General features: G+C 40.1%; 1 protein-coding gene across 1 annotated transcript; it reads left to right on the top strand.

Annotated features, from left to right (window-relative positions):
- Positions 1–59,496: 59,496 nt before the first annotated feature.
- On the top strand, positions 59,497–60,811 carry LOC133789797 (embryo-specific protein ATS3A-like). The gene is made up of 2 exons (XM_062227530.1): positions 59,497–59,635; positions 60,270–60,811. The coding sequence occupies exons 1-2, from the start codon at positions 59,525–59,527 to the stop codon at positions 60,747–60,749; spliced, it is 591 nt and encodes a 196-aa protein (XP_062083514.1). The 5' UTR covers positions 59,497–59,524; the 3' UTR covers positions 60,750–60,811.
- Positions 60,812–72,089: the final 11,278 nt, after the last annotated feature.

Here is a 72,089-nt window from a genome sequence, read left to right as displayed (position 1 = left end):
AGAGTATGTGGCTAAGTGCTTGACATGTCAACATGTCAAGGCTGAGCATTAGAGGCCGGCATGGTTATTACAGCCTCTGGATATCCCAGAGTGGAAGTGGGAGGACATCACGATGGATTTCATGGTGGGCTTACCCAAGACTGTTGGTCAGCATGATTCTATTTCGGTGATAGTGGATCGGTACACCAAGTCAGCTCACTTCTTGCCAGTGAGGACTACATATACAGTTGACCAGTATGCATATATCTATGTGAGAGAGATCGTGCGGCTCCAAGTTCTGGGGGACTTTGTAGATCGGGACCCTACTTTTACTTCCAAGTTCTGGGGGACTTTGTAGCTCACTTCTTGCCAACGTGGTAGCTGATGCTTTAAGCCGGAAGGGTCTGGGACAGATTTTGTATCTAGGTCAATCGTGTCAGATCGGGACCCTACTTTTACTTCCAAGTTCTGGGGGACTTTGTAGAAAGCCATGGGTACATAATTGAAGTTCAATACTACTTATCATCCTCAGACAGATGGACAATCTAAGAGGACGATCCAGATATTGGAAGACATGCTGCGGGCATGTGTGCTGGACTTTCGTGGATCTTGGAGTAAGTATCTACCTTTGATAGAGTTTTCCTATCACAACAGTTATCAGTCTACCATTGGATTTGCATCTTATGAGATGCTGTATGGTAGGATGTGCATATCTCCCATTCATTGGGATGAGACAGGTGAAAGGAGATTCTTAGGTCCTGAGGCAGTTCAGAGGACCAGTGAGGCCATTGAGAAGATTAAAGCTTGGATGCTTGCTTCTCAAAGTAGATAGAAAAGTTATGCAGATCCCAAGAGCAGGAACGTGGAGTTCCAAGTAGGAGACTATGTCTTCCTCAGAGTCTCACCATGGAAAGGGGTGAGAAGGTTTGGGAAGAAGGGTAAGCTAAGCCATAGGTTTGTAGGTCAAGTAGCTTACAGATTGGCCTTGCCTCCGGCATTGTCAGCCGTGCACAATGTATTTCATGTATCAGCTCTTCGAAGGTATGTATCTGATGTGAATCATATTTTGAGTTATGAAGATCTGGAGCGTGAGGCAGATCTCTCCTTTGAGGAGCAGCTAGTTCAAATACTTGACAAAAAGGACAAGGTCCTCAAGAATAAGACGATACCTTTGGTTAAGGTATTGTGGAGGAACAACCAGGTTGAGGAAGCGACCTGGGAGATGGAGTCAGATATGCAGAGTCAGTATCCCGAGCTGTTCAAGTAAATTTTGAGGACGAAATTTGTAACGACCCGAATTTGCAAATAGGGCTTAGGGCCTTGATTAGTGTGCCTGGAGGGCAATAAATGAATTAATATGTTGATATGTGAATTTATGTGAATATATGATAATGATGCATGTCTAGTTGAGTTAAATGAGCATGTGGGCTCCATCTGGATATTAGGGGTATAAATGTGATAAATGCTATATATATGTGATATTTGTGCAGCACGATTAGAGACAGTCCTGGGGAGCGGTTAGCCTGAAAGTCACACCAGGGTTGATATTCCGACTCGGGGCGAGTCGAGGGGTAATTTGGGTATTAGATGTGTTATGGGGTTATCGGGTTGTGAAAATAAATATTTGGAGATATATTTGAGGATAGAATGTCTAGGAGTGAATATTGGGGAATTTTACCATTTTTCTCTTGGGGACGTTTTGGTACCCCGAGCCTTGAGGTAACCACATAGACTAAGTTAAATAAAACAAAGGGAAGAATCATTTAGAGGCTTGTAGAAATCGACACTTAATTTCCTTCCAGCTGAAGATAGTTCTCATCTTTCTCTCTCTCTCTTTCCTTCTCTAAGAAAAACTCAAGGAAAATTCTGTTGGAAGCTAGTTAAAACAAGGAATTGGGCTGGGAAATCTTAGGAGCTAAAAGCTTGAGGATTAAGGATCAAACTCAGAGACTAAACTCAGCAAAGGTAAGCTCTAACCATGGGAATTAAGCTTGAATTTCTGCTGTGTTTTTAGGATATTCATGTGATTGGAACTTGATCTGTTCGTGGGTACTTTAGTTGAGTTTTGGAGCAGGTTTTGATGGGTATTGATGTTGAAACTGGGCTAGAATATTGGTGTTGATTGTCTGGAACTGTTAGCTTAATTATAGGATGAGTTGGTCTGAAGAAAATGCAGGAGAAAGGTGAAGAATTCTGGGTTTGGAGGAGAGGACCGCGACCCTAGGAGAGGCATGCCGCGGCCCGTGTGCGCACGTGGCCATGGGAAGCTGAGATGCTTGAGGTGCACCACGGTGCTTGGTGATGCGCACCGCGGCCTGTGTGGGTTACAGAGAGGTGCTAGCCTCTGTTTCAAGGCTAGCCGCGACGCTTGTGGGAAGGGCCGCGACTCTGAGTACCAGTTTGTGTTTTTAAGGGTGCTTAGGTTTGGGAACTCAATGGTTAAGGCTCGGGATGGATTTTATCACCCGGATTGATAGAATTCAAGGTCCCGGAGGTTAGAGATATGGCTCAAGGTTATTTAATGGATTAGAACTTGATGGATGGATATTGTTAATGTGTTGTGACTAGGGTTTTGGCGAGGCTCAAGTTAGAGGACTGTGCTCGGGATAGCGGTGCTTGGAGAGCTCGGGACTCAGGTAAGAAAACCCTTGTTCCCATAGAGCTTGTATGCAGGGCTGAGCCCAATATGTTTGAGTTGCAGGGCGTAGCCCTTTGATTGAATTTGCTAGTATTCTATACTTGTTTATTATGCTATGAATGCAATTATGTGAATGATCGGCAGGAGCCAGGAACGGTATGGGCCGGGAACGGCAAAGGGCCGGAAATAGTGTTAAGCATGTTGAGTGTAAGGCCGAGTATGGCAAGGGGGGTTGGGAGCAGCGTTGAGCACGTGGAGTGCGAGTTGCCAGGGCGAGTCCCTAAAGGATACTTGGGATATCCTCACGGTGTAGACCGCGAACCCAGAGCCTTGTAAAGCGTCTGGGATGGCTAGGCCGTATGTGTTTAGCCTATTGATGGCCAGTTTATGTACTTGGTGTATGATTTTCATATGTTATTTGTTTGTGGGTTTTCTTGCTGGGCTTCGGCTCATAGATGCTCTGTGGTGCAGGTAAGGGCAAGGAGAAAGCCAACCAACCATGAGTGTAGCAGGCATAAAGCGGCGTGTACATGTTTGGCCAGCTTGGCTGCCACAGCCAGTGGATTTTGGGAGATGTTTGTAAATAAACTTAGTTTTTGTCGTTTAGTTGACTTGGTTCAATTTATATGTTGTAATTGTTTCTAAACTATATTTTGGTTACCCAGGTGTTAAACTTATATGATTTTCAATGAAATGGAATTATTTCTAAAGTTTTTCCTCTGTTTATGGCTTAATTACACAATTTGACCTAAAACCTCGATTAGCGAGTTGAACGCACGTTTTTAAACTCACTTAGTAACGGCTCTAAGGAAGTAGGGCGTTACAACTTGGTATCAGAGAGAGCCAAGGTTATTGGTTCTGGAGATTGACCGAACATGTACGCTCACTATCAGTGACAAGCTCGACTCAGGGTTGGTTGGTATGATTGACTGATATGTTTGGATATGTGCTTGAATGCCCTGTTTGCCTGCCTATTTTTTTAGAGCATGATGAATGAGTTAACATATGCGTGATGCCAGGGCATGGCCCGTTGTGTATTATATGCTATATGAGTTACTGTTTGTGGATGACTGATGTGTTTGGGAGGTGGTTTTGGATGTTGTTATCATGCCTGATGAGCGGCGTCGTTGGTTGCAGGCATATTTTTTGAGATGCCTCGACAATCAGCTAGACTCTGCGGTAGTAGGGCCGAGGATGAAAACCAGGGTTAGGACCCTTCACCTGCCCCACAGAATTGGCAAGAGATGTTTGCCGAGATGGAAGCAAGACTGCAGTGAACAGAGGAAGACTTGCGACAGTTGAGGTAGTAGGCCCCACCTCAGGTCACTAGGCTGCCAGTTCAGCAGGTTGCAGTGCCAGTGCCCGTTCAACCTGTTATGGAGAACAGGTGGGAACCTTTGTATGAGAGGTTCAGGAAACAGCATCCTCCCACCTTCGAGGGTGGATCAGACCCACTGCGGGCAGAGCAGTGGATGAATATGACTTCCCCAATTTTGGATTTTATGAGGGTTCAGGGGAATGAGAGGGTAGCTTGTGCTAGCTACATGTTTAGAGAGGATGCTCGTATCTAGTGGGACGTGGTGGTTCAAAGAAGGGAGGTATCAATTATGACTTGGGAGGAATTCAAAAACCTATTTAACGAGAAGTATTATAGTGTGGCAGTCGAGCTGCGAAGGTTGAGGAGTTTGTCAACCTGACTCAGGATCGATTGACAGTGACAGAGTATGCTATAAAGTTTGACAGATTGGCGAAGTTTGCGCCAGATCTAGTGCTGACTGATGCGGCGAGAAAGGACAGGTTTGTGCAGGGGTTGAACGTTATGATTGCCTGCGATGTGAATATCACCTTGGATCCAGAGACTACCACTTATGGCCAGGTAGTGGACAAGGCCCTTACTGCTGAGAGGGCCGAAGATCAGATTTGGAAGGAAAGCACTGTTAGGCGCGATGCCAGGAGGACAGTGCCTCCTTTTGTTGGATTAAGTTGTGGTGGTGGTTCTAGTGAGCAGAAGAGGAAGGCCCCAGATTTCTTTGTTCCTCCTAGTTCAGGTAGGAGGGCACGAGGTGCTTCCACTGGCCGTCAGGGTGGCAGTGACAACTGGAGGAGTTTTCCAGTGTGTCCGCGGTGCAGGCGACGACATCAGGGTGAGTGCAGGATCTGGGCCTGCTATGTTTGTGGGAGTGCCAGTCATCTGAAGAGGGATTTCCCTCAAGTTAAGAAGGAGGAGTAGAAGCAGAGTGACAGTCTTGCTCCTGCCAGGGTATTCACTTTGACACAAACCGAGGCGGAGGCTAGCCCCTCAGTTGTGACAGGTCAGATCTCTAGTGCTGGTTCACTGTATACTGCATTTTTTTATTCAGGGGCTACCCATTCATTTATATCTGCTAGGGTAATAGATCAGCTTTGTAGACCTAGTGGTGTGTATGCTAGGGGATTTCAGACTTTGTTGCCACCAGGAGAATTGGTAGTCTCTAGGAAGTGGATTAGAGCATTTCCAGTAGAGGTAGATGGTAGGGAACTATCTGTTGATTTGATTGAGTTAGAGATGGATGATTTTGATATGATTTTAGGAATGGATTGGTTATCAAAGTATGGGGCAATGATTGATTGCAAGTGCAGAATGGTGACTTTTGAACCAGAAGGGGAGGTACCCTTTGTGTTTGTAGGGACAGTTAGTGGACCGCGAGTACCAATAATTTCAGCATTGAGGGCTAGAGACCTGATGCAGGAAGGTTGCATAGGATTCCTAGCAAGTGTTGTGGATACCTCTAGGGTGGTGTCGCTTGGACTGGGTGAGACTAGATTGGTGTGTGAGTTTCTGGATTTGTTTTCAGCAGATTTTTCAGGATTGCCACCGCAACGGGAGATTGACTTTGTTATAGAATTGGTACCAGGAGCAGAGCCAGTATCTAGGACACCTTATAGAATGGCTCCAGCGAAGTGAAAGGAGTTGAAGATTCAGTTGCAAGAGTTACTTGATTTGGGGTTCATCAGACCGAGTTTCTCACGATGGGGTGCTCCAGTATTGTTCATTAAGAAGAAGGATGGATCCCTTAGGATGTGTATTGATTACAGGGAGCTAAACAAGTTAACCATTAAGAACAAGTATCCACTTCCAAGGATCGACGATTTATTTGACCAGTTACAGGGAAGGACAGTGTATTCCAAGATAGATCTCCGATCAGGTTACCATCAGTTTAGGATTAAAGAGGAGGACATACCAAAGACCGCTTTCCGAACGAGGTATGGACACTATGAATTCCTGGTTATGTCCTTTGGATTAACCAATGCCCCAGCAGCCTTCATGGACATGATGAATAGGGTTTTCAAGGATTATCTAGACAAGTTTGTGATTGTATTCATCGATGGCATCCTAGTGTACTCTCAGTCAGAGACAGAGCACGAGCATCATCTACGGTTGGTTCTACAGCAGTTGAGAGAGCATAAGTTATATGCTAAGTTCAGCAAGTGTGAGTTCTGGTTACCACAAGTTACATTTATGGGCCATATTGTTAGTAAGGAGGGGATTCTGGTAGACCCAAGTAAGATTGAGGCGGTCAGAGATTGGCCTAGACCGAGCAATGTTCCTGAAGTGAGAAGCTTTCTGAGTTTAGCAGGGTATTATCGGCGGTTCGTTGAGGGATTCTCTCGAATAGCTACGCCATTGACAGAACTGACAAAGAAGAAGACAAGGTATGTCTAGACGGACAGATGTGAAAACAGTTTTAAGGAGTTGAAGCGGCGATTGATCACTGCGCCAGTGTTAAGCTTGCTGACAGAGAATGAAAAGTTTGTGGTTTACTGTGATGCATCCAGACAGGGTTTGGGGTGCGTGCTGATGCAAGCTGGTAAGGTGATAGCCTATGAAACGAGACAGTTAAAGGAATATGAGCAGAGATATCCTACGCATGATTTGGAGTTGGCAGCGATGGTGTTTGCACTTAAGATTTGGAGGCATTATCTTTATGGTGAGAAGTGCGAGATATACACCGACCATAAGAGCCTAAAGTATTTCTTTACTCAGAAAGACCTAAATATGCACCAGAGGCGGTGGCTGGAGTTGGTTAAGGATTATTATTGTGATATCCTATACCATTATGGGAAGGCTAATGTAGTGGCTGATGCACTGAGTCGGAAAGGCCCAGGACAGTTGTTTAGTTCGAGGCGGATATCTGATAAGTTAGCTGAGGAGATGACCAGAGCAGGTATAGAGTTGGTGGTTGGTCAGTTGGCCAACATCACTCTTCAGTCTACACTGCTTGAGAGGGTCAAGGAAGTGCAGGGGAAAGATTCCCAGTTGAGAGGTTATAGGGAGAGTGTCTTAGTCTGAGCGACTAGGGACTTTTCCATTTCAGAGATAGGGTTACTAAAGTACAAGGGCTGGATTTGCGTTCCGATGAATTATGATATCCGGCGAGAGATCTTAGATGAATCGCATACCACTCCCTATTCTTTGCACTCGGGTATGATGAAGATGTACCAGTACTTGAGAACTCTGTATTGGTGGTCGGGCATGAAGAGGGATGTGGTGGATTATGTTGCCAAGTGCTTAACTTGCCAGCAAGTTAAGGCTGTGCATCAGAGGCCAGTAGGGTTGCTGCAACCTTTGGGGATCCCAGAATGGAAGTGGGAAGATATCACTATGGACTTTGTGGTTGGTTTGCCGAGGGTTGTGGGACAGCATGACTCGGTGTTGGTGATTGTGGATAGGTATACCAAGTCCGCCCACTTTTTGCCTGTTAAGACAACTTATACTATGGACCAGTACGCTAAGTTGTATGTGAAGGAGATTGTTCGACTTCATGGGGCTCCGAGGTCGATAGTATTCGACAGAGACCCTACCTTCACTTCCAAGTTTTGGGAGAGTCTGCAGAAGGCTATGGGCACGTAGTTACGGTTTAGTACCGCTTATCATCCTCTGACGGATGGACAGTCTGAGAGGACGATTAAGATATTGGAGGACATGTTGCGAGCCTGTGTGCTAGATTTTGGGGGATCGTGGAGTAAGTATCTCCCTTTGATCGATTTCTCGTACAACAACAGTTATCAGGCGACCATCGGAGTGGCTTCGTACGAGATGCTTTATGGAAGAAAGTGTAGATCACCTATTCATTGGGATGAGACAGGTGAGAGGAGATATCTGGGTCCAGAGATGGTTTAGAGGACCAATGAGGCGATTGAGAAGATTAGAGTGGGTATGCTCGCCTCCCAGAGTCGACAGAAAAGTTATTCAGACATGAAACGCAGGAGCATAGAATTTCGGGTTGGTGACCATGTGTTCCTTAGGGTTTCACCCATGAGGGGTGTGAAACGGTTTGGTGCTCAGGGCAAGTTGAGCCCTAGGTTTGTTGGCCCCTTCGAGATTCTGGAACGGGTTGGAGAGGTAGCTTACAGACTAGTGATGCCTCCAGCTTTATCAGGGGTTCATGATGTTTTCCATGCATCCATGCTCCGGAAGTATATGTCAGATTCGATGCATGTTCTAAGTTTTGAGAATCTAGAGCTTGATCAGGATTTTTCTTATGAGGAGAAGTCGGATCAGGTTCTTGACCGGAAGGATAAAGTCTTGCGGAGCAAGAACATCGCCTTGGTGAAAGTACTGTGGAGGAACAACAAGATTGAGGAGGCGACGTGGGAACTTGAGTTAGAGATGAGGGAGCGGTATCCCGAGTTGTTCAGGTAATTTTGAGGATGAAATTTCTGTAAGGAGGGGATAGTTGTAACGACCCGAATTTGCTAATAGGGCTTAGTTCCTTTATTAGTATGCCTGGAGGGAAATAAATGAATTAATATGTTGATATGTGAATTTATGTGAATATATGATAATGATGCATGTCTAGTTGAGTTAAATGAGCATGTGGGCCCTGTCTGGATATTAGGGGTATAAATGTGATAAATGCTATATATATGTGATATCTGTGCAGCACGATCCGAGACAGTCCTGGGGAGTGGTTAGCCTGAAAGTCACACCAGGGTTGATATTCCGACTCGGGGCGAGTCGAGGGGTAATTTGGGTATTAGATGAGTTATAGGGTTATCAGATTGTGAAAATAAATATTTGGAGATATATTTGAGGATAGAATGTCTAGGAGTGAATATTGGGGAATTTTACCATTTTTCTCTTGGGGACGTTTTGGTACTCCGAGCCTTGAGGTAACCACATAGACTAAGTTAAATAAAACAAAGGGAAGAATCATTTAGAGGCTTGTAGAAATCGACACTTGTTTTCCTTCCAGCTGAAGATAGTTCTCATCTTTCTCTCTCTCTCTCTTTCGTTCTCTAAGACAAACTCAAGGAAAATTCTGTTGGAAGCTAGTTAAAACAAGGAATTGGGCTGGGAAATCTTAGGAGCTAAAAGCTTGAGGATTAAGGATCAAACTCAGAGACTAAACTCAGCAAAGGTAAGCTCTAACCATGGGAATTAAGCTTGAATTTCGGCTGTGTTTTTAAGATATGCATGTGATTGGAACTTGATCTGTTCTTGGGTATTTTAGTTGAGTTTTGGAGCAGGTTTCGATGGGTTTTGATGTTGAATCTGGGCTAGAATATTGGTGTTGATTGTCTGGAACTGTTAGCTTGATTATAGGATGAGTTGGTCTGAAGAAAATGCAGGAGAAAGGTGAAGAATTCTGGGTTTGGAGGAGAGGTCCGTGGCCCTAGGAAGGGCATGCCGCGGCCCGTGTGCGCACGCGGCCATGGGAAGCCGAGATGCTTGAGGCGTGCCGCTGCGCTTGGTGATGCACGCCGCGGCCCGTGTGGGTTACAGAGAGGTTCTAGCCTCTGTTTCGAGGCTAGCCGCGACGCTTGTGGGAAGGGCCGCGACTCTTGGTGCCAGTTTGTGTTTTTTAGGGTGCTTAGGTTTGGGAACACAATGGTTAAGGCTCGGGATGGATTTTATCACCCGGATTGACAGAATTCAAGTTCCCGGAGGTTAGAGATATGGCTCAAGGTTATTTAATGGATTAGAACTTGATGGATGGATATTGTTAATGTGTTGTGACTAGGGTTTTGGCGAGGCTCAAGTTAGAGGACTGTGCTCGGGATAGCAGTGCTCGGAGAGCTCGGAACTCAGGTAAGAAAACCCTTGTTCCCATAGAGCTTGTATGCAGGTTTGATCCCAATGTGTTTGAGTTGTAGGGCGTATCCCTTTGATTGAATTTGCTAGTATTCTATACTTGTTTATTATGCTATGAATACAATTATGTGAATGATCGGCAAGAGCTGGGAACGGTATGGGACAGGAACGGCAAAGGGCCAGAAACGGCGTTAAGCACGTTGAGTGCAAGGCCGAGTACGGCAAGGGGCCGGGAGTAGCATTGATCACGTGGAGTGCGAGTTGCCAGGGCGAGTTCCTAAAGAATACTTGGGATATCCTCATGGTGTAGACCGCGAACCCAGAGCCTGGTCAAGCGTCTGGGACGGCTAGGCCGTATGTTTTTAGCGTACGTGTTTAGCCTATTGATGGCTAGTTTATGTACTTGGTGTATGATTTACATATGTTATCTGTTTATCAATTTTCTTGCTGGGCTTCGGCTCACAGATGCTCTATGGTGCAGGTAAGGGCAAGGAGAAAGCCAACCAACCATGAGTGTAGCAGGCATGAAGCAGCGTGTACATGTTTGGCCAGCTTGGCTGCCACAGCCAGTGGATTTTGGGAGATATTTGTAAATAAACTTAGATTTTGTCGTTTAGTCAACTTGGTTCAATTTATATGTTGTAATTGTTTCTAAACTATATTTTGGGATCCCAGGTGTTAAACTTTCTAAAGTTTTTCCTCTGTTTATGGCTTAATTACACTATTTGACCTAAAACCTCGATTAGCGAGTTGAACGCACGTTTTTAAACTCACTTAGTAACAGCTCTGAGGAAGTAGGGCGTTACAAAATTTCTTTAAGGAGGGGATAGTTGTAATGCCCCAAAATCCCTAATGCGGTTTAATGGCTGGATTAGTAGGCTGGGAGGGCCATAATTGTTTAATTATGCCATTAACTGATAATATGCATGTTTATGTGAATTATATTATAATATGATGTTAAATGCATGCATGTGGGTCCACATTTCATTACAGGGGTGTTTTGGTAATTTGGCTCGTTGAAGGCATAATTGTATATTTGTATGCATGTCGGTGACATATTGTTGATACCACATTATAATGTGGATTTGTTCAAGCTATTCGGCGTGAGACGATCTTTGAAATATTAATCAGCGGTCTAGTCATAACAGGTTTAAGCTCGGGGCTCGGGGTGAGTCTCGAGGTGATTTTAATGATTAGAGCGTTGCCAGGAATTAAAGGGTAACGAGATGTGAATTATTGGTGTTTGAGAATATCGAGAATAGCATGAATTGAAGAGCGTTAATTATGATTAATGAGATAGGTGGGAAATACCAAATTTTCCCTTGGGAACCTTTAGAAACCCTTAATTGACCTAGGGGTATTTTGGTCTTTTCACCCCTAGGATAGATATAAGCCATTGAAGGCTGTAGAAAGAAGAGGAAAACAGAGCATAGATTGAAGCTTCTCCCGTACCTATTTTCTTCTCTTTTTCTTTGTGATTTTTGAGCCTAACTTGAGGATTCAAGCTTGGGAAGTAAGTCTTGAGAGTTTGGGAGTGTGTTCCACCATTGAAGAGCATCATAATCGGAGCTTGAGGTAAGTTTCTAGCCATTAAAATCCCTGGTTTGCTCTGTTTTAGTTGTGATCTTCAGTTGATATTTCTAGGTTGGATGGTTGGTTTTGTTGGGAGTTTTGGCTAGGGTTCTTGTGGTTGTGATGCTTGGGGTATGTGAGGATGGTTTTTGGGTTCATTTAAGAGATTTCAGGGGAGTATCTGGCTGGGGGTAGCGCAACAGCGCCCATCAGAGGACGCTATAGCGCTACAATGGATTTTGTTGGATGGTTTGGGGTTCTGAGTATAGCACTGGGGCGCTATTGAGCAGCGCTGTAGCGCTACTCTGTTCCTCTAGAATCCTGTTTTGAGTGTTTTTAAGGGTTTTTGGCTCGGGGTTTCAATCCTTAAGGCCCGGGATCGAATTTACTCACCGTGTGGGCATGTTTCTCGGTCCCGAGAGTGGGGTTTAGGTTAAGACCCTTTTATTGTTGATTTTCATTAATGGAGGTTATAATTGGTTGTGATTAGGTAACCGCTAAGGAACCAAAAGGTCGATCGTTCTCAGGAGTCGTTCTTGTTCTATTTCTCGCTCGAACCATAGGTAAGAAAACTGCACCCTGTGTATATGACATGCATGATTGGTGTTGAGGCATGTTGGTTGATAAATGTGGACATTGATTGCATATTAAATGCTAGCAAATGTTGTTTACTTGTATATGGCACTGATTAGTTAGGGACGACACTGGTCGCATATTACTGACCTGAGAGTCAGAAATGGCATAAGCGTCCTGAACGCAAGGCTGATTAAAGATTAGATCTAATCGATATCAGCGTTGAATGACTCTATGGTATTAATGCTGGACCGGCCCTATGGTCGATGAAACTTATAAGCGCTTGACTAGTCTAAGCTAGTTACTCAGAGCCAGGGCCAAAGGCCTAGGTGACTGTTTGTCACATGGTTAGGGAGCGGAATCCCATGGTCATGACTCTATGGTCATCAGGTAGGTTATGTTGGTGACTAGTCATCATGCATCTAACCTGTTTAAGCTAGTGAAAGGTTCACTTATTTGTTAAGCCCCGGTGACCTTATCGTCACATGGCTAAAGGGATCTGAACCCACTTTAGTGACTTTTACAATTGTCACTCCTCTATTTTTGCCTGAAAGTCCTGAATGATTATTATGATCATTGTTGATATTATATTCATGCGTTATTGTGTTTTCTTTCTGGGCTTTGGCTCATGGGTGCTATGTGGTTCAATTAAAGAGAAAGAAAAGCTCAACCAGCCTTGAGTGGAGAGCTTAGGTGGTGTTGTGTACATATACGGCTGCTTGACCACCAAGGCCAAGGAGTTCTCAAAGGAACTAGGGGGTTTACCCTATTTTTGCTGCTTAGGTCGGCGGGTTTGTAAATTTTAAACAGTAATGACCATTTTGAGTTGTTAATAACTTGTAAATGTTTTTGATGGGCCCATGAACAGTTTTATGTATTAAATAAATATATCCTTTCCTTTTGATTGGTTTTCCACCTTAGCCTATTAATAACACTTAGAAGCACGTTTTTAACCAAAGGACTCGGGTAGTGAGTCGAATTTCTGATTAACTTTTCACTATAACTGTTATGGGGTAACCAAAGCGTTACAATTGTACTTCCCCACATTGGATATGAAAGTGGCATCACTCAGGAAAGTGCGGGTCGTTTCCTAGTGGCAGAAATGGAAGAACCCTGTGTTTTCTTTATTGGGGTTGGATTTTAGGTCGAACAGATAATTGACCTCGTGTGGCGTGGGGACAGGCCACTTCTTATTACTATAGAGGATATAGAGCGCAGAGAGCATTCTATACCCATTTGGGGTTATTTGGAAAGGAGGGACCCCAAAATAGTTGGCCACTCCTTGGAAGAAAGGATGGAGAGCCAGGATCGCTCCCGCCTCGATGTGATACCTCGACCAGGCGCTAAAGGTGCCTCCAGGCAGATTCACCCGTTGGTCTTTGGTGGGTTGGACTAGGGTCACCCCACGAAGCCCGTACTTCTTGATGTAATTGGCAATCATCCTAACTGTTACTCGGTTAGGAGGGGCAACATACCATTCGACATCTGGTCGAATGATGTTTCAGAGTTGGGCTTGAGTTTGGATTTCTGGGTCGGGGGTATTTTCTTCTCGACCACTAGTCAAAGGAATTTCAGCCTAAGGAGTAGGCTGATTTGAAGGAGTGGAAGTTTTCTTTTTCTTGGCTTTGGACTTTACTCGACCTATGTTTTGAGGTGGGGTCGATGAAGTGTTTGGGATGACACGAGAAAAAGGGTTCTCTGGGATCAACATCGACGGTTGCTCCTCGTCCTCAAGCAATTGGGCCAACAAATCATCGTTGATAGGCCTCTCACCTCCCCACGAATCTTGCATGTAAATCTGCGAACAGAAAATGGGGAGATGAGAATCTAAGACCTAAAACCTTGTGTTTAAAAGTTGGAATAATGCTGCTCGTGTATAATAGTTAAGCTTGTATATGACCAACAACATTCTGATAAAAAACACTGTATTTCAAGCGAACAGTTTGGAAAATAGATTAAAAAGCTGAAGTGAAAAGTTTTTCAAGAAAAACTTTTTGACTCTGAGAGGGCGAGAAAAGCCCAGTTTTTCAACTAGCTTAAAAATCGAATTTTCACTTCGATTTTACGCCCTAAATCTATAACCTCGACTATCGAACTGATTCTTAACCCTAGCAAAGTATCTCTTCCCTACTATATCAAAAATCGATCAATATGCCCATTTACCCGAAACAGTTTCGGTGAAGAACATTCAAGAACTCAGATACAAAACAAGTAAAAAATGGTTTTGCATGGCATCTTAAAAAACTGAAGAGATTGACAAACTTACTTGAGTTAAGGATGAAGCGAGTCTCTGAAACACTAAGTGATTGGGTAGAAACTTCGTGAAGCGCTGGAACTGTGTGGTTTTTTTTTTTTAAGCTGAGTGTGGAGTTCTTCAGAGTTCTTGAGGAAGCAAAGATAAGAAAAAAGTAAAAAAATGATCTTGGGGGGTGGGGGGGTGGGGGGGTTATTTATATTGATCATGGCTCGGTAAAAGAGGTAATCATGGAATTACTTTTTTCAAAGCATAGGGAAGTGCAACAGCCGTCGGACAATTTTTTGGGAAACCGAAAAGACTTGATTGGTTACCTTTTTTGAGAAGGCATGGTTGGCTCAGACAGATTTGGTGGGGTACGCGAAGGGTCAGTTTCTTAAGTTTACTTTATGCTAGTCGCAGTAAAATAAACTTGGGGGGCAAATGTTTACCCGAAAATGGCTGCTGATGATGTGGCAAGAATTTCTCATACGTGGTTGACACATGGCAGCATCAAATTGAAGAGGTGTTGCTCGCTTATCGACCAGTCCCCAGTTGCTTCATCAAACCTCACGATTAGATACGACCAGACTAGTTGCACGCTCTGATTTATTTCCTTTCTTTAAAGATTGTAATCTTGTAATAACTACATTGATTATTTCCTCTTTATTACCTTAATACGTTGTTATTAAAGTTAGTTAAGGCCCATTGGCCCATGTAACCCTCTTGAGCCTATAAATAAGAATGAGAGGGCTCAAGGAAGGGACTTTTTCTAGAATTTTTTTTCTGAATACCGAGAGTAAAAGCATATAGTGTGATTATCCTCGAAACAGTTGTAATTCTCCTAAGGCTTATGAAACTCGAGAACCCTAGTTCTTTGATCACAGTATTGGGATTCAACATCAATAATAGCACTAAGTGGACGTAGGTCATTAGCATTCATTGGGGCCGAACCACTATAAATTGTCTGTGTCATTTCATTACCATTGGTTACATTCTTGACTATCATCTCATTTATTGTCGTATTTCTGACTCCGTGCCGTTGGCCAAATCGAGGGTTAACACTTTCATTTATAGTAGGCAAATTATAAAGATATATAAATGATTACATCTATTGTGAGGTTATTTGGGCAACCTGTTTGATTCTTATCTACTAAAGGTAGCATAACATAAACAAACTAAGTAATAATATTTTTGCATTGGATACGAAAGTCTTACTGGTAGTATTTTTTGAGGTGTTTCGCGTTCCATGCTCAAGGTACTACGGTATCATCCAGGCGTGTTAATTTGTAAGTGTTTGGCGGTATCCACTGGGCAACTTGGTAGGATCCTTCCCAATTCGGGTACACTGCCCTGGGTCTCGCATGTTGGGAAGTACTTTTCTCAGCACTAAGTCTCTTACTCTGAACGTTCTTTCTCGCACCCTAGAGTTGTAGTACCTCTCTTCTCGTTGTTAGTATGTTGCCACTCTCAGTTGTGCCTTTTCTTTTCTTTCTTCCAACATGTCTAAATTTTTAGCCATTGTCGTATGGTTGACTTGGTCCTCGTATGCCTGTACCCTAAAAGAGTTAATCTTCATCTCAACCGGGAGGATAGCCTCGCATCCATATGCTAAGGCAAAAGGGGTCTCCCCAATAGTCGAGCGTGGCGTGGTCCTATGGGCCCAAATCACATTGGGTAGCTCATCGACCCAGGCCCCCTTTAGTTTTTCTAGCTTTGTTTTTAGGTTCTTCTTGAGAACCTTGTTAATGGCCTCCACTTTCCCATTGGCTTACGGATGTACCACAACTGAGAAGCTTCTTCTTTTTCCTTTCTCCTTAGAGTACCCCTCGAACGTTTCCCCCTAAAACTAGGTGTCGTTGTCAGAAATGATTTTGTAAGGCACTCCATATCTGTAGACGATGGACTTGTTGACAAAGGTGGTGATCTACTTGCCCGTTATTTTGACCAGAGGTTCTGCTTCAACCCACTTGGTGAAGTAATCTTCTGCGACAACTGCGTACTTGGCCCCTCCTCTACCTACGGGAAAGGTGACAATCGGGTCTATTCCCCAAATAGCAAAAGGCCAAGGACTGGTCAGGCTGATTAGCTCATTTGGGGGCTTTTTGGAGTAGTTTGCATGTCTCAGGAATTTTCCACACTTTTTTGTGAAGTTGCTAGCATCCTTATCCATAAAGGGCTAGTAGTACCCTTGTCTCATTGATTTCTTGGTCGTAGATTGTCCACTCGCATGGTTGTCGCACTCGCCCTCGTGTATTTCATATAGAACTTTCATTGCTTCCTCTTCACCGACACACTGTAAAAGTGGGATAGAAAATCCTATCTTGTCAAAGATTCCATCTACTAGGGTGTACCAGAAAACTTTATATGCCAGCCTCCGAGCTTCTCTCTTGTCTGTCGGTGGAGTTCCATCCTTAAGGTATTTCATAATTTGATCATTCCATGACTCTCTGGGGGTGTTGATCATGTGAACCTTTACTTTTGCGATACTTGGCTTGGATAAGTACGCCATAGGTATAGACTCGAGCATATCTCCATCCTTGGTTGAGGCCAACTTTGCGAGGGCATCAGTGTTGATATTCTTCTCCCTCAAGATGTTCTCTATGGTATATCCCTCCAATTGATCCAAATAGTCCTTTACCCTTGCTAGGTATGCAGCCATCTTGGGACCCCTCACTTGATACTCACCTTTGACCTAAAACACTACTAATTATGAGTCGCTAAAAATGTGCAAATGTGTTACCTTTAGCTCCTTGGCCAACCGCAAACCAGCTAGAAGTGCTTCGTACTCTGCCTCGTTGTTCGGAGCTTTAAATCCAAACCTTATCGCACAATACATCTTGTGCCCCCCGTGCCCAGTCATCATGATACCTACCCCATCTCCCCCTTCGTTGGATGCTCCATCCACGTGGAGGCTCCATTCCTTGAGCTTTCTTTTCTCTTCCTTAGCAACTGATTCACTTTCTTCTATCTCTCCTTCTTCATTTGACCAATAGGTGAACTCGACTATAAATTCTGCAAGCACCTACTCATTGAGGGAGGCCCTTGGGGTATATGTGATGTTGAATTGACTTAACTCAATCGACCATTTTAGTAGTCTTCCTGAGGTTTCAGGTTTGTACAACACCTGCATCAAGAGGTTATTAGTGAGTACCTCAATCGCATGGGCGTGGAAGTAAGGCCTTAATTTTCTTGAGGCCACGACCAAGGCGTATGCTAACTTCTCTATTTCTGGGTATCGGGTTTTCGCGTCTACCAAGCGTTTACTGATGTAGTACATGGGTTGTTGGTGATTATTCTCTTCTTTAACCAGGGCAACACTTATGGCATGCTCGGACACTGCCAAGTATAGGTATAGCCTCTCGCCCTTTTTAGGTTTAGCCAACAAGGGTGGCTTCCCTAGGTGCTCCTTCAACTTGGCAAAGGCTTCCTCGCAATCCCCATCCCAAGCAAACTTTTTGCTCCCTTTTAGGATGTTGAAGAAGGGGAGGCACTTGTCTGTGGACCTCCAAATGAACATGTTGAGCGCTGCTACCCTTCTCGTTAGACATTGCACCTCTTTCTTGCTCTAGGGTGAATTCATCTCTACTAGGGCTATAATTTTGTTAGGGTTAGCCTCAATTCCTCTGGAGTCAACCATGAAACCCAAAACCTTTCCTGAAGAGACTCTGAAAGTGCACTTGAGTGGGTTTAACTTTATTCGGTATTTTTGGAGTGTGTCTAACATCTCACTTAGGTCCCAATTGAGTTGTTCAACCTTTTTTGTCTTCACCAACATATCATCTATGTATACCTCCATGTTCCTTCCTATCTGGTTAGCAAACATCCTGTTCAAAAAATTTTGGTAGGTGGCACCTGCATTCTTTAGCCTAAAAGGCATCACTTTATAGTAATAGAGTCCTTTATCCATTATGAATAAAGTATGCTCTTCATCAGCTGGGTTCATGGGTATCTGGTTGTATCCAGAATAAGTTTCCATGAAGCTGAGTAACTCATGTCCGGCTGTTGTGTCCACCAATTGATATATTCTTGGAAGCGGGAAGCTATTCTTAGGGCAAGCCTTATTAAGGTTAGTGAAGTCCACACAAGTCCTCCACTTTCCATTTGGCTTTGGAACAAGAGAGTTTGATACCCAAACGGGGTAGAACGCTTCGCAGATGAATCTGTTTGTTTTCAATTTTTCGACCTCCTCCTTCAAGGCTACATATCTCTCGGGGCGAGCGCTCGTCTCTTTTGCCTAAGCGGCCTTGCCTCAGGGTCGATATTTAAGTGATGGCACATGATGGAAGGATCTATCCTTACAATGTCTTCGTGACTCCAAGTGAATACATCAAGGTTATCCTTCAACAATTTTACTAATTTCTCTTTTATGTCATCTTGAAGGTTTTTTCCCACCTTAAACTTTCACAATGGTTCCTCCATTACAATGATTTCATCCAACTCCTCCATAGGTTTGACTCCAGGCTCCTCTGTGACTCGGGGGTCTAGCTCCTGCTGGTTTATGCTTCCATGTATTACAATCGCCATAGGTTCCCATGGATTTACAAACGTGTGGAGGGAGGTGTTATAACACTTCCTCGCTTCTTTTTGTTCCCCTTTCATACTTGATATTCCTCCAAGAGTTGGGAATTTGACAGCTAATTGATATATTGAAGTTATCACTTTCAATTCTCTTAGGGATGGTCTCCCGAATATCGCATTTAAAGCTGAAGAGCAATCTACTACAATGAAGTTTGCCATGATAATTATTTGTATGGGTTGCTATATCATGGTGAGGGCCAATTCGATCATTCCTAGGGGTTGTATTGATTCCCCATTGAATCAGTATAAGGAGGAATGGAAAGGTTTCAAGTTCTTGATACCTAAGCCAATCTTCTCCAAGGCGGGGCGATACAAGATGTCCACATAACTTCCCTTGTCCACGAGGACCCGATGTACCCTCATATTGGCCAATTGGATGGTCATCACCAATGGATCGTTGTGGGGGAAATGCACCCCTCGTGCATCCTCCTCTATGAATGTGATCGAATCAATATCCCCCTTAACACTCTTGGGGGTCACTGCTCCAGGCTCATGATACACGGGGGTGGACTTTGTCTAGCTTCCCTAGCATACCTGTCTCGCCCCTTCCTGGACTCTCCTCCAAATCTCGAGCCTCCAAAGATCATTATTACTTCTCCTTGTACTTCTGGGGCTCTTTCTTGGGTCCGAGATGACGCCGACCCATCCTCTGGTCTTTGATTTTCCCTTATGATATATCTGCCTAGGTGCCTCCCACGTATGAGTTCCTCAATTTCCACCTTTAAATGGGTACACTCTGTTGTGTTGACAATATTTACTGGGGTCCCTTTTGGATCGATCTTTTCTCATTGGCGGGGGTCTCTTGAAGGGAACCTGGCCTTCATTCCTGTGGAAGATATGTTCCCTAGTGTCTATCAGGTTTGTATACAAGGTGTAGGATGTTGGCCTAGGGAAACCTCCGCATTTGTGCTTTCTCTGGTGGTCATACCTTGGCCCTTCGTACACTCTCTTCTTTTTTGCACCGTTTGAACCTTCATGGGCTGAGGGATTGAAAAGGGATTCACTTTTTCCTGCCTTTAGGTTCTCATGGTCATCTTCGACACGAATGTACTTTTGTGCTCTTTCATAGAAGTCGTCTAAGTCGATGACCCCTTTTGAGCATATTATCCAATAGCTTACTGCCTGGGCGCACTCTAGGCATGATTTCTATCTTGAGTTCTCCCCTAGTCAGGCTTCCCACTTTAGCTGCCTCCATGTTGAATCTATTGATATAGCTCTTCAGGCTTTCTCCTTCACCTTGCTTTATGTTAGCGAGGCTAGTGCCTGACATGGTGTAATCGCGCACTGCATGGTGTTGCTGGAGAATCTCATCAAAAAATTGTTGCCATGACCTAAAGGTTCCCGGCCACAGCCTCTTGAACCACTTATAGGCATGCCCTTTCAGTGTGATAGAGAAACAATGACACCTTGCTCTACTATTGACCCCTATCAGTTTCATTAAATTGTTGAAGGCGCCTAAGTGGTACTTAGGGTCCGTAGTTCCCTCATAGGGGGTCATATGAGGTTCTTTGAAGTTAGCTGGGAGTCATTCAGCTTTCATTTCCCTTGTGAAGGGTGACTCGTAGTCGAACTCTTCATCGACAATGTGCCCCCCAGATGGCGAGACGATTTTACTCCGAAGGCTTCTCATCTCGGTGTCTAGCTCTTGCCTCCTTCTATTCAAGGAGTTCCTCAACTCTGAAGGGTTGGATTTTCTCTTCTCTTTGCACTTCCGAGGGGCCACAAAAGGTTTTTTTCCTTAGTTTTGACCTTCTTCCATTGAGCTTTTCTCCTAGATCACGGGGCGCCTCCTTAGAGGTGACTTCGGCTTCGTTCCTACGACTAGTGACTTCGACTTCGTTTGTGTGGATCAATGACATGACACAAGTCTCAGCTAATTAACTTTCTCAAAATTGACCTCATACAACTCCAATTGCTCCTAAATTTTTGGAGCATGCTTAGATTCCTCATTGTATCACTTGAGACCCCAGAAGAGACAATTTTTAAATGCCCACAACTCACACAAATTTCACACCTCCATTATGAGAAATCATTAATGATTTTACACCTTAATGTGTAAGACCATTTTAGACTTTGTATTTAACCAATCCTATTAGTAAGTGTTGCGAGTTTAAGGCTTAACTAAAGCAAGATAATTTATCTAGAGTTTCAAGGAGGTTTATTGATGAGCTTTTAGGGCAAGAGGATCAAATTCCCCTTATCAACCGCTGTGGCTGTGGTTGACTTTAAGCATATCCTTAACTCCATTCCATAACCCTCCATAAGTGGTCATGTAGGAATGCACCTCCTTTTTCCTCTACCTCATCCATTACCATTGTTAAACCTTCAATCATCTTGCTAGATTTTACAACAATACAGCTAGGTGAATCATCGAGCAACACCACAACTTCAAGGAAAGATATAGAACACTTAATTGCCTAGGAAATGACTAAATTAGATAAAATTCACCCAGTCCTAGAAACTCACACAGTTAATTTCTGAAGACAACCAGTTTTAAAAATAAGGTATGCCTAATCGAAATGGTAATCCTTTTTTAAAAAATAATTTTGCATATTATAAAGAAAACCAATTTTAAATGTTATTTTCCAAAAGTGGGTTAAAAATGGTGATGGCTTTCAAGATCTCAATGCCTGGGCAAAGAAGTGTGAGAAAGAACAAATAAAGTTGTTCTTGGAGGTCAAGGAAAACGTCGACAATTATAAGGGGGGAGTGGGGATTAGCCGTGTAGAGGTTTATGTAAAGACCAACAACTTACAAGACCAAAATAAAGTGAAAAATAACATTTGAAAATTTTAATATTATTAAAAAATCTACATAAAAAAAGATCTTTTAAAAAGTCGTGTGTGCACACTTAGAAAATTACATTGTTTTCGTCAACTTAAACATTTGTTCTGAATAAAAAGAAATAGTGCCCACAAAAAATAGAGTTTTCCCAAAAGCCATTTCCAAAAAGAACCAAATCCCAAAGGTTGGGCCACATGTACACTTCGACAAGCAGACTCTGACACTCATTGCTGCACCTTGCCCTTACCCACAACATGAAGAGCTAGGTAAGCAGTTAAGCTTAGTAAGATTAATCTTTCAAACAAAAACATACTACGACCTAAGGACGGGGTTTTACTAAGAGTAACCGAAGCATAAGTCACTAAGGTATCAGATAACTTTCAAACCCTATCAAACAAGGTATAAAATTAAAATCAGATCATTAGCTTGGTTGTACCGAACCACAGACTAAATTCAAAATCAACCTGCACGCAGAAAATCCCAGAACAAGCATATAAAAGATATAAATGCATAACACCATTCTACAATGGCTACAAAAATCACTAAAGAGCTACAAAAATATCATGAGGTGTTCGGGCACCTCTTAGAACACAACCACTAAAATTCATCGGGTGCTTACTACCTATTTAACTATTTCACCGGTTGACTGTACTTCCCCTTGCCACAGTCACCAGCTCGAGTGCTAGTATTACCAAGTAATCACTGGATTTACAATAGCGCGGTCCTAGTACACACACACATTGGATTTCACAATAATACAATAATTAAACATCCCAGTAGCTTGCCGGATTTACATATCAATAATCAATTCACACACAAACTGGACTCCCCCCTGAGTACCCCAATTAAAAATCAACAAACATTCGACCATAATTCCCCTACCCCGGTCATCAGTCCATAGTCAATCAACCGTGCTTCCCCCTACCCCACTCATAAATCAACAGACATTCGACTGTGTTTCCCCTACCCCGGTCATCAGCTCGTATACTAGTATGATCTAGTAATCATTGGATTTCATTGGCACATTTTGTACACTTAATAGTACCCCCTAGCCATTACTAATTCAACCCTTAATCAATCTAGTGTAAATAACTATAACAGACAATACACTAACATGTTCATGTTGTAGCCAACAAAGTCAAGATTAACTTACTTGGATTTCTTAGCAGTTGTCTGCGGGATTTCTTTATCAACGAGTGAGCCTTCCCGCTTAGGTGACACTGTAGTAAATCCATACAGCGACTCAGATTAATTATGGAAATTATCTTAGAAAGTTTGTTTAACAATTTGGGCATTGAAAATCTAACACTCAACTCTTGTTAAGTCATACCATATTTCTAACATGCATTTAAACATTAAAAAAAATAGCCTCTAAGTATCGGGGAAAACTGGTTTCCAAAACCCTGAAATTCGGTCCATAACTATCTTACTCCTCAAGGTAAAAGTCTTCAGTATTCAAAGTCATTAATGAGTTTGCGGAGTCCTACTTCTAATTGTGATGGGGTCTAATTACAACGTTCTTACCAGTTTTTGTAAAAATCTTAATCTCTCTAAGAAATGTCCCTTTTATTCTCTTAAAAAAATACCGCTTAATGATTATTTCTAAGAAACTAGTTACAACTTCCATTATATAAATTTTTTTCTTGGAGAGAATTTATTATAATAAAAGTTGTGTTTACTTAGTTCGTTAAATTATCGAATACACCAATAAACTCTACTTAAAGCTTTTTGTGTAAAGAAATGTCAAAAATACCATTTTTTTTTAACAATTAAGACTTATTTAAATTATAAAATTATTTTTAGAAAAAAATTGTTTTAAGGTAAGCCTAATCAAAATGGTAACATTTTTTGAAAAATAAGTTTGCTCATTATAAAGAAAACCAATTTTCAATGTTATTTTCCAAAAGTGGTCAATTGCACCCCTTTAATTAAATATGGTTAAGCATTGCTACAAAAAAGGCTTTTTAGGACTCACGTGGCACGAACCCTCTATTTGAGAGCCTTAAAAAATGAGGTTTTTAGGACTCGTGTTGCGAGCCCTAAAAGAATCTTTTTAGGGCTCACTTTGAGAGTCTTGAAAAGGTTTATTTTTAATTTTTAATAAATTAATTGGTAGTCAAAGCTCCTGCTGGAGCTCCGATGATGACAGCGGTGCCACCACCCCACGGAGGTGGTTCGGTCCGATCCTTCAGTGGGGTTTGAAGCCCAAAGCACAAGGAATGTAGTAGTGGTGGTGGTCATTTTGCTTTGGGTGGCTCGAGGTGGTCGGAAGGGATAGGGAGAACGTGCGGCTAGGGGCTCACGGGGCTGGGGGTTTCAGAGGCTTGGGAAGAGGCCTGGGCGGCGCGTGTAGGCGGGGGGTGGCCAGAGAGCCACAGTTCGTGGCTGCAACAAGTTGCGAGAGAGAGAGAGAGAGAAATGGGGGAGGAGAGAGAGAGAGAATGGGCTGAGTGTTTTTTTTTCTTTTCTGATTTAATATGTAATAAAACATGTTAAAAGAAATTATTCAATCTTTTAGGACACACATAAATTTTTAGGGCTCGCACTACATGTCCTAAAAAAATTCATTAAGAACTCTCAAGGAGTGTCCTAAAAGTCCAGGGACTTTTGTTAAAAAGAAAAATTTTAACTTTTAACACACACATCAGTTTTTAGGGCTCACACCACATGTCCTAAAAGAAATTCTTTAAGAACTCTCAACGAGTGTCCTAAAAAGTCTGTTTTTTTATAGTAGTGAAGAGATCACTAATGGAGCATTTTTGGCGATTGGCTAGGTTCCCGAGCTTGGATTTATAAGCTTGCTATAAATTGATTTTGATCCGCGGTGCTCATCCTTAAGAGTCGCGATGCCATGGTAAACAGAAAAAGGCAATATCCTGGGAGCACCAGAGTGCTGGCATTTGAGTCGCGGCACTAAAAGAAGCTAATTTGAGTCGCGATGCTCGACCGAAAGATTCGGGCACCTGGTGAAGTCAGAGAGAATCCCAAATATCCCATTCAAAGTAGATCTGCGACACTTACTTCTTGAGCCGTGGCGCTCTATTCCATGGACGTAAAGAAAGGGTGTTTTAGAAAGAGCAGAAGTGGGATTTTGTGCAGAACATTTTGGAAAACTATTTAAACCACATGTATTCTGAATTTAGGGACTCTTGAACCCTTGACTACACAAAATAACATCTTGCGGAGGCTAAGGACTGAAGAATCAAGATTTAACCATTGTTTTCTTCACATCTTCTTAATTTCTACAATAGTGATGTTTAAACTTAATTCTATGGATTTCTTTATTTGTAGCATGAACTAATTTTTCAAATTGATGGTTAATTATGCTATAGTTGAATGGATTCTTCTTGAATTTCTATGATTATCTAATGTAATTCTATGAATTTCCTTTCAATATTGTGATTTATTCAATTCTTGTTTAATGCTTGTGATTTATTGGCCTCCAATCACATGATTTATATGAGTTTAACCTAAAATTTGAAAATTTACGGTTAATTATGCTATAGTTGAATATTTTCAAATTTTGATATTGGACGAGAGTACCTATATGGTTTGTGTAGCTTAGGGATTATTTTGCTTAATGCATGCTATATGTTTAACTTACCACAGAGATGTAAGAAGTTTACATATAGTAGAGAGTTATATGTCCTAATAAGAATGTACTTTACAATTGTTAATCTACTATCACAATAAAGATAGGAATTCTGGAAATTATGTTAGAGAAGTATAGAGTCCAAAGTTGATAAATAAATTTCCCTATCTTTATTCCATAGAATTATTCTTTAAATCTGTTCTTGAGTTTTTCTAGCTTCTTGAAGTTAATTGCATTTTACTTTATTTAATTACTTTATGCAACTTGATTTTCATTAGACCAATTAGAAATAATAGTTAATTTTTGGTACTTAGTAAACAATTCTTGTGGGTTCGACACTCTATTTTCACTATATTACTTGTTTAATGATTGCGTGTTTGATTTTTAGCAACAAGTTTTTGGCGCGTATTATTAATATCAATATATTTAATTGTTATTCTAAATTTATTTTCTTATTTAACTTATGTTGCTTTTATGTGTTTGATTTGCCAAGTAAATAAAAAAAATGATCCATCAAGATTACATTGTGGGTTTTTCCCAATACATGGAGCCATTTTATGCCTCTTGGGGGGAATTTAATTAATTGGTAGAGAGATGTCATCACAATTTCTCAAATGGGTGTCTTACATTCTTATTTTATAATGGGCTGGATGATGCAACAAGAAGATGGGTAGATTATGGATTAGAGGTAACTAGAGAACCTTTGTTAAGAGGGAGCCATAAAACTATAATGGAGTTGTTGAATGATATGTTATATTTTGATTACCATTAGCATTTGGATCCTTCACTGCAAGGTTGGAGTCACCAATATCGCCCATATTTTAAAGACCCTAATACAATACACCAACCATATGAGCATGAAGGGAAAACATCAACACTTGAAGAAGCAATGGCCCAATTTGAGAACACTTTAAATTTTGATGGTGATAGTATAGTGGTGCACAATATGGAGTGGCTTAAGAAAAATAACTCAAATAACCAAGGATATGAAAGATATTCGAATATTGTATAAGCACCAAATGTTGAGCCATTAGAAGAGATTGAGCGTAATGTTGATGAACAAAAGACCTCTAAAGTTATATTAAGTCAAAATTTTGCTATGATTGATGCTTTCTTGATAGATTATAATTGTGGTGTGGTGAATGAAGTAAAGTGTGTCATCGATCATGAAGTTGTTGAGGATCAAATCACAAACATGGTTATAGATAGCCAAGTGGAGAGTGAAAAACATACAGAAGGGTTAATAGAGGAGTTCCCACATGAAGGTGTGCAAAATGTGACATTAGAACATGAGGAAGCACCTGTAGTCATTAATTTGAGTCATGCTACTATCATATACACCACCAATGGATCCATATTTTTTATTGATGCCACCTTCACCATTTTAAATTCTCTATGAACTACCAAAGTTTTCTACCCAAGCTCATCACTAAAAGTCTTGTGTTGTTGGTGCAACATGTCGTACATATTCATATCTTGACAAACTTGAGGGCATTCATAATGACAACCTTCAAGTTGTCTTGTATGATGCTTATTATGGGCGTCAACCACTTATTGATGTGTCCTGGAATAAATTTATATTTGCAACAAGAGGAGGAAAACAATGAAAGTCACTGCAATGAAGCAATACATTGGATTAAAGGAAAGTTTTCTTTTCCTTTTCTTTTATTTATACATTGGGGACAATGTTTATATTAAGTTCGGGAAAAGATATTTAATTTTTATTGCTTTGCTCATTATAGATATCTTAGTTTGTTTATGTTTTGTGGTAGTTTTGTTGTGAGTCAAGTTGTAATTTGAGTTGATGATACTACATGCCATGCTATATGAGTGATGATTTGGAAACTGTTGTAAATATGTGTGCTTAGTGAGATTGTTTTTTCGATTTTCTTTGATAAAAAGCATAATGCCATTTGAGCAATGATTTATAAATTTCTTGGAATTGCGTATTCTACACATGTTGAATTGGGAATGTGGACTGTTGGATGCTAAAATTTTTAGAACTTGCATTGCTTGTTGGTTGATTATAACTAGTTTTTATTATTCAATTTAATTTACTACATACTAACTAGTTTAAACTTTTGATTATAGGTGTATATGTCTTGCAACGATACTCAAGAAAGACTACAAGTCATAAAGCAATATCTTGAGACATTGTAACAACCCAAATTTGCTAATAAAGCTTAGGGCCTTTATTAGCATGCCTGGAGGGCAATAAGTGAATTATTGATATAATATGTGAATTTGTGTGAATATGTGATTAGTGATGCGTGTTTAGGTGAATTAAATATGCATGTGGGCTCCGTCTAGTTATTAGGGGCATGATTGTAATTTTAGCCCGTTGATGGTATAAATATGATAATTGTGATAAGCTTGCGATATATTTGTGTTGCACGGCCCGAAACAGTTCTAGGGAGCGGTTAGCTAGAAAGTCACAACGGGGTTGAAAATGCGACTCAGGACGAGTCGAGGGGTATTTTGGGTATTAGACATTTTATGGGGTTATCGGGTTATGGAAATAAATATTCGGAGATATATTTGAGGTTAGAATGCCTAGGAGGGAATATTGGGGAAACTCACTTAGTAACGACTCAAAGGCAGCAGGGCGTTACAACTTGGTATTAGAGCGAGCCAAGGTTTATGGTTTCTGGAGGATGACCGAACATGTACGCTCGCTGTCAGTGGCAAGTTCGACTCAGGGTTGGTTGGTAATAATTGAATTGTATGTCTGATTATGTGCTTAAATGCCTTGTTTGCCTGCTTATTCCATATAGAGCATGATGAATGATCTAATGTGTGCATGATGTCAGGGCATGGCCTGTTGTGTGTTATATGCTATCTGTGTGTTATGTGGATTGTTTCTCATGGTTGACTGATGTGATTGGGAGGTCGTTTTGGATGTTGTTGTCATGCTTGATGAGCGACGTCATTGATTGTAGGCATATTTGCTGTGATGCCTCGTCAATCACCTAGACTCCGCGGCAGTCAGGCTGAGGATGATAACCAGGGTCAGGACCCTCCATCTGCAGAATTGGCAACAGATGTTTGCCGAAATGGAAGCAAGACTGCAGCGTACAGAAGAAGAAATTCGACAGTTGAGGCAACAGGCCCCTCCACATGTCACTGAGTTGCCAGTCCAGCAGGTTGTGGCACCAGTGTCGGTTCAAACTGTTGTGGAAAACAGGTGGGAACCCTTATATGAGCGGTTCAGAAAACAACATCCTCGCACTTTTGAGGGCAGACCAGACCCACTGCGGACAGAGCAGTGGATGAATATGATTTCCTCTATTATGGATTTTATGAGGGTTGAGGGGAACGAGAGGGTAGCTTGTGCAAGCAACATGTTCAGAGAGTATGCCTGCATCTGGTGGGATGTAGTAGTTCAAGGGAGAGATGTGATAGTTATGACCTGGGCAGAGTTCAGAAATATCTTTAATGAGAAATATTACAGTGTTGTAGTCCAAGCTGCGAAAGTTGATGAGTTTATCAACTTGACTCAGAACTGGTTGACCGTGACAGAGTATGCTATGAAATTTGACCGATTGGTGAAGTTTGCGCCAGATTTAGTGCCGACAGATGCAGCAAGAAGAGAAAGATTTGTACGGTGATTGAATGTTATGATCGCCCGTGATGTGAAGATCACCCTGGATCCAGAGACTACTACCTACGCTCAGGTTGTAGACAAGGCCCTTACAGCTGAGGGGGCCAAGGACCAGATTTGGAGAGAGAGCACTGTTAGGAGCGATGCCAGGAGGACGATGCGTCCTTTTATTAGATCTAGTCGGGGTAGTGGCTCCAACGACTAGAAGAGGAAGGCCCCAGATTCCTTTGTTCCTCCCAGTTCAGATAGGAGGGCACGGGGGGGGGGGGGGGGGGGGGTTTAGTGGCCGTCAGGGCGGAAGTGACAACTGGAGGAGTTTTCCAATGTGTCCTCGGTGCAGACGACGACATCAGGGTGAGTGTAGGATTAGGGCTTGCTTTGTCTGTGGGAGTGCCAATCATCTGAATAAGGACTGCCCATAAGCTAGGAAGGAGGAGCCAAAGTAGGGCGACGGTCTCGCTCCTGCCAGGGTGTTTACTTTGACTCAGACAGAGGCGGAGGCTAGCCCCTCAGTTGTGACAGATCTCTAGTGCTGGTTCTTCTTATACTGCATTGTTTGATTCGGGAGCTACTCATTCTTTTATGTCTGCTAGAGTGATAGATCAACTGTGTAGACCTAGTGTTTTGTATGCTAGGGGTTTTCAGACTTTGTTGCCGACTGGGGAACTGGTAGTCTCTAGGAGGTGGATTAGAGCTTTACCAGTAGAGGTAGATGGTAGGGAATTGTTTGTTGATCTGATTGAGCTTGCGATGGATGACTTTGATGTGATCCTAGGGATGGATTGGTTAACAAAGTATGGGGCGACAATTGACTGCAAGCGCAGGATGGTGACTTTTGAACCAGAAGGAGAGGTACCCTTTGTATTTGTGGGAACAGCTAGTGGACTGCGGGTACCTATGATTTCAGCATTGAAGGCTAGGGACCTGATGCAGGGAGGTTGCATAGGATTCCTAGCAAGTGTTGCGGATACCTCTAAGGATGTGTCGGTTGGACCGAGTGAGACCAGATTGGTATGCGAGTTTCCAGATTTATTTCCAGCAGATCTGCCAGGGCTGCTGCTGCAACGGGAGTTTGATTTTGTTATAGAGTATTGACGGTGAGAACTCATCAACTAAGTCAAATTAGAAAAATAGAAACGTAGAGATTATCAAAAGAAAAACTGTAGAAATCTAAGTAGAAACTCCAAGAATAATTGCAGAAGAAAAATGGTGAACTCAGTTTGTATTGATTATGGTGCAATGCTACAGTAATTTTTCCAACCCCCTCCAAGTAGAAGTTGGATTGCTTTTATAGCGGGCTCTAATGGCCCCAGATACATGGTGGTTCAGGGGACCATATGGTACATGAGTACCCCAGCAAGAGAGTGGTTTCAGAGGTAGTGGTGTCGGCTCCAGTACACGATCATGGTTTGTGGGAGCACTTCCACTTTGGTACCTGATCGTACCTCCACTACTTGCCCAGTACGAGTGTCCAAAGAAGTGGCACCAGACATAGTGATGCAGGTGGTTGTGGTGTCGACCTTGACACATGGTCACCAACGTACATGCAGTGCCTTTGCTATTGGTACCAACTTGTACCACCAATACCTGTCTAGTACGGTCCCCAGAATCACGTCCTTGCACTTCCCCTGTCATACAACCCACTCCCATACACGTGCTTCGTATTTGGAGGTCTCTCTCGTATGTTCAAGATATGCCCTTACTCCAACCCCATTTCACTTTGCGAAGTATAAGTGCACTTGTAGCCTTGAGTAAGCTAAGCAGAGGGGTGTTGTACCCCGCTAGTGACACCTTCCTAAGAAAGTAAAGAAGGGCCTCATCAGCGGGGCCTATGCTTGTGTTGGAGTGGGGACACAACTAAGGCGAGGCAAGGCCTCACGGACAGTCTCACGGAGGGCCCTCGTGGATGGCCTCGCAGAGGAGCTCGCGGATGTGCCTCGCTGATGGCCTCATGGATGCGCCTCATTGATGGCCTCATGGAGGGGCCTCACGGATGGCCTCGCAGAGGGGCTCGCGGATGGGCCTCGTTGATGGCCTCGCGGATGCGCCTCGCTGATGGCCTCGCGGAGTGGCTCGCGGATGGGTCTCGCTGATGGCCTTGCGGATGCACCTCGCTGATGGCCTCATGGAGGAGCCTCACGGATGGCCTCGCAAAGGGGATCACGGATGGGCCTCGCTGATGGCCTTGCAGATGCGCCTCGCTGATGGCCTCGCGGATGGGCCTTGCTGACGACCTCGCGGAGTGGCTCGCGGAGGGGCCTCGCTGATGGCCTCGCGGATGGGCCTTGCTGATGGCCTTGTGGATGCACCTCGCTGATGGCCTTGCGGAGTGGCTCGCGGATGGGCCTCGCTAATGGCCTTGCGGATGGCCTCGCGTACGCCGCTAATGGGGGCGCACAAAGGTGAGGCAAGACATTGGTCTCGCGAGACGGTTGCGGGATGTCAACGGGGGTCCGAGGCGAAGTGGTCATTTGGAGCACTAATTCGAAGGTTCAAATGGGCTTCGAACATGGTTGTTTAGGACCTCCTGAGGACCTGAGGCATGAGAGGTGGAATCTTTACCGGTGTTGAATTTTGAGCGTCCACACTTGCCCCCCAGTCAAGGAGAAGACCATTAGGTGCTTTGGTAGAATTTTCTATTTGATTCTTATAAATAGGCTCTCATGCCAAGCCTATTATTCACCCTTCATCTTCTTAGCTTAGTGGTATTTAGAACTTTGCTCCTTTCAAGAGGTAAGGGGTTCAATCCCCCACAACCTCTCTTTTACTATAGTTTCCTCCCTTTTTTTATATATATATATTTGGGCTAATTTTTAGTATGTCTATATCCCTTCATATATTTGGAGGCTAACACATCTTTTCTGTTTATTTTTGCAGACACGTACTTTCGACCACTTGCCTCTATTTGACCGTGACGGCGCTTTTGGCCCTCGACCTCCTTTTGACAACGACAGCGCCCCATTTTACCCACTTTAGGTGTATTTTCTTTTTCCCTTATGTTCATTGGGTCCAAATTAGCATTACTCGGGATGGGGTACTTTGGCCTAAGCTTGCCGTGAGTTAACCCAGTTGCATGCCCCCTTGTTTATACCCTGTAGTGGATCATTTAGGGCGTTTGTATCTAGAGGTTTTAAGTCAATTCCTTTGTGTTTTGTAGGAATCCTCTCATTTATACGTGAACCCCTTTTTGCTTTCGGGACGGGGTCTCATGGCCAGTGACGGTCCGTTTGGCATACCTCCGGGGGTTGAGTTTCTTGACTTGTCTTCAGACTCAGAGTCCCCTGAGGAAAACCCTTACCAAGACTATGACTCCTTAAGGCAGGCCCGTATCTGTCATCTTGAGCACATGGCTGAACTTAGGCATAAAATTTGGGTGGTGGAGAGTGAAATCGACTCGGTATTGAGAGGAGATGAAGTACCTTTCCCCTCTGACCTTAGTGACCATGTAGCGAGCCTTAGGGTGACCCTTTTAGATTTGCAGGGGGAGTTGGAGTTTATGGAGAGACATCTCCCACCTGAGCCTTCTAGCCCATCCTTGCCTGACGACTGTCATGGGGCCACTTCCGCTTCTCTTCAACCCTTACATTAGGTCTTCCTTAGCTTAACGCTTCCGCAGCTGGTGCCCCAGTGGAAGACTCTTGCTAGGAAGAGAAAATGGAGGATCAAGTGTTCCGTCTCTTCCTCACCTTTTTCTTTTGGTTTTGTAGATATGGCGAAAGGTGGACGACGACAGGTGACCATTAATGATCGGGATGACACCCCCTATTGGCATCGACCCTGGTGTGCCACGTCTCCGAGAACAAATTGAGGGAAATTGTAGATCACTACCGCGTTCCTCCGAAGTATGCCTTATACGCCCCCAACGGGAAATTGCCGGGCTGATTGTCCTACTCCCGGCTTCGTGGCCCTCAGTGAGCATATCCTGAAGGCGGGTGGTACCATCCCATTACACCTATTCTTCGTCGCGGTCCTCAACTATTTCGACCTTGCTCCACTTCAGCTGGCGCCCAACAGTTGGCTGACGTTGAGCTGCCTCTTCATCGCGTTTGCGAAACTGGTTAAACGTGCTCCTACGGCGCTAGAGGTGCACTTCCTGTACAACCTCATGCCCTCTCCCAGATCCAAGGGCTTCTACTTCCTGCAAAAAGCCAACAGCGAAATCCCTTTGGTAGACGACTCAGTGTCCAATCCGAGGTCCTGGAAGCAGGACTTTTTCTTCGTGAAAGGCCCTCTTTCTGTTCACGAGCATTTCCATTCCGCTCCCAGTAAGTACCTCGAGCTACTTTATTTCTCTCTCTCTTTTTTTTTTTTTTTGGTGAAACTTATTTTTTTACAACTTATGTTTATGTTGACAATGGTGTGGATTATGCAGAGCAATTCGCCGCACCCGAAGTTATTGGGTCGGAAGAGGACGCTGTGAATAAGTTTATCAACGTTGACCTCGCTATGAAAAAGGTTGCGTGCCTATTCACTGTGGAAAATCTGAACCTCCACAAGCTGTCCCCAGTTTTAGATCCCAGGTTGCTGTGGACCATCCCTAGGTCAAAGAAGATGAAGGCGGCATTGGCTGAGCCTTGCCCGGATGAAGGTGAGGCTAAGGACGTGCCGGAGGAAGCCTCCCTTGGAAGCGGGGGACCTCACCAGCTGTCCTCATCTCCTGGGGGATGTCCTCCCTTTGTCTCTTTCGACCCAGACATAGCCTCCCACTCCCAAGGCCAGAATGCCATTCTGGGGAATTTTGTTTGCCCCGACCCCGAGGACTTTGACATTTTCCCTCAGGCTCCCCTCGACCCTGGTCCATCGGGGGCTTACTTTGCCAATCTTCCTGCACCCCCTTCTGATCTACCGGGGCCTAACTTTTTCAATTTTCCTGTGCCCCCTCGGCGAGCGGGTCATCTGTCCTTACCCAGCCAGGTGCCCTTGACTCGGAAGGGGCGCCCTGGGTGACTCGCATGGCAGCCTCTTATGGGCGGCGGTACGTTCAAATCGCCTCAGACCTCCCTGAATCTGACTGGAATGGTCTTGGGAGTTTTGCCCTGTTGGACCTTGGGGAGACTCTAAAGCGCACTACTGCTTGGGTGAGTTCATGCATCTTGTGTCGGCCTTATTATATATCGATATATATACACACATTTTTTTTGTTACTTATCATTGCTGTTGTTAACTTTCTTGTGCAGGCCTATACTGTGGCTCAGCGGTTTGCCGACTCTTCCCACAATCATTATGCGTCGAGTACCGAGAGGGACCGCCTTACGGCCCGGGTCCAGGAGCTCGAGAGAGAGCTTGGTGAAACCAAGTCTAAGCTAAAAAAGGCTCGGGCAAAACCTGTTGTCTCATCAAAAAGGAAGAAGAAGGCGGTTGTCGAAGCCACGATGCTGCAGGAAAAAGTCACCAGCCTGGAGGGCGAACTCCAGGGTACCAAGGCTACTGTGGCTACTTCGCAGGAGAGAGTCGCTTCCTTAGAGGTCGAACTCGAGGTTGCTAGAGCCGATGTAGCTGCATCGCAGGAGAGAGTTGCTTCCTTAGAGGCGGATAAGACAGTTATTGAGTACAGGTCCATAGAGCGCGCCCTTTACGGCATGTGGAGGCAGGATCCCAACTTTGATTTTTATTCTTTTGGCGAGCACGCCATTGCTCAGGTGGCTGGGTGGAGCGCCCGTGGTAGGAGGCCCTGAGGTCGTCATTTCATCATTTCTGTCAGCTATCCCACTATGGGTGTATGCTCATTTTGAGCCTTTGTAATATTATTATTATTATTATTATTTTTGTAAATCTTGCCATGTTACCAAGACTCCTTTTTTAATATACATGTGTGGTTATTCATCTCTTATTCATTTGTGTTTGAGGTTTTTTTTTTTGAGCCTGTATGATGGGGTTTGGTAGGTTCCCCTCTTTTATTTATCAGGCTAGAGGTCCTTTGGAGTCCATGTGAAAGGGTTCAATGGGTCCTTTTTTGGTGCCCCTTGACTGTTTCTATAAGGATATTTTGACCCCTTGGGTTCTAGCTATCCTTTTATATATTTTTGCGAGAAGTGTCCTTCTCGTCATTATTCATAGTACTATTTTTGCAAGGGTCTCTTTCAAGACCCTTTTTGGCTAGACGGCTTGGTGGCCGCTCTAGGCTTATTGGTGGGTGCTCTCTCTAAGGTCTTTCCTCTTGTAGGAGCATCTGCCTTTATTTGTAAGTGTGTTGTTGTTTGTTTTTCTTTTTGTAAGACCATTTGGCCTCCTTGATGTTCATAAGGGTAGCTAATCCTTGTGAACCCAAGAGATACCTTACAAGGTCCTCTCCCTGTTTGTTAGGGTTCACTGCGAATTGCATTCCTCTTTTAAGGAATTTTGTTTAATGCTCTGATGCAAGGGGTCCTTTTTAGGATCCTCCTGTTAGAGGGTCCTTTTTAGGATCCTCCTTTTTAGGTTCCTCCTGATAGAGGGTCCTTTTTAGGATCCTCCTTTTTAGGAGCCCTTTTTAGGCTCCTCCTGTTAGAGGGTCCTTTTTAGGGTCCTTCTATTAGAGGGTCCTTTTTAGGATCCTCGTGCTTGCTGTATGCTTTTGCCTCCTGTCCTGCCCCCCAAGTGTTTGGTGAAATTTATTTCGGCAGGCACTTTGGCTGATGCTCGCATAGAGAAGAAAAATAACACATGAAGTTGCGAACAGTTTCATTCATAGCATGTGGTTTACAACGTCATGTATAAAAAAGGGTTACATATAATTGGGAGGTTACCTAGGTAGCCTCTTTGATTCTTACTCACTAAGCTAACATAACAAGGAACAAACTAAACATAGGTTCTCTTTGCACCGGGTGCCGAAGCCTCACTGGTAGCATTTCCCGAGGTGTTCCGTAACTCGTGGGTCCAACTCGTGTGGGTCGCGCCTTCATACACAACCATTTCCATCGACACCAATGGTTTTGTGGTTGTGCGGAGGGACATGTTATAGCATTCCCTCGCTTCCTTCTGCTCCCATTTCATGCATGCTACTCCCCCAGGGGTTGGGAATTTCATAGCTAGGTGATACACAGAAGTTATCGCCTTCAATTCACTCAGAGAGGGTCTCCCTAATACTGCGTTGAAGGCTGAGGCGCAATCCACCACGACAAAGTTTGCCATTATGGTGGTTTTCCTGGGTTGTTCCCCCATGGTGAGGGCTAATTCAATTGCACCTAGGGGCTGTATCGAGTCCCCTGTGAACCCGTAAAGGGAGGAATTGTAGGGTTTCAAGTGTCGGACGCTCAGTCCCATCTTCTCCAAAGCGGGTCGATGCAGGATGTCTACAGAGCTTCCATTATCCACTAGGACCCGATTTACTCTCATGTTCGCAAGTTGGACAGTTAGCACTAGGGGGTCATTATGAGGGAAATGTACCCCCTGCGCGTCTTCTTCAGTGAAAGTTATTGAGTCATTCTCGCCCTTGAAACTCTTCGGGGGGCGTTGCTCCAAACTTAAGACGCACGGTGGTGGACTTCGTCTGGCCTCCTTGGCATATTTGTCTCGTCCCTTCCTTGAATCGCCTTGGAATCCTTGACCTCCAAAGATGGTCCTGTCCTCTCCCTGTACTTCTGGGGCCACCTCTCGCATCCACGGCGGGGACGCTCCTTCTTTTGGCCTCTGGTTCTCCTTACGCACATATCTGCCCAAATGTCCCCCGCGGATGAGCTCCTCGATTTCCACCTTTAAATGGTTGCATTCTGTGGTGGTGTGGCCGATATCCTTGTGAAGCTGGCAATATTTGCTGGGGTCTCTTTTAGACCGGTCTTTTTTCATTGGCGGGGGCCTTTTGAAAGGGACCTAGTTTTCGTTCGTAACGAAAATATGCTCTCTCGCATGGGTGAGGTCAGTGTAAAAGGTGTATGGGCCTTGTAGGCGCTCATCAGAGCGTTGATGCTTCCGGGGTCAATCATCTCTCGTTCCCTCATAAACCCCCTTCTTCTTTGTACCATTTTGGTTTTCTCGGATCGAAGGTTTCAGGGGTGACGGGCCTTTTCCGGCTTTGAGGTTCTCATTACCATCGTCCACGCGAATGTATTTTTGTGCCCGCTCGTAGAAATCATCCAAGTCTGTGACCTCCCTCTTGAGCATGTTATCCCATAACTTGCTTCCTGGGCATACTCCAGCTGTGATGGCCATTTTCAGCTCTTGGCGGGTCAGGTTCCCTACTTTAGCTGTCTCCATATTGAACTTGTGAATGTAGCTCTTCAGACTCTCGTTTTCTCCTTGCTTCACATTTGCGAGGCTGGTGCCTAACATCGTGTAGTCTCGCACGGCGTGGTGCTGCTGGAGGAAATCATCAGAAAATTGTTGCCAAGATCTGATGGACCCCGTTCTAAGTCTTTTGAAGCATTTGTACGCAGGTCCTTTTAATGTGACAACGAAGCAATGACATCTCGCCCCGCTACCAATTCCCCTCAGCTTCATCAAGTTGTTAAATGTATCTAAATGGTATTTTGGATATGTGCTTCCTTCGTAGGAGGTCATATGGGGCTCCTTAAAGTTGGTTGGGAGCCGGATGGCTTGGATCTCCCTGATGAAGGGTGACTCATGATCGAATTCTTCCTCGAAGCTTGACCTTCGGAGGCAGTGATGATCTTGCTTCGCAGGCTCCTCATTTTTGTGTCCAGGTCCTGCCTCCTCTTGCTTAGGGAGTCTCTTAAAGCGGACGGGTTAAGATCCCCCTTTCCTTTGCCCTCTTTAGGCGCCATAGGGGGCATGGTCCTTTTACCCGCCCTCTTCTTGTTGAGCTCCTCCCGTAAATCTAAGGGTGCTCTCTTTGAGGTGACCTCGTCATCGTTGCGAGGGGCAGCATTAGTCTTCGGCTCTGGCCCCTGGGGCTGTTTTGGTGGTCCGGGGCATTCATGCTGCTTGGTCCGGGGGGTGTTACTAGTGGAGAGTCGGTTCCGTCCATCATCTACTAGGACGATGGTTTCTACTCCCCCCTGGCCTCTCTCTTTTCGCCTAAGGAGTGTCACATGTGATCTCCCTTGGAACAGGCCATTTAGCACCTCTTGCATGTTCTCCAAGGTGGTTTCCAGCCTCTGATTCTTACGGTGAAGTTCTCATATCTCATCTTCGTAGAATTGAGACTTAGAACTAGAGCTCACAGAGTAGACCCGAGGGTGCTTGTCAGCCCGGCGCTTCGACAGGCCTAGATCCTGTCGACCGGGGTTTGGCACCTGCGGCGGCTTTGGAGGCAGGAACTCATTGGCGCCCCTTGCCGGGGCAGTTGCTGACCTTGGGAGATCCTCCTCAGGTGGGACCGCTGGGGACGAGGCCTCCCTTGGGGCATCCATGTTTGCAGGTGGAGGAGGATCCCTCATGGAGGCCTTTAGCTGATCTCTGTCAAGGTGGACTTCCACCTCGCGTGACTCTCTCAACCGTTTCGAACGTCGCAGCATTTTTTCTTATCGAAATCGATAGAAGAACAATGACTTGCAATCTATTCTTCCCACAGACGGCGCCAAACTGTTGACGGTGAGAACTCGTCAACTAAGTCAAATTAGAAAAATAGAAACGTAGAGATTATCAAAAGAAAAACTTTAGAAATCTAAGTAGAAACTCCAAGAATAATTGCAGAAGAAAAATGGTGAACTCAATTTGTATTGATTATGGTGCAATGCTACAGTAATTTTTCCAACCCCCCTCCAAGTGGAAGTGGGATAGCTTTTATAGCGGGCTCTAATGGCCCCAGATACATGGTGGTCCAAGGGACCAGATGGTACATGAGTACCCCAGCAGGAGAGTGGTTTTAGAGGTAGTGGTGTCGGCTCCAGTACACGATCATGGTTGGTGGGAGCACTTCCACTTTGGTACCTGATCGTACCTCCACTACGTTCCCAGTACGAGTGTCCGAAGAAGTGGCACCAGACGTAGTGGTGCAGGTGGTTGTGGTGTCGACCCTGACACATGGTCACCAACGTACAGGCAGTGCCTTTGCTATTGGTACCAACTTGTACCACCAATACCTGTCTAGTACAGTCCCCAGAATCACGTCCTTGTACTCCCTCTGTCATAGAACCCGCTCCCATACACGTGCTTCGTATTTGGAGGTCTCTCTCGTATGTTCAAGATATGCCCTTGCTCCAACCCCCTTTCACTTTGCGAAGTATAAGTGCACTTGTAGCCTTGAGTAAGCTAAGCAGAGGGGTGTTGTACCCCGCCATTGAACTTAATTCAGCCATTGAAGGGGATCCAAAATCAAGCTTGAGGTAAGGAAACTCAGCCATGAAATTCTTGTTATACCCTGTTTTTCTATTACGTTTTCAGTTGAGGATTTTGATGTGTTAGTTTGGAATTAATGGAAGTTTGGTTGGTGTTTAACTTGGGTTTTGATGAGGGTGATTTGTAGGTGAAGTTTAGTGGTTGAATTGGGTGTTAGGTTGATGTCTGGGATTGGTTTGAAGCGCTGGTTTTGAGGAGGAACATAGGGGAAGAAATCTGGTTTCTTGCTGTTTTGCGTAATGTGCCGCGGCATGGCTATGGTGAGCCGCGGCCCATGTCGCTTGGCAGAGAGGAGCCACCTCTGTTTGAGGGGCGAGCCGCGGTGCGGCTAGGGAAGGCAGCGGCCCATAGGGCATTTTTGGCCTGAAATGAGTTTTTAGCTTGGGGATTCAAGCCTTTGGCCTCGAGGTCGATCCTGCTACCCGGTTTAGTAGCGTTTGATGTCTCGGAGGCTAGGTTTTGGTTTGGGAACCTTTGTTTTCATTTTCATTGATGAATCCTATATTTTGGTTATGACTAGGTGACCGCTAAAGGACTAAAAGTTGATCGTTCTCAAAGGTCGTTCTTTTAATCATTCTAGCTCGAACCAGAGGTAAGAAAACTGCACCCCATATGTGACATGCATGGTTATGTTTGGTGCATGTTGGATGTTTAAATGTAAACATTGATAGCATAATGAATGCTTGGCAATTTTGCCCATTTCCATATGATTATTATTGAGGCATGCTGGATGGTTAAATGTAATGCATGAGAAACATGTGATTAGGGCATGCCGTGAATGATGAATATGAGATTGGTCAGAGCATGAGTCTCTGTGTTTGTGCAAGATCATTATTATGCTAGCAACTGTTAAGTAAGCATGCTGAATGCCCCATCTTTGGATGCTCAACATATGACATATGATTGGTAACATTGCTTACTTGTGCATGGCTCTGACTAACTAGTCAGAATTGGCAAAGGTGTCAGTACTAGCTGTGAAGCTGTGACCTACTTGTTAAGTTCACAGTAATACTGGGCACTTGGTATTGACTAAGAAGTCAAGGACGGCCTTAGCATGTTCAACGCAAGCCAATAAAGATTAGATCTAATCGACTTTCTGCATTGGATGACTCAAAGAGCATTAATGCCGGACCGACCTCAAGTTCGATGAATATTATAAGCGCTTGTGTGGCTTACCCATCAGTCACTCATTTGTTAAAATAGAGACTTACCCATCAGTCTCTCATTTGTTGAAGGCTAGTGGCTTACCTAGCAGCCACTCTTCCATTTGGGTTAGTAACCTGCCTGTTGGTCACTCAGCATGGTTTACCAGAACCTCAAGTGTCGAAACACTCATATGATTAGGATTGACTTGATAGTCCTCCAATCAGAAGGGCAGGATTTCTTATCCTGGATACCCCAGCATTGTTGAATTCATTTGCATACTTGAATAAAGCTATGTTTGCTAGGCATGCCAGATATGATTTGATATCATGATATGACTGTTTATGAGCATATGAGTTTTCTTGCTGGGCTTCGGCTCACGGGTGCTTTGTGGTGCAGGTAAAGGCAAAAGGAAGCTGGACCATCCTTGAGTTGAAGGGCTTAGGTGATGATGTGTACATATGCAGCTACTCGACCAATACTTGGGCGAGGTTTGAAAGAGGAACTAGGGTTAAACCCTGTTTTGGCGCTTAGAACGGCCTGTTGTAAATATTTTCTTGTAATAGACCTTTAAATTATATTTTTGGGATCCCAATGTATATGGTAAACGTTCTAATGAGACATTATATCTTAACCGAAATTTTTAATCCCTAAACTGCTAATCGTTAGTTACACGTTTATGGCCAAATGACTCGATTAGCGAGTTTAGCACTGTTTGCAATGTGCACCGTAGCGGTCCCTGGAGTTTAGCACTGTTTGCAATGTGCATTGTAGCAGATGGGCCTCGCTGATAGCCTCGCGGATGCGCCTCGCTGATGGCCTCGCGGAGTGGCTCACGGATAGGCCTTGCGGATGCGCCTCGCTGATGGCCTCGCGGAGTGGCTCGCGGATAGGCCTTGCCGATGCGCCTCGCGGATGGCCTGGCGGAGGGGCTCACGGATGGTCCTCGCTGATGGCCTTGCGGATGCGCCTCGCTGATGGCTGACGGCCGCGGGGAGTGGCTCGCGAAGGGGCCTCGCTGATGGCCTCGCGGATGGGCCTTGTTGATGGCCTTACGGATGCGCCTCGCTGATGGCCTCGCGTATGCCACTGATGGGGCCGCGCAAAGGTGAGGCGAGACATTGGTCTCGCGAGACGGTTGCGAGATGTCAACGGGGGTCCGAGGGGAAGTGGTCATTTGGAGCAGGGTCATTTGGAGCACTAATTCGAGGGTTCAAATGGGCTTCGAACATGGTTGTTTAGGACCTCCCAAGGACCTGAGGCATGAGAGGTGGACTCTTTACCGGTGTTGAATTTTGAGCGTCCACATAGAGTTGGTACTAGGAGCAGAGCCAGTATCTAGGACACCTTAGCGAATGGCTCCGGCAGAGTTGAAGGAGGGTAAGATTCAGTTGCAGGAGTAATTAGATTTGGGGTTCATCAGACCGAGTTTCTCTCCATGGGGTGCTCCAGTGTTGTTTGTTAAGAAGAAGGATGGATCTCTTAGGATGTGTATTGACTACAGGGAGCTGAACAAGTTGACCATTAAGAATAAGTATCCACTACCTAGGATTGATGATTTGTTTGACCAGCTGCAGGGAAAGACGGTGTTTTCTAAGATAGATCTCCGATCAGGTTACCATCAGTTAAGGATCAAAGAGGAGGACATACCAAAAACCTCTTTCTGCATGAGGTATGGACACTATGAATTCCTGGTTATGTCCTTTGGATTAACCAATGCCCCAGCAGCTTTTATGGATATGATGAATGTTATATTATTTTATAATATAATGTAATATTATATTATATTATAATATAATGTCTTAGATTAAATAAATGTGACAAAGTGTGTCACATATTGTAACATATAATAGAGAGTTACAATATTTAGATATATGAGATATATCCAAATAATGTAACATATTTGGTGTTACAAATTTGTAACTTCCAAATATTACCCTTTATTGTGTAAAATTGTTGTTACACAATATTGAGATGAATTTCATAAAGCCATATGTGATATGGCTGTTAGAGATATGATTTTAACCCCAATAATGTGTTTTGGGAGTTACAAAATCATTTGGGAGGGTTTGGAACCGTTTGGAAAAACAACACATTTTTTGTGCTGAAATTGGTCGGTGGACGCGGCCACCAACATTCAGTGGCTGCAGCCTGTGGGACAGAGACCAGTGGCCATGGCCGCTAATGTCTCTGGCCGCGGCCACAGGCCAAAACTGACCAATTTTTCAGTTTTTTCAATCTTTGTTGAATGGCTCAAAAAACCCAAATAACTCCAAAATCTCATTTTTAGTTCCATATTAATCCAATTAAACATTGGTAACACCCATGGGGGTTGGTGGAATTTGAAATTCAAAGGGTGTCTCTAAACTCTATAAATAGGAGCCTATAGCTCACTTTAAAGACACAGCATTTCTATCCATTAGAGCACTTGGCTAGAAACACCTTGAGGCTTGATAATTCGAAAAAGCATTTCCTATAATCTGTGAGAGATCCCTTAGTGCTTGAGTTAGGCGGAAATAAGCTTTTGGACAAAGGTTTCAAACCTTGTTCATGTTGGTGATCCCCAACACTCTTCACTTTGGTAGTGTGAGTGAGAGTTGCTTCTATTTAGTTTGTTTGTTCTATTTCTCTTCATCATCATATTCTTCTCTTTTGTTTATTTGCATTTCTTGTTTTGAGTTGTAATCTTCTTTGCTGAAAAAGTTGTAATCTTCTTTTCTTTATTTCAAACATTTTACTTTACATGTAACATTTTGCTTTGAGTTCTATTTTCACCATTCTATTCTTCTTCTCTTCTTCTTGTTCTTTAGTTTATTTGTATTTTCAGTTATAGAGTTGTAATCTTATTCAATCAATCATTATTTATTTGTAATATATTGCATAGAGTTGTAATATTATTATCAATTTCCATTGAGGCAAAACATTTTTTCCTAACAATGAATATGGTTTTCAATGATTATTTAGATAAGTTCGTGATTGTGTTCATCGACGACATTTTGGTGTACTCTCAGTCAGAGGCAGAGCATGAGTAGCATCTATGTCTGGTATTGCAGCGGTTAAGAGAGCATAGGTTATATGTTAAGTTCAGCAAGTGCAAGTTCTGGTTACCACAAGTTACATTTCTGGGCCATATCGTCATTAAGGAGGGGATTCTGGTTGACCCAAGTAAAATTGAGGCAGTGAGAGACTGGCCTAGACCGAGCAGTGTTCCTGAAGTGAGGAGTTTTCTAGGTTTGGCAGGGTATTATCGGCGATTTGTTGAAGGGTTCTCCAGGATAGCTACGCCATTAACAGAATTGACAAAGAAGAAGACGAAGTATGTTTGGACAGATAGATGTGAGAACAATTTCAAAGAGTTGAAGCGGCGACTGATCACCGCGTCAGTGTTGAGTCTACCGACGAACAATGAGAAGTTTGTGGTTTATTGTGATGCTTCCAGACAGGGTTTAGGGTGTGTGTTGATGCAAGCTGGGAAGGTGATAGCCTACGCATTGAGACAGTTAAAGGAGTATGAGCAGAGATATCCCATGCATTATCTACAATTGGCAATGGTGGTATTCGCTTAAGATTTGGAGATATTATCTATATGGTGAGAAGTCCGAGATATACACCGACCATAAGAGTTTGAAGTACTTCTTTACTCAGAATGATCTGAATATGCGCCAGAGATAGTGGCTAGAGTTGGTTAAGGATTACGATTGTGACATTCTATACGATCCTGGGAAGGCTAATGTAGTTGTTGATGCATTGAGCCGGAAAGGCCCAGGACAGTTGTTCAGTTCGAGGCAGATATCTAATAAGCTAGCTGAGGAGATGACTAGAGCGGGTGTAGAGTTGGTGGTTGGTCAGTTAGCCAACATCACTCTTCAGTCTACGCTCCTTGAAAGGATCAAGGAGGCACAGGGGAATGATTCCCAGTTGAGGGGTTGCAGGGAGAACATCCTAGTCAGAGCGGCTAAGGGCTTTTCTATCTCAGAGATGGGGTTGCTAAAGTATAAAGGTCAAATCTGTGTTCTGATGGATTCAGATATCCAACGAGGGATTTTAGATGAACTGCATACCACTCCTTATTCCTTACATACGGGTACGACAAAGATGTACCAGGATCTAAGAGCTTTGTATTGGTGGACAAGCATGAAGAGGGATGTGGTGGATTATGTGGCCAAATGCCTAACTTGTCAGCAGGTCAAGGCTGAACATTAGAGGCCAGCAGGGTTGCTGCAGCCTCTAGGGATTCCGAAGTGGAAGTGGGAAGATATTGCCATGGACTTTATGGTTGGGTTGCCGAAGACTGTGGGGTAACATGATTCGGTGTGGGTGATCGTGGATAGGTACACCAAGTCTGCCCACTTTTTACCAGTTAGGATGACTTCTATTGTGTAGCAGTATGCTGAGCTATATGTGAAGGAAATTGTTCGACTTCATGGGGCTCCAAGGTCGATAGTATCCGACAGGGACCCCACCTTCACCTCCATGTTCTGGGCGAGTCTGCAGAAGGCTATGGGCACACAGTTACGGTTTAGTACCGCTTATGTGCTAGATTTTGGGGGATCTTGGAGTAAGTATCTTCCATTGATTGAGTTCTTGTACAACAACAGTTATCAGGCGACTATCGGAGTGGCTCCGTATGAGATGTTATATGGGAGGAAGTGAAGATCACCTATCCATTGGGATGAGACAGGTGAGAGGGGGTATTTAGGTCCTGAGATGGTTTAGAGGACCAATGAGGCGATTGAGAAGATTAGAGCTCGAATGCTCGCCTCCCAGAGTCACCAGAAGAGTTACTCAGATCTGAAACGCAGGAGCGTGGAGTTTCAGGTTGGTGACCATGTGTTCCTTAGGGTTTCACCTTTGAGGGGAGTGAAATGATTTGGAGTTCGGGGCAAGCTGAGCCCTAGATTTGTTGGCCCCTTCGAGACTCTGGAACGGGTTGGAGAGGTAGCTTACAGATTGGCGATGCCTCCAGCCTTATCTGGGGTTCATGACGTGTTTCACATGTCCATGCTCCAGAAGTATGTGTCTGATTCGACGCATGTTCTGAGTTATGAGAATTTGGAGCTGGATCAGGATTTGTCTTATGAGGAGAAACCAGTTCAGATTCTCGACCAGAAGGACAATGTCTTGCGGAGCAAGACCATCGCCTTGGTGAAAGTGATGTGGAGGAACATCAAGGTTGAGGAGGCGACTTGGGAACTGGAATAAAAGATGCGAGAGCGATATCCCAAGATATTCAGGTAATTTCAAGGAAAAAATTTGTGTAAGGAGGGGATAGTTGTAACGACCCAAATTTAATAATAAGGCTTAGGGCCTTGATTAGCGTGCCTGGAGGGCAATAAGTGAATTATTGATATAATATGTGACTTTGTGTGAATATGTTATTAGTGATGCATGTTTAGGTGAATTAAATATGCATGTGGGCCCCATTTGGTTATTAGGGTCATGATTGTAATTTTAGCCCGTTGATGGTATAAATATGATAATTGTGACAAAGTTGCGATATATCTGTGTTGCACGGCCCAAGACAGTTTTAGGGAGCGGTTAGCTAGAAAGTCACAACGGGGTCGAAAATCCGACTCGGGACGAGTCGAGGGGTATTTTGGGTATTAGACGTTTTATGGGGTTATCGGGTTATGGAAATAAATATTCGGAGATACATTTGAGGTTAGAATGCTTAGGAGGGAATATTGGAGAAATTTACCATTTTTGCCCTCGGGGACGTTTTTGGTACCCCGAGCCTTGAGGTAACCTTATAGACTTAAGTTAAATGAAATTAAGTTAAGGAAACACTCAGAATATAGGAACCGACCCACTCACTCTATCTCTCTGTCATTTTCTTCCTTGGAAGCTTGGAGGTTCCATTTGTGAAAACTAATTGGAAGCTAGGAATCAAGCTAGAGCTTTGGAGGCTAGGAGTTTGGAGCTTAGGAGATCAACTCAGAGACTTAATTAAGCAAGGGGTTCTGGCAAGGCTCAGACTAGGAAACTGTGCTTGAGACATCGGTGCTTGGAAAGCTCGGGACACAAGTAAGAAAACTACTGTTCCCACAGAGCTTGTGTTGCAGGGCTCGACCCTATATGACTGTGTTGTAGGGCGTGGCCCTTTGATTGAATTTATATGTGTTTAAAAATCTATTTAGTTATATTATGTGTGTATAAATGATGGAACAGCGATGGACGGGAACGACAAAGGTCGGGAACAATGAAGGCCAAGAACGGCAAGGGGAAAGTCGATCAACCTTGAGTATGGTGAGCAAGACGAGCGACGCGTACATCTCTGGTCTGCCTGGCTGCCATGGCCAAGGGTACTTTTGGGGGACGTTTGTACTAAGCTTAAGTTTTGTCATTTAGTCAACTCGGGTTATATTTCCGAGTTGTAAATATTTCTAAACAATCTTTTGGGATCCTAAATGTTAAACGTTTTATAATTTTCAATGAAAGGTTTATTCTCAAGTTTATGACTCTGATTATGGTTTAATTACAATTTTGTCGTTAAACCTCGATTAGCGAGTTAATTGCACATTTTAAACTCACTTAGTAATGGCTCTAAGGTAGTAGGGCATTATAGACATCGTCATCCCACTCTTCAAGGACTATCACTAACATTCCACTCTTTCAACATTCAAGCAAAGTCAGTCCAGTACAAATACCATTGCCATTTGACGACGATTATGACTCTGAAACATCAGTTAAGTCTGAGATGGCTTAAGAAAGGACGTTGAAAGAGTTGGCAGCGATGGACGTTAATTTTGAACTTAAGTCGAGCCTCATACATTTACTACCCTCTTTCCATGGGCTACCAAGAGAGGGTCTGAATAAGCATCTGACAGAGTTTCACATAGTATGATCTAGTATGAAGCCAACGTTAGTAACTGAAGAGCAGATTAAATTGAGAGCCTTTCCATTTTCTTTGAAGGATGGTGCAAAGGAATTTCTCTATTACCTTCCTCCTAGAGCTATTAATACCTGGAATGAAATGAAAACAATGTTCATGGAGCGTTACTTCCCAACATCTAAGGTTGGTAGTATAAGGAAGGAAATTTGTGGCATTCGCCAATAGACTGGGATTATATGAGTATTGGGAGAGATTTAAGAGGCTATGTGCTAGCTGCCCCCACCACCAAATAAGTGAACAACTCTTGAGCTAATACTTTTATGAAGGACTATTTCTATTGGACAGGAGCATGATTGATGCAACAAGTGGGGGAGCACTGATGGACAAGACTCCTGCTACAGCTAGGAGTTCAATTTCAAATATGGCAGCCAACTCCCAACAGTTTGGAGTTCATCATGACGGTTCAATTAAGGAAGTAAATGAGACAAACTCTAAAGTAGAGCAGCATCTTGCACAGTTGACTAGTATGGTTCAACAAATGGCTTTAGGTCAGCAAGTGAGACCTTGTGGCATATGTCAGTTGGTGGGGCATCCTACTAATGCATGTCCCACACTTGATATTCATGGTAAAACTAAAGATGGTTTAACTAGTTGTTTAGATCTTGTTGAAATAGGTATACGAACTGATTTAGCACCTGAAGAAAATGGTAAATGCACATATTTACCTTCTTCTTGTTTCACGTTGTCCAGAGAAGAGAAAAAAATCGTATGTAAATCATTTGCATAGATGAAAGTGCCTGATGGCCATTCATCCAACATTCGAAACTTGGTATCAATGGGGGATTTGAAGCTGATGGGTATGAAATCACATGATTGGCATATGTTAATCCACCAATTACTTCCGATTTCCATCCGATCAGTCTTACCGAAAAAAGTTCGAGATTGTTTGACAAATGTTTGCATATTCTTCAATCATTTATGCTAATATAAGAAAAGATTTGGTAAGTATAATTGATATTAAAGTTTAAATAATGGTTGATATTACCACAACATATAACTTTAATTATCTTGGACGTTGTAGAAAAAAGAACAAGGTATTCAAAATCCAGAGCGGTGTGAAGTTTGGCTTAGATCACGTGAAAAGAATAAAGTTTTCATGACAGAGTTGGACAGAAAGATTGCCAATAGGATAGTAAGTGTTTTACGGTATTATAATTAACATATTGGTTTTATTTATATAAACTAATTTGACCAAACAATATCTTGAATAGGAGGAGCTCAAAGAAAAATTGAGTCGTGGTGAAATTACAGCTCAGGGTTGAGATGACATCTTGACTCAAGCATTATGGACACCGGAACACCCAGGTCGTGTTCGAGCTGGCGGGTATGATACTTTATAATAGTTGTTTTCATTTAAGAATTATTTAGCTTGATTTATTAATTGACTTGGTTGACTATTTTGTAGGTTTACTATGAACGTGTCCAAAATGTTTGGAAAAGACCCGAAGAAAATGACTGCAAAAGAGGAGATTGCTCGGCTAAAAGCTGAGATTGAAGAGGTAAAGAGACATAAATCTACAACAGAAGAGGAATTAGCTCAAAATGAGGAATACAATGAGGAAAACGATGATGGGAATACTATGATGAAGGACAATCTTATGAGAATCCAAACGATAACGAATGGCCATGCTATGAGAATCCAAATGATGAAGTCTATCGACTTGCCTCCTACGCAGAGGATCATTTTCATCCAGTATATTCACATGTCCCACAAATTGAAGACTATCCTTTTGGTGAATTCTATCAACCTGTCAACCAAACCACAATGAATCCTTTTGATGAAGACAATCGATCAATTTATGAGTCCATGCCACTGCCAAGCTATGAAGTGCAATTGTATTGACAATGTAGTGGCTAAGGGTGTTATCATTGTACCAAACATGGGTAGTAAAATGACCATCCATGGAGTTATACTTGATGATTCAATTGCAAGGGGTTGACTTATAGATGTCTTAGAAGAAGAAGTTGAGATCCCTATTCCCTTTGGTAACATACGATATGTTGGGGACACACGAGACAAATTCCTTTCTTGGCCAAAAAATTCAATCGTGACTGGTCAGGTATACAATTATTTGCTGAGATGTTTAAATTTTATTTTTACATGGGTACATTGTATTGATATATTAAGTGATATTATGTGGGGTACATCGACATCTAAACGCAAATCCCTATCACCAAGCCCACATTTACCATCAGTTAGATCTCACGTAGTTGTCCCCGCTGAAAGAGCTTAATCAGAACCTTCAAATTTGTTAACTGATGACCAATGGGACATAATTGATGTTAGTCTAAAATTTATAGTGAAGGAGTACTATTCAATTAAAGGAATAGATGGGGTTATACAAGTTCCCGTTGATCCAGAGTTTATAGGAGAATGCGAGGCTATCTTCATCACATCAGAAGACGTTTATCAAGCAGCCTCCATGGATAATATTGGATCCCCAAATATGTTGTTTGGTATAAGGTATGTATCAATTCAACTTGAACTCAACATGTTATGTGATAATAAAATGTTAGAGGAGTTTGAATATATTAGATATTCATCTGTGGTGAAGTAGGTTCTGAGATGAAATTATGTTCTGCGGAGATAACAAAAGGTTGAGAACATGTGTGTCTTAGTGAAGTAGGTTCTGTGAATTATGTGTGCTGCAGTGGTTTATGGACGAAATTATGCATGTTGTTTGTTGTATGTTTTGTTTGAATTGAATTTATAAGTACTAATAATTTGGGATATGCTATAGAAACAGAGGAAACTTTGCCCAATTCTTTTATGATATTAATTGAAAATGATAGTAATTTATTAATTGAATTTTTTTTTGAACATGTAATATGCGTGATTGACACTGAACATGTAATATGCGTGATTGATTCTACATATGCATTTTGGAAAGTTGATTCACGATAGCTATACAAATTTTTTGACACCGAACATCTTTCTATTGGCAATGATGAAAGTAAAAATAATACAGTGGATCTTATAGCCAAAATATTTCATTCCTTGGATTGTTGATTAAGAATGAAACATTTAAATATTTTTGCTACCATGTTTGGCTTTTAATCATATAATAATTGTAATTTATTATTGTTTTAGCCGATATTATATGTTGGTGCTCGTGATGATGCAGGGGATGGCCATAATTTTGGACTCTTTGAAAAATCGTAAATCTCCACCAATAATAAAGGAGGTTATGGAAAAGTAAGTTTTTCAATTTTAATGTATGCAATATTAATTTTTTAGAGTTGAAAGTATAATATGTAGTTAATTAATTTTAATTTTTGTAGAGTACACGCATAATGTTCAAAAAATGAATACATTTTTACATTTACAAAATTGATGAGAGGTTCTTGTCCAAAATAGCCTGAAAATCATGAATGCATTTTTTATGTATTAAGATACAATTATGATCTTGTAAATGTATCGAATGAGGCAGAAGTTATCAAGAAGAAAGTATGGTATATTTTATACTTTCTTTTTGCTTATGAAAAACTAGATATAGTATTTAATCATCTAATCTATATTAACTTGTCAATGTTGTAGTAGTTTGACAAAAATGAATACAATGTCAATAATGATCTACTCCCACTACAAAGCGATTGGTTAGCAAGATTAATGCCATTTATTTATGATGTCTAATTATTCGTATGTGTAACTTGCTAACTTGACTTATATGTTAAATGATATTTGTATTTTCTTATGTATGTATATACAAACTACCTATATATGTAAAATGTTATCTTTTAATTATAAATGATATGTGAATGTATATAATAATATGTTATCTTTTAATTATATAATAATTTATCAAATTAGGTATATTATATTATTATATAAAATTAAGGTATATAATAATTAATAAAATTAGGTATATTATATAATCAAAATTAAAAAATATATATAAACATGCCCAAAAATAATTATAAAAAAAATTGTTTTCTCTGCGGTTATGTTAAATAAACCGCGGAGAAAGACATATTATTTCTCTGTGGTTATTTCTTTCACTGCAATTTATTTAAAATAACCGCAGAGAAAGAATATATTTATCTACGGTTTATTTAACATAACCGCAGAGAAAGTGGTGTTTTTTCTTCACAATTTTTTCTATAGTCGAATACATTGCGGACTACTACAAAAAAGGCTTTTTAGGACTCCTAGGGCGCGAGTCCTCTATTTGAGAGCCTTTTTTAGGACTCGTGCGAGTCCTAAAAAATCTCGTTGAGTGCCTTTAAGTAAGTTTTTTGGGCTCTCTTTAGGACTCGCTTTGCATGCACTTAAAAGTAATTTTTTTTTAAAAAATGCAGCTACAATTTTCATTTTGATTTAGAAAATATATTCCTTTGAGTGTCCAAAATGTATTAAAAGAAATTTGAAAAGAAAATACTAAAAAAATGCCAATTTTTTTTTAAAGAAATTTAAATTTCTCAACATGTATTGTAAGCTAGCTATTATAACATCATTCATTTTGCTATAACCAATTGTAAAAATGACATCGACCATTCTTCTCAAACTTCGTCAATTTCTTGAGTTGTATATGGTTTGTCAGAGGTAAACTGAAAAAACAAAGAAACAAAACTTTAATTAGAATTATATTAGTGGTAATAAATTCAAAACATATACAAAAATTATACTATATTAATATTATGTAGTTGTATATCCATCGTTACCTGTTTCGACAAGAAATGTTTGATATGAGGGGCATTGATAAGTACATTCTTCATCATCCTCATAATGTAATATCCGCAGTCGATATTGTTTGGTTGTTTACGACATTATATAAAGATTGGTAATACATTTACAAATCTTAGTATTAAATATCTTAAACATCTTTACATTTACATAAACTCAGATATAATTGAAAACATACCGTAGGTTGGAAATACATTACTCCTGTTGGGCATTTGTTGATCTTTTTACGCGCTTTCATTCTTTCCGTGAAATAACATCTCAAATGCATCATGGAAGGTCTCCTTGATGGCTGTCCTGTTATCTAATGGTGCATTGAGAGGATTGAGAAAACAACAATAATGCCAATTGAGATATAATAAAAAAAAATCCAATGCTCCCTATTGAAAGAACAAAGTTTTTAACTTTAGATTCTATTTTTTTGTATCAATGAAAAGCATATTAATTAAACTTACCTATGGTTATAAGGCATAACTATCCAATCATGCTTTTTAGATGTGCAGTATAACATCCTATCACATAAAGCTTGAGCACGACTATCTGCACGAGTCACGGAAGTAGAAACCTTATTCGGATTCATAAACAACAATGATCCTCTCTTTTCCTCATCTAATAATAGTGTCTTGTACAAAATCCTACCAACAAATATCATTAATTAAAAAGAAAAGTTAAAGAAAAACTAAATAGTTGATGAAAGAAAATCCTAACAATAAATATTATTAACTTCATATAGAGCATACCTTATGTAGAAGACAATGCATGATTGTCCAATCATCTCATTTCTACAAAATTCAAGTATTTCATCTCGAAACAGAGCAAAGTATTCACAAGCATGGTCAAACACATCAAAGTCAATGGACACTTCAACAACATAATCATGTTTAGGCCAATCATTGACGATGTCATATACTTGTCTCAACTTAGGCGACAATGGAGATGATTGTTGCACCTTTTGTGACAATGACGCCTTAGATGCTCGTTTTGGAACTAGTTTTTGTGTTTGTGGTGCTAATGGTAGAAAAGTTTTTTTACCAGCTTGCTTTCGTGTTTTTTTCATGACCTCCTAATAAACCCATAACAAATAATTAATAATGAAATAAGTAAATAAAAATTTAATAGTCTTAAAAAAAATTACTTGTGTCGCTTCATTAAAGATGACTAGCAACTTGGGCCAATGTATCAAAGTCCCAATAGCTTGTTTGACTGTACAAATCTTACTGGTAGGGATCGAGTTAACAAGTAGAGCATCGGGTTGGTTAGCAAACTCAATTGCACCGCGGTAGTTTTCTCCATGGATGTCTGTGCTACTAGTGACTATAATGTATCCCCTACCAACGATGCTGGTACTCCTTCCTTAACTTCCTCTGAATTCCTTTTCTTTTTCCATTTTGACACACCACAAGTAGGACATGAAGTTACATCTATAAGGCTATTCCGATATAAGACACAATCATTAGGACAAGCATGTATTTTTCTTTTCATATTGCAAGCCTAATGAGCACATAGTTTTCTTAGCCTCGTAAAATGATACAGGAATCTCGTTTTCTTCAGGCAGTAAATCTTTTAAAAAAACTAACAATTCCATGAAATTCTTATCACTCCATCCATTTTTGGCTTTCATATTTTAAAATCTAAGAAGGGTTGACAACTTTGTAAATTTAGTGCAACCAAGGTAAATCGGCTTTTCAGCGTCATTAAGAGGATTTTCAAACTTAACGGGATCTACTTCTGATTCATAATATGCATCATCAATCATTTCATCTAAATTATCCTCATGATCAAATTGCCTATAATTCCGAACTTCATTCATCCTAGGAGGGTCCGGAGTAACATGAAGCTCTTCACCATGCCAATACCATATTTTATAACTTTTGTCTATCACATGGAAATATAAGTGCTCTTTTATCACCGTGGCGGTCATCTTTTTCATATTTCCACACTTACTACAAGGACAACAAGTGTAGTTTGGATCTTTGGCATGATCCAAACTAAATTTAAGAAACTCATCGACCCATTTTATATATTCTACTGACTACCTATCAGCTAACATCCATTCTTTTTCTATATTGCGCCTATTTGTTTTAATAAAAAATAAAAATTAAGAAAATAAAATAAACATACAAAACAAAAACTAAGTATAAAAAAATCTATAGAAAATCGGACAGCGTATCCCCTAATTTACTAGCCTAGCCATCAGTCACAATCAACACCAACATGTCAAACAAATCAAACAACACATAGGTTTTCATCCATATATCACCGTATCACACAAAATTCTCAGAACCTACTTCACTAAGACATGCAAGTTCTTAATCTTCTATTATCACTGCAGCACACAAAATTCCCAGTACCAACTTCACTACGGATGAATATCTAAGATATTCAAACTCCACGAAAGTAATACAGTTATCATTCAAAATTGTAAAATATTGAAAATAAAATAAAAAAAAATCAAATAGAACATACTTCTTGAAATTAGCTACTAATCCAATGCTTCAAGACCAATCAAAATATTAATCTAAACATTATTATCAACATTATAAAAAATAAAAATAGTTAGATGTTGACATTAATTTTAAAAAGTGCACATAAATACAATTCAAATAGTAAATCATGTTAATTCCTAGAGATCTTATACCAAGTGTTTCAAATCACTAATTCTTTTATTTTTAAAAGGAATAACTAAAATATTTTATAAATCATAAACACATTATTTTATAATTGTTAAATAATTAGAAATAAATAGAATAATATTCATGAATGTTTCTATAACTTTCTACGACAACTACTCTTCACACATGTTTTTATCTCTAATTTTTTCAATAAAAAAGTTATTCCATTGATCCTGATTACTTTTTCTTTATTATTTATTCTAGAATTAAACCAACCCAAAAAAAGATATATAACTCATAATACAACAATTTTTTTTTTTTTAATTAGTTCAAAACAAAACAAAGAAATATCTTCAATAAACAATTACTATCTATTACATACAAATTCAAAAACAAAGAATGTAGGTTTCATATATAACTATCTATTATATATAATTTCTGTAATTTTTGGATTTTGAATAATTAAAACTAAAAAAATTAGCAAATAAATAATTTAACATAAACAAGCTCAAAGATAATACTTACCCACTCAATAAAATGAATGTAAAACATTATTAATCAAAGAAATGAAAAAAAATATATAAAATATACCTGTTGCCTCCGCCGTCCGCCGACTAGAAACCCAGTCGTGGCTGAGAGTTGTGGCCAAGAATCCCCTGCCGTGGTGCCTGTGTCCAAGGAAACCCCTAGCTGCGGTGCCTACGTCCAAGGAAACCCCCTGCCGTGGTACGCGCGATTGCGGTGGAGCCTACTGTTGCCACTGTCGCTGCCCTGCCGCCGCCGCCCTATGGTTTCAAACCCTAGCAGTCGAGACCCTCTTCTCTCTTCTTTGTGTGTGCTGAAATTTTTCTATGGAACCTTAACTCTAAAAATCTCCAATTTCGAAAATGATGACCTTATTTATCAAATTTTACTTAAAAGTTTTTAGGGCTCACTTTGGGAGTCCTTAATACTTTTAGGACACCCAAAGTGAGTCCTTAAAAGTCACCACTCTTAAATTTTTTATTTAGGTATTTTAGGACTCACATATATTTTTAGGACTCTCATTGTGAGTCCTAAAATGTAATTTTTAAGGACTCTCAATGAGAGTCCTAAAAACTCCAGAGACATTTTTTAGGACATACATTTAGGTGCGTATCCAAAAAAAGTGTCCCGTAAAGTGTATTTTGTAGTAGTGTGGTTCTCAGTAAGTCCAACTTCGTTACCGCATTTGTCGTTCTTGCCCCCATTTTTACTTCCTTCTACAGGGATGGTGGTGTTCCCAGTACTTGTTTTCCCTTGCTAGGCAATCGCCTGGGTAGGATTATCCACCTTCCGTTTAGCTTCCTCTAACTTGATAAATTTATCTGCCCTATCAAGGAATTCTTGAGTGGTGCGCGCTGACTTCCTCTTCAAGCTACCCCATAATAGACCTTTTACCTTGACTCCCAAATTGATGGCTCTCAACTTATCATCATCACAGGGACTTCACTCTGGTGGCCTCTTGCATGAAACATTGAATGTAGGCTTTTAAAGGCTTATTGTCCCTTTCTTTTATGTCCACCAAATCATTTGGCTCGGCTGGAAGGGGCATTGCCAAGGAAAACTGAGAATAGAATATGCGTACAAAATCGTCCCATGACGTGATTGATCCTGGCTGTAGTTTGAAAAACCATTGTTGGGCGGTCTCTAATAGGGTGGCCAGGAAGATCCTACACCTAGCATTATCTTGAATGCCCTGGAGGTCAGTTTGCAACTCAAAGTTGTGTATGTGGGATACTGGGTCTTCCCACCCTATATACATTTTCCATGTTGGCATCTTGAATTTAACGGGTATGGGCAGCTGATTAATGCATTCTGAAAATGGGCAACCTCTATGCCTTTCTATTTCAATATCTGTTAATTTGGGGGCTGTCAAGTCCCTCACTAATTGGGTTAACAGGTCTAATTGGGCTTGGATGTTAGGGCCTGCAGTTGCCCGGGGCTGTGCTGCATTGCGGACCTCATCCATTCTCAGGTCTCAAACAGGCTCAGGCGGAGCTACATTGTTTGAGTCCCGATTTTCTTTGCTGCGATTAAGAGCGTCTCGAATGTCTTCACCTCCCATGGGACCCATTCGATTGAAAACAGAGTTGGCAGAGGCCTGCCCCCAGCATTTTAACTGTCTACTCTTCTTGGTACTGGAGGTACTCCCTGGAACCCTCCACCTCGGGGTGGTTGGTTGTTAGGGATTTCTTGCCCTTGTGGGACAAACGGTCATTCGGGCTGGTTACCCCCCTGACCTTGGTTATTATGCTGGTAAACTTGGCTGGCTGCCTCGTCTTGATCATACCCATTAGCATAATGGGGTTTGAATGTACTACTAACTTCTGGCTCCTCCCTTCTGGATCTTGGTCGGTACTCTTGCTGTTGTATGTACCGACCAGGTTGTTGCTGGTAATTCTGGGGTTGACCGCTCCTTTTCTGTGCTGGCATTCAGTGGTGGCCATCTCAACCCGCAACATCCAGATTTCTTTCTCGGCCACTTCGTTGAGATCTTGGCCGAAAATTCCCTGCTCGGTCTTGCCCGATGTAGTGCCTAAGAAGGACCTGTTCATCAACTGCCAGGGGATACCTATTTCTTTCTCCTAGTCGGACCATGATTTCCTTGTTGGGGCAGAGTTTCTGGTCTGTGCATGACACCTTCACCAAATACATAAGGACGTTGCTGGTTATGGGCAGTAGTTCCAGCTGCAGTCTCCACACCTTGGGTTTTCTGCTCTTGCATGTAATTGCGAATAGATTCAGAAGCCTCCCTTGTCCGGCGTTCCATATCCTCTTGTCGGGCCTGTATCTCAGTGCATGCCGGTCCATCCACTCTTGAAAATCCCTGCGCTGCTTCTTGAACGCCTTGTTAATTGCCTACTGGCCGGTGGGCCGCCCCTGGTTCATAGTAGCAAGCTGATCCTGCATTTTTCCCATGGCCTCTCTCATTTGTTCGATCTCAGGACTGTACCCTTCAATATCTACATGGGGCTCATGTCGTCCGGGATCCCCAGCCCTTGGTCCTTGCTGGTCGGTGCCCTTGCAGCACCTCTACCTGAAATTCCTGCATGGGTGATTCCAGTAGAAGTGGCAGCTCATTGCCTGGTGTAGCGGGCACAGCGGCTTGTTCCCCAACACCAGATGGGTTCCTGGGCGGTAAATTTCTTTGTTGCCCATTCAAATTGCTCATTGAAGGTACTTGACGAGAGGTTTCAACCTCAGGTTCTCGAGGTTCTTGGCTTGACCTTTGGGTTGAGACCACCATCCTTGCGATAACAAAAATCTAATGTGATTGTCATGAGTTCAGATCTCAATGAAAGCACCAAAATATTGACTGGTTTTTTTGGTCAACTAACGCGGAGTTAAAATAAACCATAAATAAGCCAATAACCTAATAACTATGAGCAGTGAATGATAAAAGCCACCATAAATTATAGAAGTTCGGCCCCAAGAAATGGTAATGACCTACTTTCTCTTTAAATTGTATTGATCTTTAAGATTTACACAAGATGAGCAATGAAAACAGGTACGATTCTAAGTGTAAAAACAATACAGAATGGCAGAAATCACTGCTAAGTGTTCCTAACAGGCTGGTCGATAGGCTAAAAATCTCCCCCCTTCCACAATGGTGGAAGACTTGTATTTATACTGTCCCCAACGCCCAAGAAGTTGTGCCTGCACCACAACTGCTGCAAAATATCCCTTCCTTTTCGCGGGTAGTTGCAGTCCTATTCTTCGGGATTTTGAGCGAGTTTTCAGGTGAACTGTTAGGCTTGAGGAGGATGTAACTAACTTCATCTGACTAGGTATATCGGGTTTCCTGGAGAGCATATCGAGTAGCCTCTTTTCTGGTAAGCATACCACACAGCTACTTTCCTAGTGAGCATACTGCACAGTAATTATTATTCATTTGGCAAGTGTGCTCTCTCCAGCTTGTTTGACTGTTGGATGCCTATGCCACGTGTCAAGAATATGATGACACGTGCCCACAATATGATGCCACGTGCCCAACCTTCATGCCGTGTCATCTGTGTATATTTTTGGGATAACAATTATATTATTATATAAAATTTAGGTATATAATATAATTAATAAAATTAGGTATATTATATAATCAAAATTTAAAATATATATATAAACACACCCAAAAATAATTATAATTTTTTTTCTCTGAGATTATGTCAAATAAACTGCGGAGAAAGATATATTATTTCTCTATAGTTATTTCTTTCACTGCAATTTATTTAAAATAACCACAGAGAATGAATATATTTATCTGCAGTTTATTTAACATAACCGCAGAGAAAAGAGTGTCTTTTCTCCGCGATTTTTTTAACAATTTTTTCTGCAGTCGAATACACTGCGCTTTTTAGTACTCCAAAAAACTATAGTTTATTAAAGAAAAAAATCGTAGAGAAAATCCTTTTTGTAGTTGTGAAGTGATTGATGCACACCACATGTGTATGCATAGAAAATTAAGAATAAAGATGAAAATCTTAAAAAGAGAAAAACAGGGCATGAATATACAAATTCTAATCAATCAATCTACAAGAAAATTAAACAATTATACTGATCATCTCTTGTCTTCCATTCCTATTGGGAACCCAAAAAAAAAAATTAATTCCCTCACACAAAATCATTTAGAACAAAATCTCAAAACAATTAAAAAGAGAGACACCCATTAAAACAACATAGCTATAGAACAGAACTCGATAGCTACCAATAGAACATAAACATTTAGAGCAAATTAAAACTCAGGCACGTCATTGTTATTAGTTTTAGGTTGCACCCATTATATATATATATATATATATTTATATTCTTAATTTGTCCCTCATAATGACAATAAGTTTGGGTATAAATGTAAATGTTTGTCGAACAGTCACATGCTGATGATATAACAATCAGCATTTTAAGAAAGCAAAACAAAGAAAGAGAGCAGCACTATAATATATTTGGGCACGTAAGAAAAAGGTTATAGAATCTCTAGCTTTAACCGTCAAGATGTACATGTGTAAAGGGTGATTACGGCTTATTATGCCTTGCCGTAATAACGAGAAAAACGGTCTCTCATAATAAAATATAAAAAGCAACAACGGGTATAAGTGAAAGTGAAGGCACTCCATAGCTAAATATCATTTTAGACATACACAAGCACATATATTATACTAGCTTTAAGACCTCGAACACGTTGTAAAGACTAGGAATATATTTTCACTTTTTGATCATGCCAAGGAAAGAATAATTAAGTCTAGCTAGGTTTCTCTCTATACATACATACATATATATATAAGTACAAATGTTTAAGAGATACAAGCACTAGTTAATTACTTGATCGATCAGAAGGGCAATGGAGATGAACATAAGAAGATCGTTCACCATTTTCTTCAATTCTTTGGGTGTGCTTTTGCTTGCTTCATTACTAGCGACAGGTGAAAAAGTTATCACCCCTCAAAACAAGGTATACTCAACAATTTTTTTTTATATAAACATCCATATGTTAGAAATAAAACTTCCCTGAGCTAAATCTTAGAGGATAATTTTTCTGCTATCATTATTTATTTATTAGGGTATAAATTAATTATTTTATATATAGAATAGATGTATATTCATATTATTTATACGTTCCGTTCATGGGCTATTTACATTTTCTTAATTTTAAGGGATTTAGTATGCTTCTTTATTTTTCCTAATTTTTTTATTTATATTAAAGTTATTGTTAATATATTTATAACATTAAAAGAAAGGTCTACGTATGTACTACAAACCAAATAATGTTATCAATTAAGTTTGTGTCATACTTCCAAATATTTGTATATATATATAGATTTTCGTACCATATGTTTTTTTTACATACGGTAATATATATCTTTCCTTTGCCAATTTGAACTCGTATTATCTACTCCCCTATAAACATATACGGGTATTATTCAATTCAACTAATAACATTTATTATACATTCGCAATAGCAAATGATGAAGGATTTATTTTCAGCGTCATTGAGCTTATTATTACGAAGTATGTATATGATGAATAATACTAATTATTAACGAAATATCTTATTTTTAATAATAATAAAACAAAAAACAAATCAGATAAACTGCACGTACGCGGTTACCGTTGAAACGACATGTATCAAAGGAGCTGAAACGAGAAGCCCCATCAGCGTAAGATTCGGCGACACGAATAAGAATGACGTTTTGATTAAGCATCTGAACTCCAAACACGTAAGAAAGGTTGACCCTTTGGAGCCTGAGGTCCTTGACGATGTGCCTCGAAGACCATTTCAGGCCTGCATGGTTGACCAGTTCCACGTGGAGGGTCAATGCGTTGACTCCCCCATATGCTATTTGTATCTCAAATTGTCTGGCAATGATGATTGGAGACCTGGCTATGTACAAGTTAGGACATTGGAATTAGGGTACAATAATCTCAATTCCGATTTCTTCTACTTTCGTAGGTACTTACCCAGAAAGGTTTGGCATGGAATTGATTTATGTGATAAAGATAATGTCACTCCTTTTGGGATTAAGCCTAGAAGGAAAATATTTGTAAACAAAAGTAGCACTAATTAAAAATTTGTAATGAATATCGTTTAATTTGATAAATATGTCATATATGGATTTAGTGCGTTCAATATTTGTATTTAGTTTTAACTTCCATATCTCTTCTATATAATATAATATAGATAACAAAATTTTTTATTTTAATAGTTTTTTGTTTTGTTAATTTTAACATAATATTAGTTTATAAGTTATTGAAAACAAATATTATTTCTGAGAACCAGAGTGGTTTTATTAAAGGGAGAAATATAGCTCATAACATCATGCTTTGTCAAGATCTTGTAAGGGGGTATGGAAGGAGGAACTCTAGGGCAGCATGCCTTTTCAAAATAGACCTGCAGAAAGCTTATGACACTCTAGATTGGCAGTTTTTACAAGAAATGTTGTTTGCTTTAAATTTCCCAGATCAGTTTGTCAAGTTGGTAATGAATTGTGTGACTACAGCCAGGTTCTCTCTTATGCTTAATGGGGTTCCATCGAGACTCATCATTGCTAGAAGAGGAGTTAGGCAAGGGGACCCGTTATCCCCGTTGTTGTTTGTGATTGGGATGGAGTATTTGTCTAGAATTTTAGTTAAAGTTGCTGAGCACCCTGATTTTCAGTACCATCCTAGATGTGGCAGCTTAAAATTGACTCATTTATGTTTTGCTGATGACTTATTGTTGTTTAGCAAGGGAGATTTCAAAGCTGCTTATTTGATTCTGAGAGGTCTCCAGCTTTTTTCGGATACTTCTGGTCTAAAGGCTAACACAGCAAAATCGGCCATTTATGGAGTGGGGCTTACAGAGGACTGTTGGCAGAGACTTTCTGAAGTTTCTGGTTTCCAGAGAAGTAAAATGCCATTCAAATATCTAGGGATGACCATTAGCAACAAAAGACTCTCCAAGGCTGATTGTGAGATTTTGGTGGACAAATTGGTGAGACGAATCCGTATTTGGAATACCAGAAATCTGTCTTATGCTGGGAGATGCATCCTAGTTAATTCGGTGTTATTGACAATCAATATTTACTGGTCTCAATTGATTGTCTTGCCTAGCTCAGTGGTTAGTAACATAAACCAAATTTGCCGAGCTTACTTATGGAGGAAAGGTGATAATGCAGAGGGTCAAGGGCGTGTCTCCTGGTTAGATATTTGCAAGCCTAAACAGAAAGGAGGGCTGGGGTTTAAGAATATTGGAATTTGGAATAAGTGTGCCATAGGAAAGCATATCTGGGCCATTGCCAAAAAGGAGGACAATCTGTGGGTGAAGTGGATTCATGCTGTTTATCTTAAGCAGGATGATTGGTGGGACTATGTAGCTCCCACTTCTAGCAGTTGGTACTGGAAGCAGCTGGTGCGGATTAAGAATGAGCTCAAGGTTATATTTTTGCAGGGAGGTTCCAGTTGGACTAGGTTCAACATTGCTCAAATGTATAAGCTGATGCAGTCTAATACAGAGGCCAGATGGAAGTATGCAGCGATCTGGGACAGGAATGGATACCCTAAGCATAAGTTTATTGCTTGGTTGGTGCTCAAACAGAGGATGCCGACTAGAGATAGATTGTATAGGTTTGGAATCTCTCAAGACATGCTGTGTCTCATTTGTGGCTGTTATCCTGAGAGTCATCATCATCTGTTTTTTGAATGTCAATTCAGTAAAAATTGTCTGAGGCCTATACTGTCGTGGTTAGGGATAGGTTCAAATAATTTTGATCTCTTTGGGTTGATGAATTGGATTCGTAGATGTAGACACTCTGCTTGCAGAAGGAGTGTTTACAGAAGCTCTATTTGTGCTTGCATTTACTTCATATGGAGAGCTAGGAATGCAGCTCTTTGGAAGCTTCAGGTGCCTATGGTTAGGAATATTATTCAGAATATTAAATACCAAATTGGTTATAGAGTTTCCTGGTGTACGGCCAAAAATATCGGAAAGGAAGATTTAAGATGGGTTAGTTTTCTTCAATGTAATTAAGTTGTTTGTTGTTAATGGTGGCGGTTGTAATTGATTGGTGATTGTATTTGTTGTGCATAATACAAAGATAGCTGATTTACCAAAAAAAAAAAAAATATATTTATTAGTTATATTAATATAAATTCAAATATTATAAAATATTATTATTATGATAATATTTAATACATAATCTTATTTTTTATTAAAAAAACTTATCGTTTTTTTTTATTACTTAATGTTAACTTAATTAAATATATATTCATATTAAATAACAACAAACATTATAAATGTTAGGAACGAGTTTCTAATACGCAGCGGAATGGTGGTGGGGTTGGCCCGGTTTACAACAAAAATTTTGTAACATATTTAAACTACCTTTAAATATGCGGATCCATTAATATACATGCATTAATCATAAGCAAGTTAATAATATAATTCATACCTCTTGAAGCCTATCAAGTGTCATTGCTATCTTTTCGTATTTAGAACGATCTTCCTATCCAAGCCGTTTCCAGGTACTCACACCAAGATCTTCACAACAGGAAAAAAAGGCTTTTACTTCGGTTTTCGCTAAAATTCGCAACCGCAGTAGTTCGAAGTGAAGTAAAAAGTAGTTAAAAACCGAAGTAGAATCCCCACTTTCTACTTCGGTTTTTACATAATAACCGAGAAGTAGAAAGTGGGGTACGCATCCATCCTGGGCACTTTCTACTTCGATTTTTAGGTAAAAACCGATGTAAAAAGTGCACTTTCCACTTCGGTTTTATTACCTAAAAACCGAAGTAGAAAGTGCCCAGCAAGGGACTTCGTGTGCTTTCAGTGGATCTAAGAACACGATTTTTCCTTTTGACATAGCAATCACCAACATCCAATGTTCCCTAAAATAATAAGCGTGTTAAATAAAATAATTAAATTTTTAATATATGAATAATCAAATAAGAAAAGTTTATAGTATTTCTTACCGTATGTTCCAAGGTATAAAGTATAGTTGACCAACTCTATCCATGGCCATCAACCAATTTGCCAAGTCAATGGTTGATCGTTCTACATCGTTAACATTATTAATGTTAAGTCGCTCAATGTCAAAAAACTTGTAAAAGACACGCTGATTTGGAAATAAGGACTCCCAAATGCATCTACAAAATTTTCTTAAGTGTTAAATATTTTTGAAAAATTTTGACAGAGCTTCCCCTATAAATAGGACTACCCAAACCTGTAAACATTCAATTTACTATGAAAATTTGTAACAGATCACAGAGCATTACTCATAACCATTCTAAATTTCATATCATTCCAAAGAATTAGTTGAAATGATACCTTAGTCCGAATATCATTGCTGACCCTCCAATCATATGCAAAGTAGCAACTTGTTCCACGTATGCTGAAGCTATAAAGATTAACTCGCGATTCATGAATGATGGGTCCACTGGAATTGAAACGACTGTGTTTATTCCCTTAACTCTGCAAAATTCTCTCACCATAAACTGAAGGCTAACATGGATGTGATTCATGATGTGATCGGCAAATGGTCGGCCTTCGGTCAAAGTGTTTTCTAGATTGACATGAGACCCAGCTGATGACAGATGTGGGCTAGTCAGAGAATTACGGTTCGTCTTATCCTTGGATGGGTTTTTTGACATAGGAAGTTTCTTTTTTAAAGGACACTACACAACATCAAGTAAAAATAATATTAAAATTATGAACCAAGAAATATTTTAATAGGTAACGAATTGAAGAATTCTTTTATACCTAATCAGTCATAACTAATTCTTTTGGCCAAGGAATGAATACGTCATAGGTATCTCGAACATAGCGTATCTCCCCAACAGAACGTGGAATTTCAGCATCCTCTTGTAACATTGAAATCATGGATTTGCTCAACTTGCTCATGTATTGGTTGTCCAACAATAAAATTATCATGAAACAAATCATCATTTTCTTCGTCATTTTCATCTTCTATAAATTGTCTTTCCGGGGTTCGTAAAACAACTGACCATTTATCATCACCAGGATTAGTTATGTAAAACACTTATTTTGCTTGGGTAGCCATGATGAAAGGATCATTCTTGTGACCTTTCTTACTTAAATCAACCAAAGTGAATCCAAGTTCATCAATTCTAACCCCAACATTGTTGTCCACCCAAGAACACTTGAGAAGGGGAATTTGAAATAAGAAATAATCAAGCTCCCATATTTCTTCAACAACCCCATAATATGTCATAGTACCAGCTACTGGATTATTTTCTTTTGCACTAGCGAAATGCATTGCTTCTGCAATAATACTTACTCCACTATTTTGAACCATTCGAGCACCATCTCTTGACTTTGTGTGAAATCTTTTTCCTCCAACAATGTAAGCATGGTGCTTTATTACATGAACACTTGCTCCAAATGATATGCATTTTAACTCTGTCGACACTCCATCGTTTTCTTCTCCCAACCTTGCTAGAATAGTATTTTTCAACCATTGACTAAATGTTTTATGATGCTCATCTATAATCCATTTCTATTTATTTTTAACCTTGTTTGGAATCATTGATTGTAATAACTCCATGTGCCCATTGCAAATACAAAGTACAACATTAAAATTTCAATTATACATAAAAATGAGCATAATGTTTATTAAATTTATAACTTACGTTATATATGGTTGAACCTTAGGATTGTTTTCCAACACAACTAAATGAGCTTGATCTAATTCTGCATGAGATATGGTCACTACTGTTCCTTTCCCTCGTAATCCTCTATCAACTCCATCCGAGTTATTCCGTGGTTTGCTAATTCCGATTGTGTCGATTCCAACCATGTACTCTAAACAAAATTTCATATCTTCTTCTGCTAAATAACATTCAACCATACAAGCTTCAGGGCGATGGTGATTACGTACATATCCTTTCAACACCTTCATATTCATTTCAAATGGATACATCCATCTTGCCCAAACTGGCCCACACAACTTCGCTTCTCTTACTAAATGGACCATCAAATGTATCATGATGTCAAAAAAAGATGGTGGAAAATATTTTTCAAGCTTGCATAAAGTTTCAACTATTTCATCATGCAATTCATTCAACTTCTTTATTTCCAATTCTTTTCCGCATAGTTGATTAAAGAAGATGCACATACTTGTCCCACTATCTTGAACTCTTTTTGGTAAAACTGACCGAATGGAAATTGGAAGTAATTGTTGCATTAATATATGACAATCATTTGATTTCATTCCAATTAACTTCAAATCTTGCATAGACACCAAGTTTCGAACATTTGATGAATAACCATCAGGCACTTTCATCTCTGCCAATGTTTGACATACGACTTGCTTCTCTTCTTTAGACAATGTAAAACAAGCAGGAGGCAAATATGTGCGTTTACCTTTTTCTTCAGGTGCAAAGCGGTGTCTTATACCCATTGCAACAAGATCTAAACGACTAAACAAACCATCTTTGGTTTTACCTAGGATATCAAGTAATGTATCGATTATACTTTCACATACATTTTTTTCTATGTGCATGACATCCAAGTAATGCCTAACGAGTAAATCTTTTCAGTAAGGAAGTTGAAAGAAAATTGATTTTCTTTGAAAACATCCATTGACTTTTTGTTTTTATTCTTCTTCCCATACCTAAAGTCAACTTTTTCTGCTTCCTTAAGAATTTGCTCACCTGACAATGGCAAAGGAGCAAGGTCTCGTTCCACAGTACCGTCAAATGCTTTTTCTTTATTTTTGTCAGGATGACTTAAATGCAAATATCGTCTATGACCCAAACAACACATTTTGCGTCCATTTGACAAGCGACGGGCCCTTGTGTTGGTACAACAAATTGGACAAGCTTGGTAACCTTTTGTGCTCAAACCAGATAGGTTACCATATGCTGGAAAATCATTAACAGTCCATAACAACACCGCTTTCAAATTAAAAACTTCTTTTTTTAAAACCATCATATGTCTCAACACCATTTTCATACAACTCTTTCAAATCATCCATTAATGGTGCCAAATAAACATCGATATCGTGTCCTAGTTGTTTTGGGCCTGAAATCATTAATGAAAGCATCATAAACTCCATTTTCATGACCAACTAAGGAGGAAGATTGTACATAACTAGGAAGACATGCCATGAACTATGCCTACTACTAAGAGATCTATGCGGGTTTACTCCATCAGCGGCTAAACCAAGACGAAGATGTCTTGGTTCATTTTTGCATTCTGGATTGATATAATCTACCTTCTTCCAGGCCTGTGAATCCGAAGGATGCCAGAGTTTACCGTCTTTCACTCGTCCAGTCTCGTGCCATATTAAGTTCTTAGAGTGTTATGCACTTCGATATAATCGCTTCAGCCGCGAAATCAAAAGTAAGTACCATAGCACTTTTTTAGGAATAAGTTTCCTAATCTCCTTACTTTTGTTAGGTTTGTACCGTGATAAACCACATTCTGGACAAGTTTCCATGTCTGCATACTCCTTACGATATAAAATACAATCATTCGGACATGCATGAATCTTCTTATACTTCAACCCTATCAAACTTAATGTTTTCTTTACTTCATATGTAGACTCCGGAAAACAATTTTCTAGCGGCAAAATCTATTTGAAAGCAACTAAAAAATGACTAAAACACTTATCACTAACTCCATTTTATGCTTTTATGTTATAAAATTTAACCATTGTTGGCAATCTTTGTTTATTGCAACCATTAAACAATTGTCTATCTGCATCTCTAACCATACTATCAAATTTTTATGGATTATGAAAAAACTCTTCTTGTGCTTCATCAAGCAATTCTATAGGATGATCATCAAAATCATTACTCTCAAAATCATCTACACCTCGCCTACCTAATGGATATGGGTCGTCATTTAATAATTCTCCATGCCAATACCATTTACTATAACTTATATCAAATCACCGACAAAATACATGATCATTTATCATGGTAATATTCCCCTTTACTCCATTACCACAATCGATACAAGGACAACGAATTTTTTGTGGATCACTACAATTCTTTAGGTAAAACTCTAAAAATTTGTTGAATCCATCTTGAAATTGTGATGTTTCTCTCCTCTCAAGCATCCATGATTTATCCATACTAATAACAATATTAAATTCCTAATAAGTTAGAAAAATAACTTATATTAGGTTCTAGTCTTATAAAAATTTTAAAAAAATCGACAGAGTTTCCTCTGTTTCTATAGCATACCGTAATTTCATAATTACGTATAAAGCCAATACAAACAAACACAATAATAAAGTATAGATGAATCCATCATTATTAGGTTCTAGTCTTATAAATTTTTTAAAAAATTTGGCAGAGTATCCTCTATTTCTATAGCATACCGTAATTTCATAATTTCCTATAAAAACAACACAAACAAATACAATAATCAAGCATAAATGAATCCATCCTTATATCACCGCAACACGCAAATTTCCCAGAGCCTACTTCACTAATTTTCAAACATAACTTTCACTAAATCCAATATGCATGATTTAATTAGCCTTATCTTTACACATAAATTTTGTAGTAATATAAATAAAAATAAAAAATAACCAACCTTCAATATTACTCTTCAATTCACCCGAAATGAACAACAAAGTTCACCACTCAATCGACGACCCTACTAAAACATTACTTACATAATTAGTAAACTACATAATTAATTATCAAACCAATAAATAAAAAAAATCAAACTAGTTATAGAAACTAATGAACAACACTTCGATCATCTTCAAGCTATTTATTTTTTTCAAATATTTAAAAAGCAAATTCATCTCTTGTCACAATTTCTAAAATTTACTAATATACATATATATATTTATAATAAACCAAATTTTTATTACATTATTTAACCTAACAAAATAAATAAATAATTAGAAAAGTTAACAAAATATTAATAATTTTAATTATAAAATTCAGAATAATAAAAATATAAATAAAAAAACGTAGAAAAATAAAAAATTATCATCAAAACAATATTTTAGTAATCCATACCTGTTTTGAAGCTCAAAAACACCTTGCAATGACAAAACTTCGGTCAAAATTCGGCAAGAAACACCAAGAAACCATGAGAACTAATACCCACGACCAAATGTATTTTTTTTCTCTAAAAAACAAAAAAAAATTGGGGCTATATTTAGGTTTATAATGAAGGAAAGTGGTAAGAAATAAAGAAAAAAAAAAAGAGGGTTTGGAAAAGGAAAATGGTGTTGGCTCACGGTTGTTAATGGAGGTTTTGGGGTTTTTTTGTACAGAGGAGAGAGAGGGATATGACCGTTCGGGTGGGGGAAGAGGGTTATATAACCCTTTTACTTCAGTTTTTAGGTAAAAATGGAAGTAGAAAATACAAAAACCGAAGTAGAAGGGGCTAAGGTGGGTTGGGTTGTGCACCTTTTACTTCGGTTTTTAGGTAAATGCGAAGTGGAAAGTACATTTTCTACTTCGGTTTTTACCTAAAAACTAAAGTAAAAGGTGCACATAGGACGCGTTTGGCTTGTCCCTTTTTTCACATCTTTATTATCTCTAAACAGAAGTCACGGACATGTGCAACCAAACATGACCCTCTTCACATTGAATTTTTAACTTCGTTTTTTTAAAAAAGCGAAATAGTATGTAATTTTTTTCAAAGCGTCAAATTCAAAAGCAAAGTAAAAGAGTTTGAAAGGGTTTTTACTTCATATTTTTTGTGTGCTCAGTATAAAAACCAAAGTAAAAGTCTATATTTCTAGTAGTGCTTCCAAAGCATTCTCTACACCTCAAGAAGTGTGTGGGCACTTAGAGAAAGAAGGATAGTTTATTTGTGATTCTACTTGATGTACTCAACACATGAGATCAAGATAATAGGCCTGGAAATTGGATCTTTATTTTTCAGGGAGAGAAAACTATCATTCTATTTTTCACAGAGTGATTCTTAGACTTAGTTTTCTGAGATTGGTTATTTGTATATTTTATGATTAGTCTTACTTAAAAGAAAATATTCAAATTTAAAAATTAAATCTGTAACCAACTTACAATTTACATTTTAATTAATTAATTAATTATTTTATTAATGAGAATATCCAAAAACTAATTTTTGAATTATACATTAATTAATTAATTAAATAAATAAAAAATGAAAATCATATCCCTGAAAACAATAGTACACGCCATGTGTGTGCACGTGTAGCATCCCTATTTTTAGAGATATTGGTTTTTTTTAATTTTTATTTAATTATTTATTCAAACTTCTTTGTCAGATAAGATCTAACAACCAGATAACTAATTCAAATTTGAATTCAAATTTAAATTAAATATCTTTTTAACTAATTATCAAATATAATTATAGTTATTTGAATAAATATTAATCTTTTAAATTCAAATCCAATTTGAACTTATCAGATTATTATCTCCCACTCAAATAAAGATATTTAATTAATTCTACCAATTAATTAAATCCAATATTTTTTAAAATAAATATTTAATTTATTATAATTTTGAAAATTATAATTAATTAATTATTTAATTAAATTTCAAAATTAATTTAATCATTTAATATAATTTCAAAAATTATACAATAATTAAATATTAATTAATTTTGTTAACTACAACTAATTTGTAATTAATTAATTAATCACTATTATCATATAATTGCATATTTGGCCTCAAGAACAAATTTCTTCTTAAATATGTCTTTAAACTATTTTTCCCTTCATATCAACTCTTACCTCGAATAGTGTTGATAGAGCCGCTATGGGGACCTATAATTCCAAGCTCCAATAAATTTGAGATTATTAATTAAACTCTTTAATTAAATAATCTTAATTTATTAATCTCATGATTATTCCACTATAAATATGAGACTGCACTCTTGTAATTATAGACATTTCATTTACTGAGTACTTTATAATTATAAAGCACCCATTAATATAATCATTGCATACAAATTGACCCTCTAATAATGGTTCATAATTAATCGGAAATAAAATTAACTTTTACCCTTTTAATTATCACTTGTTTCCTTAAGTACTATTGACTTTACTAGTAAAGGTTAATTAATAACTAAATTATGAATTTGAGCTTAATAACCTTTTAGTCCCAAAAGTCAACCCTTAAGAGAACCATCATTCAATCTCTTGCGAGAAGGCATAGATTCCATATCTGTATACTATGTCTCTAGCCATCTATATTAATGAGTTCCCAAAACAAAAGTTTCTAGCCTGATCATTCGGACAGACCCTAACGAGTGAATCAAAGAACTCATATAACATAAACAGGAGTTCATAGTAACTTCAGAACTAAGATCTATTTGTATATGATCATCAGTTGATATATTTAAATAATACTTCGAAACAGTATTTAACTAAGTATTAATAAACATATCTGGTCCAGTTCCATATATTCTCTAATATATAAAGCACATCCACTAAAGTGTCCTACCACACTAGTGATCCGGATCTAGATCACATGTATTCATAATATTAGTGGACCGTACTTGTAGTAATTAATCTAAAGATTCCATAACTTTATTTTACTGCGACCTATTCAAGTTCATTTATCTCAAAGACAATCCTTTCGTACCAATACGTGTTTGAGATCACATATATGAACTTAGGAATTTTCTAATATTTACATAATATTATCACAGAATAATATAGTCTATAAAATATATTCATAACAAATTCAATTCATTTATTTATTTCATAAAACAATGTTTACTACATATGCTTTCAGGGCACAATCCCCAACATAAATACATTATATATATATGTGTCATGTGTGTACAAATAGTACGATTGTGTAACTATATAAGAAATTATAATAACATTTATCTTCTATCAAGAATAAACAAAATTTTTCTCCAATCATAAATGTGTAATTTAAATAATATCATGAATGTGTTTATACATTAAATAATGTAGTTTATGATTTAAAATGTTATAATATATATTTAAAAAAACCATAAACAATGTTTAGGTTTTTTCAAAACTATATATTTTTTTGTGTTTTTTTAACTTTTTTACGGTTCTTGATTTTTTTTCTACAAAAATATTTTCTTAAGTTTTTAGAAAACACGTTTTTTTACAATTTTATATTTACAAAAATACGGTCTCAATGAAACAACTAAAGACAACAATAAGACAAGAACTAAACATTAACCCACTGCATGTTAAAATGTTTTTTCTTTTAAAAAATCAAAATATAATTGAAAAAATTTAAACAACTATATATAAACTTAAATAACTAAAAACCAACATGAAAAAAACTATACATAAAATAAACAACACAACACAACCCATTACATTTTAAAAAAGCAACACACTACAATACAATATCAAAAAAGCAACTTAAATACAATAAGAGAACAATCTCACAACAACAACATTGAAAAATACCTAGAACTTGCACCCAACCCTCACTGCCCAACCAACCGTAAACCCAAAACC

This window comes from Humulus lupulus, chromosome 7 (assembly GCF_963169125.1).
Source record: "Humulus lupulus chromosome 7, drHumLupu1.1, whole genome shotgun sequence".
Classification (NCBI taxonomy): Eukaryota; Viridiplantae; Streptophyta; class Magnoliopsida; order Rosales; family Cannabaceae; genus Humulus; species Humulus lupulus.
The sequence above is the reverse complement of the archived record's forward strand: the minus strand, read 5'-3'. Positions and strand labels throughout refer to the sequence as shown.

Bases quoted from the DNA above. Each gene is read 5' to 3' on its own strand.
- LOC133789797 (XM_062227530.1), top strand. From the start codon at position 59,525: ATGGAGATGAACATAAGAAGATCGTTCACCATTTTCTTCAATTCTTTG. The intron at 59,636-60,269 runs GTATACTCAACA...AAAACAAATCAG, and splicing joins TTATCACCCCTCAAAACAAG to ATAAACTGCACGTACGCGGT.